Source organism: Cupressus sempervirens, chromosome 5, assembly GCF_028749045.1.
Source record: "Cupressus sempervirens isolate cs-2001-9-10 chromosome 5, ASM2874904v1, whole genome shotgun sequence".
NCBI classification, from domain to species: Eukaryota; Viridiplantae; Streptophyta; class Pinopsida; order Cupressales; family Cupressaceae; genus Cupressus; species Cupressus sempervirens.
In genome coordinates, this window is record NC_143122.1 from 13,909,289 (window position 1) to 13,981,377 (window position 72,089).

The 72,089-nt window shown below is 33.5% G+C and overlaps 1 protein-coding gene across 7 annotated transcripts; it reads right to left on the reverse strand.

The window, feature by feature from the left end:
* Window positions 1-8,467: 8,467 nt before the first annotated feature.
* LOC149554371 (uncharacterized) lies at window positions 8,468-47,842 on the reverse strand. 7 transcript variants are annotated; one of them, XR_016364353.1, is made up of 10 exons: window positions 47,316-47,842; window positions 39,218-39,258; window positions 38,930-39,017; window positions 37,686-38,684; window positions 23,157-23,512; window positions 18,737-18,948; window positions 10,120-10,380; window positions 9,834-10,012; window positions 9,031-9,121; window positions 8,468-8,768 (listed from the first exon to the last, which is right to left on the reverse strand). XR_016364353.1 is itself a non-coding variant. In XM_089828455.1 (10 exons), exons 1-9 carry the CDS (start codon window positions 47,599-47,601, stop codon window positions 9,038-9,040), a joined length of 2,499 nt encoding a protein of 832 aa, XP_089684581.1. In that variant the 5' UTR covers window positions 47,602-47,842; the 3' UTR covers window positions 8,468-8,768; window positions 9,031-9,037. The 7 variants fall into 7 exon arrangements, 4 of the variants coding, with proteins under 4 accessions (XP_089684581.1, XP_089684579.1, XP_089684580.1 ...); XM_089828455.1 differs by having other exon boundaries at window positions 10,124-10,380; window positions 38,930-39,014; XM_089828453.1 differs by having other exon boundaries at window positions 10,124-10,380.
* Between the last annotated feature and the right edge of the window lie 24,247 nt (window positions 47,843-72,089).

Sequence of the window (72,089 nt, forward strand, 5' to 3'; positions counted from 1 at the left end):
CTTAACAAAATGTAATTACTTTGCATTATCTAGGATTCTAACGAACACATCATCCATCCAACAAAATGCATGATAAAATCAATACATCAAGACCATTATAGATACATTATTCATTGCACATAATTACATCATAAGATGATTATTTACATTACATCAATATAAGAATTATACAGGATGCCTCAAACATGTGTTCACTTGTGAGCCCCAATCTCTAAAGCCATTGAACATCATACATTTGCTAACTGAAACAGGAGTGTGGCCCAAGCACTTTTACTGCACCAACCACAGAGTGTTTAATCCCCATGGGGTTCTTCCTGTCATGAAGAACACCCTAACCCTAGCTCGAGAAGCCTAGAAATCTGGAATAAGAAGATCGAATAGATTCAATGTAGCTGTGAAACATACTACTTTCCACATATGTATAAGTAGTCTAATCATAGAATGTGGGAAGGAATTAAAAAAAATACAACCTATTTGCACATGTCATAACAAAAACACTTTGAACATCTATAACAATATGTTTCAAAGAATATACTCAACTACATTCCTCAATATATTTCGGAGTTCTATATTTAATTGAATTCTAATGCTTTATCTACACCTAAGCATTCCAAGAGGCTTCCAAAAGAAGGTAGTCATCCATGGGTGTACATTTTATAAAGCAATAAGGCATGTATTAGGATTTATCATAATCCTATCCATGTATATAAAAGCACCATCACTTTTATATCAATTTCCATTCAAGGAACATCATAAACCATCCTTAAGAGCATCAAAGCTCAGAATTTAAGAGATAGAAACATATTATTAGACCATTAGGAAAATGAACTTTCAACTGAGAATAGAACAATCATTAGTTCCAAAGTAAAATTTACAAACAATGTATGTTTTACTCTTATAATAAGTACTAAACCTTCACTCAATTATCTAAGTCTCTACTCTGCATTGTTTTTCTTTTTAGATAATGGAATGTAGCCAATTAATACAAGAATGGTCATTTACCTAAATAGAGAAACATCATCAGTCAGTGACTGTGGTTGGGTATATATTTATATATCATATCACACCAACAATTTCTCGTTTGAGGACATTAGAGAATGCATTGGTATTCTTATAGTTTCATCATCACATTATATAGTTTAATTAGTCCAACTTTGGTATGTATCTTTCAACATTCACCACAATATTAAGAAAATAACTCCAATATTATGCCTAATTGTGCCTGTTTCCAATTCAATCATATAGATTCTGCATGGTATTGGTGCAGGTAAGTTCATATTCTAAGACAAAACACCTTCTATGGTCACTTGCCATTGGAGCAACTGTGATTCATTGTTTCAAGTTCTTAAGTATATACCACATATCACATTTTCCATTTGGTTCTTATAACCGTGTCCAGATCCTATGGCCTATCATTTGTAAGTTTAGTTACCACAATATTTTGGTATGAGATTTAACATAAATCTAAGGAAAATCGTAACTTCTTCACTAACCATTGACGCAACCTTTACCCTTATTACAATTTTTGGAGATTATGGTCCTCTAACATAGCATAATGTGCACTTTTGTAGTTCTCTATGTACCATAGTTTTAACCCTTCACAGTGAAAAGTATATATGTTTGTCTTACCAATTTAAAATTTCATCTATTCAATTATCTCTATTATCCAAGCTCATTCGAACTCTTAGGTTAGTCTTTTCAATGCTCGTCTCAATACACACACAAATAGACACTTTATTGTCTTGTTATATAGTTCATGGCTCCAAGAGTTTGGGGTTTTAAGCTAATTCTATACAATAAGGGTATAGTTAATCTATGTAAGGATTTTGCATCGATTGCTATGGTTGAAGGCAAGGCGGCTTTCTATGGTATTTACACTACTCCCAACTTATGTAGCACATCATGCTTATTTTGTCTTGCACTATCAAATTTACAAAATACCTATGAGGAGATTGGGTAAATCATAAATTGCAGTTTTGCTTGTTTTGCCTCCATTTGAGTGGTTTCAAAGAAAAGATCCTAACTTCAAGTAAAATATTTCAAAGCTAAGGAGAGGAGTGTATATTCAGAAATGACATAGGCATTTCTTTACCCAAGATGTGGGGAACTCCCGAACACACGAGCTAGTATAGCTGATATAGGGTTTCATACTCAATTACTAATTTACATAGTCGCTGGTTTGGTCCAATGACCCGAGTATAAGGACAACAATCTATGCTTTTATGTGATGAAAGGTTGTCATTCCAATTGAGGGGGGCATAAATCTAAGAAATGCATCATTGATGAAAACTCCATATAGGATTGTTTTCCAAATGGTGTAGAAGCATTCATACATAACTACTTCTATCACTATGGAAGCATTCATTATACAAGCTTCCAAATTACCATGCCAAAGCTACCGCGTATGTTCTCTATTGAAATTAATCATAGGAAAAATATGAAGAAAGTATATTGAAAAGGAACCTAGTCTTAATCATCATTGTTAATCTTTCTACAAAGCTCGTTTCTCGAAACCTCCTTTCTCCTATCTAGCCACCTAGGTCTATTTTCCTCTATGTCATCCTTCCAAAATTATTAGTGGTACATGTTTATTAATCTTCCCCTTGTAACTGACCCAATCTTGCCATATTATCTTATTCAAAAAACCCTTTTTTTGTTCCTCCAAAGAAGAAATACTTTATTTCAAACAGTTATGTCTCTGAGATTGTTTGTAGAGCTACAGTGGTAGCTACTCAGCCCAACTAGTTATGTGCAACTGCAAAATTGTCGTCTCATAGTTTTCTCATCTCCTTTCCTCGGCATTCTTGAGTCCAATTGCTTATGCATGAAAAACCATTCTTCAACAAAAGACTTCTATTATGCAAGGTATCTTCAAACCTAAACGGGTGAATCGATCCTAAATCTATGCCACCACCCATTGTGTTCCCTAATGATAGCAATAAAGTCATTTACTAATTAACTTCCTTAACAAGGTCTACGTGGCAATGAACTTCCCATTTGACTAAGACTATGGAGAGATGGGTATAATATATATATATATATAACCAAGGTTGCATGGGTACTCGTACTCGCACTCTTAGTACTACACATATCCTAAGTACTGGGTACTCGGTGGAGAGCATCATAGCTAAAGACCTTGATTAAGATTTCTAGAAAGAAATTTGGTTTTTTGTTTGAGTATTAGCTTGAATGTTATCAAGATTAATTCAATGCCTAATCAATCTGAAACTTTGATACATGTATGATTAATAATAAATTTTATCACTATTCAAGTTAGAATTTTATCATTTGCAATTAGTCATTGTCATATGATTTATGATTTTCTTGTTCATGTTTAAAGTCTACCTTCTTTGTTATGCATCCAACCATTGATCATATATTATTATTACAAACACATAGCAAATCTGCAACTGAAAACAATACGTTACATTTGCAAACTTTATCACAGTTCTTGTTTTGAGAAACCATTGTTATGACTCATTATTTCAGATTTTTAATAAATATAAATTTATAATTAAAAATAAAGTTTGACATACCCAAGTACCCAGTCTCCTATTATGAAAAATAGTTGTACCCGTACCCATACAGGTACTTAGTACTGCAGGTACCCCATCCCCGTGCAACCTTATATATTACCCAGCAAAATCCATATCGACTTCTTTTTTCACCGAGTTCTGAAAAATATGTAAAGGGCCAGCTAAAAAATATATTAATCCAATTCTAGTAACAATACGAATTGAAGGGATCTGTAGCATTTTCCTAATGTCTAGATTTACCATCCATATAACTCTCGTTACTTGTTCAACTCTTTGGAAAACGTCCCAATGGAACCTGAAGTCTACAAATCTTTGAGAAAAAAGAGGCTTCAAAGACAAGCATGCAGGTTGAAATGCGCGTCTGCCCCCCTCGTGAATCCAAACTGGGCTGTGATCCTATCTATATTCACTTGCTTCACTCCTGGGAAGCTGCCAAGAGACTTGGTTTTATTCATTATATAGTCCGCCATAGATTTTCTGTATTATATGTCATTTTCTTTAGTCCCCTGATCACCACACACGGGGAATAAACAACGCCTAGCTCTGTCCCTTTGCTGCTTTTCTTTGTTTGACTTTTGGTGTCATTTGGCATTTATATCAATGCCCAAATTGTCTAATCAATCCATATTTTTATTTTCACTATCGATTTATTATCTGGCTCTTGTTTTGATAACCAGCTGAGATCTTATGCAAAGTTCATTTCAATGGGCAGAGGCATGGGAAACAAGATGACCCAAATTTTGCCAATGAAGAAGTTATTGATAAAACTGCAAGGGTTTGTCAATGTCAGCAGAATTCTTAGGCATGTCATTTGTCCCACAACAAGGAGGAGGGGTTATGCTTGTTTCTCATATGACTGTGATGGGAATGGAGTTGGTCTTCCCAGGGATGTTCCACAAGGCCATTTTGTAGTATATGTTGGGAATGAAAGGAGCAGGTTTATAGTCCCCACAGCTTACTTAAGCCATCCTCTGTTCCAGGCATTGCTGGAGAAAGCAGAGGAAGAATATGGATTTGATCACCAGATGGGACTCACCATCCCTTGTGAGGAGATTGCCTTTGAGTGCATAACTTCGGTCTTGGAAAGGGAAGATCCCAATACCCCAAATTTGGAGATGAACAAGAGAGAGCGAGTCTTTGACAATACAAATAAATGAAGTTTTAGTGTTTGAATTAATGTATTTTTCTCTGGAATAGACTATGTAAAATTTTTGTTGTCAGATCAAATATTATGATTCATCACCAAGCCAGAAAGCAAGAGAAGGGTCTTGAAAAGACAATGGATTATAGAATTTGATCAAAATGTTGACAACAAAAAATCTAGAAGAATGCGCATCACGGACAGTGGAAACCTGATGAATCTGATTGTCTACAGATAACTAAAGGTGCTCCAGTAGATACGGATCTCTTGTTTCTTTGTGATCCAATAATGTCTAATGCCGACCTGCTGAGACACCTTTAAGACATTCTGGATCATGAATTGATGTTTTTATTTTCATTTTTTAAATGGAAAAGCATTAATGTATATGAGGTTTCCAGAATTTATTATGATTTAATGAGTTTGTAAAAAATAGTGTACATTTTAATTGATTTCAAATTATATTTGGTGATCTATTAAAATATATGATTATAGCAAAAATTGTAAATTTAGTTTAACATCATTGAATTGTAACTCGATTTGATTGTGTATTTTATAACATCAATATTTCGGATCATATTCTATGATTCATCATTAGGATATTTAGAAAATGCTGGGATATGTGAGATTGTAAGTCAGGGATTGTATGGTTCAAGGTTGTTTTTGAAGGGTTGGACAGAGAAAGACCAAAATGTGTGGAAGGAGTAGGAATGAATAACAAAAATGACCAATTGCTTAAAGACACCTTAAAATATAATACATGACTTGATATGATTTGATATGACTTGATTTGATTGGGTTACTTAGCTCAATGCAAAATCTAAATTAAACAAAAAATTTTAAAAACAAAGTTAAAGAATTAAAATTAATAATAAAATTAAATATAACTAATAAAAGTTTCTAACAAAAGTTTTTAAACCTAATTTTTTTTACTAATAATTTAAATTAGATTTTTAAGTAATTCTAAAAAATTCTAATTTTGAGTATAAATATTGGAGATGTACAAAATGTTAGTTATCAGCAAAAGCATTATAGTATCTTGGGATATGCAAAGCGAATAGAATAGAAAATCAAATTGTAAATATTTCTTCCAATCTTCCAAGAATATGATTAGATAAGATAAGATAAGATAAATTTATTAATGTCCAACAGGAGACCAACAAGGGCCTAAGGGACTGGAAACAGTACAAAGGGCAAAAGAACCAAGAAAATGAATAACAACTAAGAACTACTCACAGGTGAGAAGTAGTCCATAATGGAAAGGTGGGCATTAGAGCAATCAAGTACTCTGGAAGGTCACCTCTGAGGTCTACTAGAGGGACGCTGTCGAGTGTGACCTTTGTAGGGTCTCACAGATCTGGTGTGACCCGAGATACTGCAAGGAGGCCACTTCAATCCTCAGGCAGGGACTATAGGACTGAAGAAAGAGGTGATGAATTGGGTAGGAGTTGATGTCGAGCAAAGCTTAAGCTGTATAGTGTGGTCGCGAAGCCACATGGTCTCCTAAAAATAGAGTGCAAGACAGTGTTGGTCAATATATTTGAAGAATGAGGGGAGAGACCGACACTCTTTGAACAAACGGTAGAATCTCCCTTGGATCTCATAGTAAATGGGACAACGAAAAATAAAGAGCTAAAATATAGAGAGTCCTCCAATAGTACCCATAATGAAAATGTTGTGGCATGCTCTCTTGCCTCTTATTCAAATTGCTCACCTATTAGAAATCATATAAGTCATACATTCACCATTATCATTCTAATCTATATATAACCATTGTTCATTCACTCCTATCAATTTGAAAGACTTCTTCTTACAACACTCTTGTGATCACCACCATTTTATCACCTACTTTGATTGTATGATTCATTCGATGCATTTAAAGATGGTATGTTGTGTTCTCAACTACCCCAATTCTCCCCTTGGCTCTTCAAACCACACAAATTTCAAACCAATTCTTAGTCCTAGCCTAGTTCCCTTTTGGATTCCACATGGGTTTGAACCCAAGCAAGTTGGTTCCTTTGAGTCGAACTAGAGCAGACCCAAGTACAGTTCCATTGGGAACATTCTACAATTTAGTGCAAAAAATAATTGCTACAGAATTTGAATAAAGATTTTTAGCATTACAAACAAAAAAAATTGAAGTTCAAATATTTATTACATCAAATTAAACTAGCCCTCAAAATTTCTTCTTGTGAAATTTTTATATCCAATTGTTATTAATAAAAATTGAAGCTCTATATAGTGATAAATCATATTTGAAACATTAAGCATCTTCAACGGGTGAAGGGAGTTGCAAGTTACTTATATAACATTTTTCAAGTAGGATGATAATTACAAACAAACAAGCTCTTTGTACAATGAAAAAGTAATAAGCATTGGACAACTTAGAAAGCAAGAATGTTATTACTATAGTTGATCCCATTAACATTAACAATGTTTGTTAACCAACTAATGTCTTTGATGAAGAAGAAAAAGATTTAGATAATCCATTAGATGATTGAAAGGCATGAAGTTCTAATAGATACTTGAACTCTATATTATTTTAACATTTTGGTGTTGCTAATAGATATATGCTAGGATTACAAGTTTATAGTGTTTTTGTTGTTTTTATGATATTGTGTGTCGTTCTGATCTTAATTCACCTAATGAACCCAAACAAACCCAAATCCCATTTCAAGATTCTGATGCACCAACCAACCAATTCTTCAATCTCGAACTCAAACCGATAACTTAGGTTATGTTTTATTATTAGCAACTAACTATATTTCTAGTTTCAGCTAACTGATTCTAGGAAGAATGGAATGTTCGAATCAAAGATGGATATATGTCCAATATGGCCTAGATATATGTTAGATGTACCTAAAAAACCTTTATTTTCCAATTGTGTCAGATATTGTGTGATTTGAATTTTTTTTAACTGGATGTAAATTTTCCAAAATTAAATTTAAAATAACTTCATAAAATCAAATGAAAAGTTTTTCTATTTTTATGAACCAATTTTTTGGATTATCTTCGGGTACATTTCTACCATTTTAGCATATTCTGAATTGTTAAATCAACATATTTTTTATTATTTTTATTATTTATGTGGCAATTGTTACAGTATTTAATAAATGTCATATCAACCGTATGCAAATTAGGCTGGGGTCCCATGGGCACCTACTTCCCTAAAAGTAGAGCAGGTGCCGCTGAATTTTTTAGGCATATTTTAAAAAGGAAGCGGTCCTATGGATTTATATGTGAATCCCCTTTAAAAATTAACCCCTAAATTCAAGGAAGATGATTGTCTTATGAATTTTAAAAATAAAAAAATATATTTCTTCATAAATTTGTTTAGTGGGATTATTTCATTTTTGGTGGGAAAATGAATAGCAGGATTAACAAATGGCAAAATCTTCCCTAAGCTGCTGGGGTTAAATCCAGCCCCACCCCATTTCACCCACTAAAATTGGGAGGGCTAAAATTCTAAGGCTCCTATCTTGTAGGAAGGATTCCAATTAAAGCTCTATCCCCCTCTAAAATATTACCATGGAGCCACCCCCTCCACAAAAATACAGCCCAAGCCCCTTCCATAGGACCCCTGTCTTAGGGGGCTTAAGCTGGTCGTATCCGTATCCAATACCGTATCCATATTGAACGCATGTCCATGCAACTTTGTCCGGAAATGGCAATGCTCCAGAAACAGATATGAATTAATCATGACCAGCATAAGATATCCTGAAGCAGCCAAATCACTGTGCAAACGAAATTATCACAAACACATGGAAAACCATGAATCTTTCTTTCTGCAACGTTGTTGTAGATGTAATCAAATTAAAATAAATTTATTATGTAGTCTTCAATATTCTCATCACAGAAAGTAATTGGCATTTATACAGGCAATACAGCACTTTTGGAAATTGTATAACTCCCCACTACGCTAACAAAAAGACGGTCATCAAAATGGAGCTGGAATCCCCGGATTTTTGTAATCTGCAGCTTGCTTCAGCCAACAGGATGTCTACCAAATTCCTCTGCATTTTATTCCAGTAATTTGTTTTCTTCAACAAAGAAACAGAATTATCAACACTTGTATTGTTGCTTGTCAAGTCCTTCTGCACCAACAACTCAAATGCTACGCGAAATCAATTTGTCATCCTAAAATAACCGATACAATTGCACAATAGAGCCACATTCAAACACCCCAACAATTATCGCACGGATAATAATATAAAAAATAACGTTGTTTGATTGTTAAATTTTTTCATACAGCCAAAATACATCTTGTGAAAAAAATGCCCACTGGAATTTTGCTAAACACAGCACCAAACATGGGACTTCTAAATTTACAGAAGCAAAATTGCGAGTCACGACCACCTTTTGATTACAAAGAAATGCTTTTTTCAGTTGTTGGTCTGTCATCCGTCCTGTGATGAAATAGTTTTGCCATCCCCCTACGCTCACAATCCTGCAACCAAAATATACGAACATATACATAAAAATGTATGTAAACCCATTTGACCAGTGACTTGTTCAATAAGGCCATTATCTGTAGCATATTTTGGCAGTGAAAAAAAACACAAGAACCAAGTATATGAATTTGTTTTACGGTTTTACGCAGAAATATGAAATCGAATGGAATTCAGGTTTAGAGACAACTATGAATGACCAAATGTTTCAGCAAACAAAATTGTGATATAAGCAAGCAACATTTTTGTACTTGTTTATCTTTTGGGTTTGTACGAATATAATATTATCTTAAAAGGTGCTCTTCATGAAACAGTTATCAGGCAATTGTGATTATTCCAGCTTAACATGTGAAGCAACTGGAAACCCTAAACAACTTTCAATTTTCTATTTGATTAGAAGGGCATATGAGGACACAACAGAAATCTTTACTGATAAATCGATTGAAATTCAAAATATCATTGGATCATTGTCATTTGACAACATGACAAGTCTTCTGGGACTGAAAAGTCTTTTCGACTAGAGATGCAATGTTTTCTCCAAAATAATGCATACATTTGTAATTCAACATTCATTTCATAAGCTTGTTTCCAGTTCCAAGAGATTTAAGAAGAAAAGTGCATTGGCAAATGTAGCAATCAAAGCATGCAAAATACAAGAACATTGTAATGCAGAGGGTAAAATAGAATCATAGCAACTTAAGATTCAATTACCTTGAACATATTTAAGCGAAAATGCTTGTCTGGGTTCATCCTCCAAAGCTTTAAATATGTGTAAGCAAAGCTAAGCTGGTCACGTGGAGTGAAACGATCAACTTCATTAAACCAAAGGCATGAAAAGAGATTTGACATTGGGGTGTGAGCTCGCACGATAAAGGATCCCTCAGGTACATCTGGGAGAATAAAAAATATTATTAAGCAACTCAGCTAAGGCCTTACACAGCTGAAATATCAAATTGCAACTAATTGCAACATTTTTGGATGATAGAAAACAATATACATACGACTTGGAAGGAGCTTGTTTGGATCTGTGGCATTAAATCTTGTAAGACCATCAGATTGGTAAAATGCAAACTGTTCATCAATGATAGTGTGATTAAACTTATTCAGCTTCTTGTTTTGAATCACCTCCTCCCACACACAGTGACGATCATAGTGATTTGAAATCGCATATTCAAATCCTCGGCGCCACAGAAAGTATTCCAGTATTTGGAGTGGATCACTTTGGAGTCGCAACTTACTGTCTAGCCATATGGAGTACCTGAAAGGTAAAATGCACAAAATATACAGTAAGGGAAATATCTAATCTCTTCGATTTCCCAATTACCATGACTAAAACCTATAATTTATGCTGTCCAAGAGTGAAACATTTTGAGGGGCCAAATACATAAAAAAATTCCTTATTTATTTTTTATCAATTAACATTCTAATAAATTATGTAGATCTGTGTTCAGCTCTTTTGTGCATAATGTATTTCGGTCCACACAATAATCAGAAGCATTGCTCAAAATTTGATCAAGATATGAAACAATAGTCAATACATCAAATACCTTCATAAACATGTTTCCTTTCAGAAAGATAACCTTATGTTAGGTTGCTCAACATAGACAAGAAAAATCCCAAAACTTTGCTGAACATGATCAAATTAGTGTAATTTCTAGCTTCAAGATTGTTGCAGTTTTTCATTCCAAGAACTCTTCATTTTAGCAATTGTACTTGTAAACTATACTCTACCCATTCTAGAGCTAGCAACAATGTTATTTTTAGTCGCCATTTATAAAAAGTACTTGCAAGCAGCACAAGCCTTGCAAATACTTGCCAAACAAGTACTGAAAACTTGCCAATAAGTCACTAGTCCACAAGAATCAGCCAGTATTAAAGAATACATTTCGCCCATCGAAACCAATCAAATTTGTTATTTTCTGCATTGCTCTTCTCATTGTCAGTAAATTTTGCAAGGCAGAAAAAAAATGGGTAAAAAGGATTTACAATCACAGGGTTCATTTTCAGGAAAAACATGGGTTTCTATTAAATTTAGTCTAGGTTCAACCAAGTTCATCCAGGATGAACCCGTTGAAAGAAAAATGCCTCCTCATTGACTCCCTAGCCAGACTAAGCAATAATCTAAACTGTGTCAAACCCCGCCCAATAGGCATGGCAGGCCAAGAAACAGTACCATAGGGGTTTTCTTCAGATTTTTCTGGTTTCTACAAAAAAGAGATGTAGCAGCAACCCTACAGACCTTAGTTCCTTGCTTGGAAACATGGAAATATAAGTAGAAAGCCAAAAATCTTGCAATATGTAATGCAAACTTTAAGGACGTTTAGCAAGAGGTTAATGTTAAATTCATGGATCTTCTGCAAATGTTTACAATTCTCTACTAATTCTATTTGGGCAGATTGCTAGAAGAGCAGACTTATAGATTTTGGTGTGTCTTCTAATCTACAATCTAACCCTACCTTATACCTAACTCAAGGGGCATGTTCATTGAATGGACATGTCTATTGAATGGACATGTCCCTCTCTAGGTTGGCCTACTTAACAACATAATTGTTTCCTCAAGATTGGTGCCCATTCCAAGAGTTACTAATGGTTAGTAACTAACTAACCACATTAGTAAATAAGAAGGCTTATAAAAGCCACAAGGAAGATGCCAATCTATTTAGAGGGAACAATATGTTCTAGTGACCAATACTTAAGGGAACTCATGCATCTAGATCAGACTGATCTGAAAATCAGAATACTTATCTTGTCAAAGTTACAAGGAATTGACACTCCCTCTTAACTTATAAGATAAGTGATAGAAACATATCTAGCAACATCAATAGAGATGACTAAGCATAGATATACACTCTATACCTTTTTGAATTTCAAGCATGATGTATCATTATACAAATGATACCTGAAAACACATCATATTACAAATCTTGTAATATAAGCTATCACTGGAGCTTGTGATCAAATCACTAAGCATCGTTTGTAATACAAACTATCAAATCACCTAGGTTTGTAACACAGGATGTTTGACAAGGCTTGTGATATGAAGTATTACCTGAACTTGTGATAGAAGTATTACCTGAACTTGTGATAACAGTATTGCATAGAATGCAATACTCAAGATAAAGACTAGAGAATAATTAAATTCTCCCTTTACCCAAGTTGTGACCTCTGGAGTTTTAGAAATGTCACTATCACAACATGATCTTGATTTCATCCAAGATCTAGACTCTACCAGCAATCCATTACTAGAATGCCTTAGAGATAAAATCCAGAGAATAATTAAATTCTTCCTTTATCCAAGTTGTGACTCATAGGCACACAACATGATCCTGAATTAAGATTTGCCAGTACACTGGATAAAATCCGGAGAATAATTAAATTCTTCCTTTATCCAAGTTGTGATTCATAGAAATAGAAATGCCTCCATCACAACATGATCTTAAATTCATCCAAACCTACCAGTAGTTCTCTACTGGTTAGAACATTATTTCAGAGATCGTCACCTCTTATAATGTCTTTATACAAGTGTTCATTATTTCAGAGATTGTCACCTCTTAACTAACAAACACAAATCAAAATCCTGACAATAATATAGATTATCATAAGAATACAAAGCAATTCAATCATACCTAGATCTTTCCTGAGATGATCACTCTTAGAGAGGTTTGATAAAAGTACCTACTTTCTAATTTCCAGTACTTAAGGATAAATCTAGAGAATAATTAAATTCTCTCTTTATCCAAGTTGTGATTCATAGACATTGAAATGTCTCTTTCACAACAAAATCTTGAATCTATTCAAGATTTTCCAGTAGTCCTCTACTGATTTAAAAAACACCATAAGATCATTTGCTATCACTACAAGTTCGTGCTAGAGGATTGTTTTCTATTATTGCAAACTGATGTTTATAAAGGCAGGCCCATCAGATGGTTGCTTACTTTAGATTTTCCAGACTCCTACTGTATATCAAATCTTCAGAGCTGCTTATTCAAGATTGCCTTGATGAGATGTTAGACTCCCTCTGAATCCAAAATTCTTTCTTACAAGAACATTCTTCAAAAAACAAAATCAAGGCATATACTCTTCTTATAAAAAATACAAATGAAGATATTATAGACATATGGTAAAAGAAGAGCTCAAGTACTATAGATACTTATCTTTCCATCATAACCTTGATGAAAGCTTTTGTACATTATGAGTATACACCATCTTGACATGGTACACTCAGTCTTGACATGGTACACTCAGTCTGAGTTTGTATAACCTAGATCCTGGGGAGTCAACTGGATCTTCTAGGTACTCTCTCTGACATATAACCTTTTTATAAGATGATACTTATGATTCTCTGCTACAAATTCTTTATTACTTGGGAATCAATAAAGCATGGTCTACTCCCTCTGAGCCAAGATTCACCATTGCAGATCATTTAGCTTCTCCTTTTGTCAAGAAGGCATACCATGCTAATGATCTTAGTGTCACAACATGATGTCACTTTATTCCCTCCTTTCTAAGAGAGCCAATACTAATAATCTGAATAGTCATAAGGTTATATAGAATGCATTTTTTTCTAAGTCCAACAATCATTAACACTCCCTCTTGGACTTGAGGAAAGATCAGAAATGCCTTGAGTAAAATGCTTTGGTATCGCATATGATATCATGAGTATTAGCCCCCTAGAATATCAACGATATTCACCAAATACTCTTTGAGTAATGGCCTTCCAGAATGGCAAATACTCACCAAATATTACAATGAATTTTGTGCTTGACTATAGTCTCCAACAGCCTGATGTATCCTCCTTTAATATTCCTGACTTGACAAAGCCTTACCAAATGTATCTCCCATCTCAAGATCACAACCTTCATTTTTGGCCAATACCATAGAATTAAATATGCTAGAATCCAATTTAGCCAATTTCAATACTCCCTCTTAGCTAGGGAAGATTCAAAACATTCAAAATATTCACATAATCACTATGGCATTCTCAAAGGGTGATATTGAACATCATGAACTTTCTATGATACCATCTTGCATACTCGCAAAGGATGGATCTACCTTGCATTGCCCATAGAAGGTGGGAGATACAACTAAATGTATCAATGAAGCAGTCTACATATCTCTCATCTTCGGATTTCATTCCTCTTATGAAAAGTAATTGCTCCTTGGTAGAAGAATACTTAGATACATCTGGTACTCTAACCTTGGTGCCATCCTAAAAGCTTTTCACAGAGATTAATAACAGTCCAAGAGAAATATCAATGCTTGAATCATTCATGATTCATTATCCAAATAATATAGCATGAATTAATAGCAACATGAAGGATTGAAGAGCATTATTCAACCATAAAAGAATACTTATCTCTTTGTACTTCTTGGTCCATCCGCAGTCACCAGATATAAGCATTCAGCAACATAGAAGTCAGACTAGATCACATGCTCCAGTCCATAGTATATTCTGAAATCCTTGACTTGTATTGATCTTGAAGTAATTTCAAGTGCAGACCTATCTTAGTTCATTATGTTTCCATTAAAATGTAAAGTGTTGCTGCAGAGATAATTACCCCCATAGGTAAAATACACACCCTTGCCCACCACAAGAATAGGCCCATCAAACAAATTGTCATCCATACTAAAGTTAGCCAGACTCTACAAAGAAGCTAGAGACTAGGGCACTAGTCAGAGTACCAAGACTTCCAAGAATATCAAAGGTACCCCTCATTTGTGACCCCTGCTGCCTGTTGACATCAAAACTTGCAAACTGCTGCTATTCTGAGATTGTTTGTGAATTTACAAATGTAACAATCAAAACATATGGGTCAAAGGGTTTCATGTTAGCTACTTCAAGAGTCTCTAATATTTCATAAGCCAAAGGAATCCTTCCATCTAAATGAATTCAACTTCGAGGTTAATTTGAATCCAGATTGGATCAGGATAGGGAAACCAAAAATTGTTCCTTATCAACCACAAGCAATAGTTGGCTTGACTAATGATTTCTCAAATATAGCTGCCTAGTTGTCTAGTCATCTCCAAATATGGAACTTATTCAAAGAAAATTCTCAACTACATCAAGAATGGAAATTCTCAACTACATCAAGAAGGGCCATTCACTGAATGATCTTTCCTTCAACTTGCTTCTTTTCAACGTGTAATGTGAAAGCCAAGGCACTTTCTCAATACATTTGTATCCCCTACTGAATGATAAAGTCATTCTACATATTCAAAATCATGTGGTCATTATCTTCATATTGATTAAGAGCATCTATTTCAGAGAATACTGGAGGATCCCTTCCAAACAAAAGTTTGCATGACCGCACATTTGTTTTGGTGTCGTCATAACCTAAAGCTGAGGTGATGGGTAGAATGTTAAACTATATCTAATTTTGTCTGGAACATCGCAAAATAGCCCAACCACTCATATTCCTTTGTTGTTGCTGAACTCTTGGCCTGCGACCATTAATTTGTAACCTTGTGATCAAAATCTACTCCAAATAAATAATGTAAATTGCAGTTTGAGAGTTGTTATTCACTAGCGACTTCTTCCTGACACCCCTATGATCTCCACAGTCATTTCTATTGCTTTTGGCCTCCAACACTATAGCTGTGATGATCAATTTGTTTGAGAAGCTTAAGTACATCTTATTGAGGCAAAAATCCACTTTTGAAGAATGGAATAGAGAAGGCAATTTTTCTGCGGGATCCAAAATTTCGGTTTTTAACAAGGATTTAAACCTGTCAAGTCTCAAATCATCATCTTCCCCTAAAAAAAAATTATTGGTTTCTTTAAGAAGCGTAAATGGTGGATAACATTGGCCCTTGGGAGCACCAACCCAATAAAAAACTACCTTCGATTTGACAAAGCTTTTGCTGATACCAAATGATGGGATTTCCAAATTTGGATTTCACATTGTGTCGTCCTCTAACAACCTGTGCTTGTGGGCATTTTTCTAGTCAAGTTCTCTGCACTCAATTTCAGATCTTTTCACAAATTTCTTCCTTCAAAATCTGATTCAAGGCGATGCCGCTTGAACTCCAGCTCTTTTTTCAGGAAAATCACCTTCCGCAGAAATCAATGTTTCCACCCAAGACATAAATCCTTGACGTTTTGGCAAAGTCAAATCTTACACTGAGACAAGCTCAACAAACACGCAAACCAGCAGTGATGAGGCCTTTAATGATCATCACCTCATGCCCTTTGGCCAGTGTATCTCACCGGGGCACTAAATGGATTTTATCGTCTCATTGAGATAAAGCTAGATTGAATCATTACTTCAGCTGCTCCTGCTCATGTGGCTCACCTATCCTTCCACACACTTGTCATCTTTTCTTTTCTTTTCTTTTTTTTTTAAATTAAATGATTGATCTGCAAACTGACGTCAATATTTTATAGATATTTGAACTCTTCTGCAATCGTGCTTATAATGATATAGAATGGATCTTCCATTGATGAAGTCTAAGATATTGTTTGTCCTTGGTACAGGCATATGAATTGAGCATGGCTCTGATACCATGTTAAATTCATGGATCTTTTGAAAATGTTTACAATTCTCTACTGATTCTATTTGGGCAGATTGCTAGAAGAGCAGACTTATAGATTTCGGTGTGTCTTCTAATCTGCAATCTAACCCTTCCTTATACCTAACTCAAGGGGCATGTTCATTGAATGGACATGTCTATTGAATGGACATGTCCCTCTCTAGGTTGGCCTAGTTAACAACATAATTGTTTCCTCAAGATTGGTGCCCATTCCAAGAGTTACTAATGGTTAGTAACTAACTAACCACATTAGTAAATAAGAAGGCTTATGAAAGCCACAAGGAAGATGCCAATCTATCTAGAGGGAACAATATGTTCTAGTGACCAATACTTAAGGGAACTCATGCATCTAGATCAGACTGATCTGAAAATCAGAATACTTATCTTGTCAAAGTTACAAGGAATTAACAGTTAATGTTCTCCTTTCAGCTTCTGATTAAAATAAACCAAAGAAAAAGACAACAGCAAAGGCATTGGCAATTCTAATACATTTTATACTTTCAAAAGGCCATTAAGGGGAATTGTCATCTTGCAATGGGCCATGAATATAGGTATTTCAAAATCTAAGTAGTTGCAGATCGAGCATTTTTGTTTCTGTACGATGGGGATCTCTGCCCTGTCCTCATTTCCCATAGGCTTTTACATGGGGTCCAATAATTTTTAATTTGAGGAAGAGTGTAATAATTTCATTAATAAATTAAATAAAGGTTTTTAAACACTCAATTATAAAAAAATATTTTTAAATACTTCGGTCAAAAAAAATGTATTGAAGGGTCTATTTTGGAGAGGTTTAAAAAGGTGTTGCTTGGCTTCACTTTGGCATCTTGATTTCATTTGACATTTTCACTTTCCAAAATCGAACCTAATGTCAATCTTTGCATATGACAAAGCAAAACCTTGGCTGTTTGGAGATCCTCGAGGATGAAAAACCTCTTGGACCTCCATTTTCCAGATTTAGGGACAATGATTCTCATCTCCACCTAGGGCATCTTCACATGGGTGTTCCACTTCCATTGGAGCTGATTTTGGCAAGTTATCTTCAAGTTTCCATTAGTCCAAGAAAACTCAGAGAAACAATCGACTACTGCATTGCAGTTATGAGATTGTGATTATTGTTGCATGGAATAGTGTTTAAGAGAAGCCAATATGAACAATTGAACCAGAAAAAGAACTCAGAAGACAGGCAATCATATAAACTCATTTTGAGCTTTATTCAAAAAACATAGCTAATAAAGAAAATTGAATTTCCAGATAGGACAACAATACTTCCAGAGAGAATAAACAAAAGAAAGCTCCATCAATATGTGGCTGAACTCAAGTAGGCATATCCCAAGAGATATGTTGGTTAGGAAACAGCCAAAAACTACACATATTGGGCACAACATATATATTCACATTATTTACTTCTCTTTTCAAATACAGCAAGCATAACAAATAATATGAGAAAATTCCATAATAATATGAGAAAACTGCCATAATAAAGCATATATTATTGTGCAATAAAAAATTGTCAAAAGAAACATGCATATGAGAAAACTCCATAATAATATGAGAAAACTCTCACTGATCTCTCATCCTGAATGCATTAATTTTCCCACATGCAGTACGATGCAATCATAAGGATATCAACTAATATGAAATTTCCTATTAACCTAAGCTTAGGAAAATATAATACAACCAAAAAGGCCATTTCCACATTGTCTTGAGTGGGTGCCTTATCATATTCTCAATCAATGCATACTTCAATGCCGAAAAAAAAATGTGTTCTGAATATTTATTTGCAAATTACTTGCAAGAGCTTGGAATAAATTTGATCTCTTTTTAAAAAGGTGCACACTTTCCAAGTGTGAAATTCCACAAAGAGACTCAATAAATTAATAGACATGTTTGCTTATAATGTCCTTCCCAAGTATGATAGGTTGCTTGCCAGCTAGCTAGCTCACAAAAGAATAAAAAGGCACCGAAATTAGAAAACAATCATTTTATGCTGTGGAAAAGCCTTCAATTCACCAAGAGAAAGTACAGAAACACTGCAAGCTAGTTAATCAATATTGTCTTATATAGATGTCTTCTTTTCATGTTACCTGGCAGATGGAAAAAGACGATGAGTCAAGAACTTTGGCACCTTCCCACTCCGACGCATATCCATAAACGGTAGATTTTTAACAACAACAATCCTCCATAAGCCTATAAACCCTTTGTCATCAGGATGTCGCCCCTCTGCAGACATTGTATCCAATGTTCTCTCATCAATAAACATCACAAAACATACATTCTTCTTGGATGACTGTGTAACCTGCATCAATGCAAGCATAAATAATTAAATGTGAGTACAAGATGAAAAGCCAATTATTTGGCAAAAGAGGGACTTCAAATAAATCTCAAATTTAAGTATTTTTCATAGCAAGATGTTGGAAAATAGAATAGTAGGATGTGTAAAATTGAAATACACCAATAATTTGCATGACTGGCTTATGATCTTCAAAGTGGATGCAAGTGATGTGTGCTTATCACGTTAACTGTGAACTTGTGCTAAGGGTTGATATACGTGTGTGTTTGTGTATACACACATATCTGTGTCTGTGTGTGTCTGTGTGTGTGTGTAAATTACATATGTGTACGAGGGCATGAAAGTTATTTGTGGAGGGTATGCATACACTTATATGTGAAGGGTATGCGTACACTGGTGAAGGGGCAAAAATCATGCTGAGAGAAATCTTAATATACGACAACAAGAAACCCAATAGAAGTCAAAGATGGTGAAAGCCACTTCCAACCTTGACGGAAATTGCAGAATATATGTAGATACAATTCAGAAAGGATAAATAGATAGAAAAGAATAACGAAGTGACTAGATTGCCCATCATTAGTTGAGTAAGCAATAGTGTTAAGGTGGACAATTGTTTGTGCAGTGGGTTGGTGCTCACAAATACAGCAATGGAGGTTGGTGCTTCCAGTAGGTCAGAGCCTGTGGGAGTTGGAGCTTCCAGTGAGTCGGTACTCATTAATATAGGGGTTGAAACTTCTAGTAGGTTGGAGCCTATAAAACATTGTAAAGGAAACAGTTTATATAAGAAAGCATTTATTTGCCGTGGTTATTCTCCCATTTTAGATTTCCCCATAAAATATTGTGTCTTAGTGTTCATGTGCATAATTGATCATTTCAGCATCTGAAGTTAATTGTTTGGATTTAAGTTTTATATTGGCAAATTTGTTATTATACCGATTCACACCCCCCCAGTGTAATTGTGTGCTTTTTCGGTATGCCACTTCGTAATGATGATTAAGGACTACATGAAGGCAACCTCACCATGATGGTTAAGAAGAATAGGAAGCCAAAGAGGATAAAGTGCACTTTGTGACATAGGGTTGATGATCAAGGGTACCCTATTTCCGCTCCTATTTCCGCTCCCCAACTATCCTTGCATGGATCAATTATTGAAGTGAATAAGATAAGCATCTTCAATCATAAAAGGAGTTGACATGATGGAGGGGAATGGTGTAAACTTAAAGCCCTCACCAAGTACACGACCTCATGATGATTTAAGGACCGTAAATAGAGGACCACGTGAGGCCACAAAGGATAAGGTCATGTTGTTGGGCCTAGGGTAGGGGATATATTGGGCACCTCATCATGTCTTCCAAAGCCACTCTCGTTATGGTTGAGCTCCCATGTAATCACTGAAATTTTGTTGTGTAGATCAATATGAATTTGTGACCTAACCCTAGAATTGGATAGGTTTTCATGATACATCTATGCTATTATCTAATTTGATAGCAGTTTCCAAAGTAGGCTTATCTTATTCTATTTCTCGAGTAAGAATTACATCACTAACTAGATTTTGCTCCTGCCTCATCTTGGAATTATGAGTTTAGATCAAAGTATAAGGCAATCCCAAAAAGGGACAATACAAATACCTGCATCCGTTCTCCTCCTCTATTTATTCTAATTGTGCCTTTAAAGCTCAACTGAATCATCCAAAAGATTGGCATTCCTCGAGTTGACAGAGACTCGTAGAATCTTATTTGAGCCTGTTGAAAAGTGCAAGATCAGATCACCTTCCTGATTGTATTAAAAGGGAAGAGGGCTCTCAAGGCTCTCCCATTCTGTTTTTTGTTAAGTAAATAGGGAGCAGATATGTCTTCACACAAAGGTTTAATCACACAGTCCTGGAATGGAGGGTACTAGAATGGAGGCCACTTTGATGCTGTTAATGGGATGGTCCTCATCTAGAGAATATTGCCTTCTCCACAGAGGTGCCTTCCCCCAGCTTCCATTCTGCTTCCCCAGCCTTCCTAAAATGCCTCAAGGCAGCTAAAACTGCATTCTAATGAAATTCTAATCTGGTAGATTCCCCATGCCATTTTGTTGTATCTCTTGTGAATCTTGCTTGTAAGGTTGTTCTACGTGTACAATGATTAGAGGAAAGAAATCATACAAGAAACCCCCACAAAGTTGCTTCTAGATTATGTTATTGTGCTCTCCAAAATCGTGAAAAATTCTAACAATTCAGAGTACCAGTTTTCTTCAAAAATGTCTCAAACTCTTCAAATCAAGCCCAAGTGTTCCTCAAAAATGATGCAGACTCCTCGGACAAGGTTCATCCTCAAAATTTCCTGAGAAAGATGACAGCAATTACAACATGCTTCTTAAAGGGCCCATGCATTTCCAGGCCATCTCTTAGATTACAGACAGCAAGGATTAACAAAAAGGCTAAAGGAATGAAGAAAAATATCCGCCTAAATGAAAGAATAAAACTTAAAAACTATGATGATTTTGGATAAATTAGTTATTTTTATCTAGAATAATGCTGCTTAGTTATTTTTATCTAGAATAATGCTGCTTATGTGTACCCAAGGCTCCAAAAAGAATTAGCATTTCATAGAACTTAGCTACTAAAAGTTCAACCAACCCGAAGAGGATAAGTGATAAAATTGTGCAACAATGATTAAGCAACATTAGTAGAGCAGTCATTTAATGCAGTCAGTTCAACAATTTCCATTGAACAAGTCTAAATACATGGTCCATATCATTGAAAGTTACTAGCATTGAATACCTCAAAAGAAGAAAAGACAACATTAACCTAGATCATAACATCAAATAATGGAGGGTTTACTTTTTTATGCCCAAATATGTTTATCACAAAAATCTTGGCTTCCCGGCTTCTTCTACATAGCCTTGTTTATTCCTGAAATGAAGTTATGGTTCTGGCATGGGCTGAAGATTTGCCAAGGGTCTGACCTGGGCACCTTGAACCCTCGGTGGACCCATGTGGTTACAAAAATACAGTTCCGGTTACGAACAGGTCCAGGACAGCCGGGGTTTGCCCAGTATCCAAACTGGGCACCCTGGGTCCCCCAGGTCAGATTGTGTGCAGACCGTTTCATTTCCTGGGCACCCTGCATCCCGCAGGTCAGATTGTTCGCAGACAGTTTCATTTTCTGGGCACCCTGCGTCCCCCAGGTCAGATTGTGCGCAGACCATTTCGTTTTCCCTAACTGCTTTCTTCTCAATTTTCTTATAAATCTAAGTTGCTGGTTCGGATTCTGGTTCGGATGCAGGTTCTGGGTTCGTCCATACAAGATTTTTTTTTTTTTTTTTTAATTTTTTTATATGTAAAATTATGCTGCAGCAAATAAGTTCATAAACCACTATATGAAGTGTGGGTGTGTTTTAGGGTTGGGTCGGTTGGATAATAAATCAGATTATATTTCAAATTTAAACCGAAAAAACGCCTTTTCAAAACAATAAAAACATTAAAAGGTCAAACTTTTTTGGTTGCACATCCAAATTTGCTCCAAATTCACCTTGGGTTCTTCTATCAACTACAAAATTCGCTTGACAATCGTCCAGGGTCTGAGAAAGAGGATCCGCAGGGACTTCATCAAATAAATGACAAATTTGACAAGAACTGGAACCGACTTCGAATTTAGCTATGAATTGAATGTCAAATTTGCATGCTAAGGAGCGAATTTGGTAAGTTTGTTATAAATTAGAGCTCCACCCAAACAAAATTACAGCAACACTTAATTAAATATAAAAAGATTACATGGTTGCCCAACAAATGTACTGGGCACAATGGATGAGCACAAATGCTTACTTGCTAATACTATATTCTTTTTAAATAGTTTGATCCACAGAAAAAAAAACCTTTCTTTTGAGAGTCTACTAAGCATACCCATGTTCTAGAGAACCATATTTAATTGGCATTCAATAAATATATTGATATAGATAGATATTAAAGGTACAGTCATCTGTACTGAACCTGGGATAGAAAACCCACCACATTGTAAACCCAAACTTCAAACCCATACCCAAAACCAATATCATGTGTAACTAGCCAGAAATTTTCTTAGAATTTATTTTTCAAGTTATAAGCATTTGTATATATCCCACAATTGAGAGCAGGACACAAATATTTAAAAATGTAAAGTTAGAAATTAAAATAAACTGCATCAGGAAAACCAAATTATTCTAGTATCAAAAATGACAAGAAATCTAACCTTTTTACCAGGTGGAGTCCTTAAGTTATCTGAGTTTCCAAAGATGCAGGATGAAACAGCAATGTGGCAAGTATTTAAAAACTGTGCATCCTTTTCAGACAAATCAAATCCAGTACTTGGGGAGCCCTTGGGCCCATTTACAAAGCCACAGTGAATTTTCTGGTCATGAGCAATAAACGAGGCTTCCCTCTGATCAAGACTCTGATGCCCGCCAAATCTTGGCTGCCAAACTTCAACTCCATATGGTTTCTCTTCATTTTCTACATACTGTAGGGAAAAATTTGCAAATTTTGAATTCTCATCTGGTTCTACTAGCTGATTTGTAGAGTTCAAAAATTTTGGCTCACATAAGACAGCTGAAGAAACAAAAATGCATTAGTAATGGACAACATTGATAGAAACGAAAAAAACAAAAGTGTCTATTTTAGACATATTGATCAGTATATGTCAAAAATCATTTTCTTAGAGCATTTTTCTCTTGATATAAAGGTCCAATTGAATGAAGATGCCAAAATGAAAAAAAAATCTCTCTTAAAGGAAAGCTTTGAAAAACACATTACAAGTCCTGTAAACAAACCTATTAAGTACTCGATTTTGGCTATCAAAGCATGACACCTCTATTCTTTGCAAATGTATGCATATGAAATTTGTGAAATCGTTATATAAGTAAAATAGATGACCTTCAACATCATATCATAAGTGAAATTCAAATGACTGAATTTCTTCCTGTGAAATTAATGTTGCAGAAAGATGAAGATTAATGCCTGTTTTTCCATCAATGTAATGAGCCCCCTTTGGCTCTGTGACTTATGGAGGACCAGTGGGTGTTACATATTGAAAGAAAGTGTTAGTAATATTGAATATAAATATCTTATTTTGTCAAATGTGACATTTATATAACAGACCATGTTTTAAACAGTTTTCTCAATTTGTTGGGTATCCATATAGGCATCAACCTATCAAATCATGAAAGTCCACTAGAGGAATCACCAAGGCCCAACAAAAATTCTACATTTATTTCTTTGTTTTTCACTTCATTCATCATCCAAAATTAATGTGCCTTAGTATTGAAACTTTAGTAACTGACCAATAATAATTGAAAAACAACAAATACAAGGACAATATAGCTGAAGATTTGCCCTACAGAGACCCATTGTGGGAATCATTCCAACAATCTTCTAAGAACACATCTATATGCTAATCTTCTCTAACTTGCAACTAATTTAATGAACTCCAATGACTGCATTCAATTACAAATCCTTCATGAAACGTGGCAATTAACTTCCAAGTTTAGTTGTCAATAACCTCAAGACTACCATAACTGAAATGCACCTCTTAACAGAGCTCTAACTCTCACAATACCTCCTTGACTCCCCCACAAGGAAGAATGCCTCCAAAAGTAAGAAGTGCATACCCCAATGCATTTACTTATAATTTATAGTAAAAGATGGGTACATTAGTCAACTTAGGCAAAATGCCAAAAAGTAGTGCCCTCCACACATCAAGAAAGGTGAATAATTTTAGATCCCCAAGTGACCTCTTTCATTTTGCTGTGTTGTTTTAAATAGGACATATTCGACTACAATTGAACCAATCATCTATGTCCTATTCCATCAGAAACATAGGCCATCAATGTGAAATAGAAACGCAAAATAAGTTGCCATTTTTAAAAGAATTACATGAAACTTCTAGAGGAATCAAAATATGGTATCAGAGGTAAGATAATTGCAAGAGACTTTTCCTTCCTTTATTTTCCCTTTTTTTTAATGGAGGATTTTTAAACTACAATATCATTTTTAGCTAATTTATATGGGAACACGAGCTTTAGGCTGAAATTCTTTAGCCAAGAAAGGACACAGGTATCCATTCTGCCAAATGACCTGGAGAACGATCCCAGCTGCTGAAGTTGAAAGGTCTTATACTGTTTTTGACCCTGCCACCAAAATACATTACATGTTTCTAGCAGTCCAACTATATATGATTGATAATCAAATAATTTTTGGAATGGGCATACACAATGCATTAGGAGGGATTAGAAGTAAGAGATGAGGGTTTGGAGAGGCGTAAATAACTATCCATGAGCTGTCTATGAATACACGTGGACATGAGAAGTTTTCTGTATGCATGTAAATGAATATATAACTGATTTCCTATTCGTTCTGGTTATAGTTACATATTTATAAAATATTTCTACTCATGTTCTGCAGCATGGCAATTGAATTATAACTTTTGACAGAAGAGAGTAAAGAGTTACTGTTTCGGATTAAATAACTACTGTTTCGGATTAAATAACTATAAGCATAACTGCTATGGTCTGTGGGAGAATGAAAAGCATATGACAGATGGCGTTATGCTTGCATGTATTTCAAAAAGCCTATACTGTTCATAAATTAGTAAAGCATATTGCTATCAGGATTTAACTGTGTGATTTTTAGGTCAAACTCATTGACCCATTGGCATAATACCAAATTAACAATAACTGTTATCAGGATATTGCTATCAGGATTTAACTCATTGATTTTTAGGAAAGTATTGTTATGGGCGTAATACCAAATTAACAATAACTGTCAGAAAAAGCTTATATGAAAAATACTCGGTAAAAGTTTTGCCAATCAGAATAGGGTGAATATGAAAGAATGTTGAGTTTCTAAAAATTGTTCTTCCCCACCCACACTAATTTCTTAGACTAGAGGTGCTTGTGTACTCAGTTACCCTGTCTTGTCGATACTACCCAATGAAGCATTGTTAAAGGTTGCAAAGAAATGGCCAGTCATGGAAAATAATCATGGAAATGATGACTTGAGTACAAAAAACACATCCGCGGGTTTAAAAATTATACAAAAAATAATAATATCTAAACATTATTATATTAAAAATCCTTCCATTGTCTAAATCATTCCAAAAGATCAAGAAATGTCTTCAAAAAAATTCAAAGTTCAAAAAACTTGGACATACACCAAACATGATTCTATTAGAAACTTTGCAGTACCTGATGGAAAGTATATTCCTCATATTAAGTATTCAATCTTTGTCCATGAGTTTGCAAGGCTGAATCATAGTGTCATGTCTCCGATTTGAAACCCTAATTGTGATATTCCCATTCTTTTCACATCAATTTTGGGAAGTCTCTAAAAGAGACAAAATTGCAACAATGAAGCAAAACAAACATTCCATGCATGACACAAGACTTATTATGATGGTTAACTCAAGAGAGTTACGTCGATGGAGCAAAAAAAAGCAGTTCATGTAAGCCACGATGATAAAGATGCATGGTTCATATGATGAACAGTAATTAACAATAAACAACTGACCATACATGAAGAAGCCCAATATTGAAAGTAATTAGAAATTAAATACAATATGGTGTTTTGTAAGAGAATAACAATTAAGACATTGACGGAAACATCATAAGTATCAGCATGACAATAAATGCATCATACTCCTAAACAACTGATTAATAATTGTAGACAACAAGATGAGGGGTCTTGCAAACAGGGACTCTAATTAACAACTCCTTTTATACCAATTGAAGAACAGTGATTATGTCTCCATAATTACACAGATCGACTAAGAGAAAGAGGAGAAATCAGACACTGACTCCAATGGCTATCATCGGTTAAATGTTATAAGTTTTCTCCATATCTGCGTAAGTCCCAATCATTAAAAGGCATATTGACAAAAGCATGGAAACATATCAATTACCGAATCTAGGTGTGTGTAGCAATTAATATTGTTGAAGTATTGATGAATACTAATAAGCACACCACAAAGTATCGATTTTGTTATCAGTGATCAAGGAAGCCACTGATCGATGCCATCCAACAACTGAATTATGGCACAGCAACTGTTAAAAGACAAGGCTTAGTAATAGTCCATAAGAGATTGATGGGAGTTAACAGTGATTAAGATTTAATATTATCTGCAATTTGGCTTATACTAAATCATAAGTTGAAGAATTTATGATGCCAGTTTTTGAGAAGATCTGACTGATTTATGATTAGTAAAAAAGAATAACAATTAAGACACTGACGGAAGCATCATAAGTATCAGCATGACAATAAATGCATCATACTCCTAAACAACTGATTAATAATTGAAGACAACAAAATGAGGGGTCTTGCGAACAGGGACTATAATTAACAACTCCTTTTATAACAATTGAGGAACAGTGATTATGTCTCCATAATTACAAAGATCGACTAAGACAAAGAGGAGAAATCAGACACTGACTACAATGGCTATCATCGGTTAAACGTTATAAGTTTTCTCCATATCTGCGTAAGTCCCAATCATTAAAAGGCATATCGACAAAAGCATGGAAACATATCAATTACCAAATCTAGGTGTGTATAGCAACTAATATTGTAGAAGTATTGATGAATACTAATAAGCACACCACAAAGTATCAATTTTGTTATCAGTGATCAAGGAAGCCACTGATCGATGCCATCCAACAACTCAATTATGGCACAGCAACTGTTGAAAGACAAGGCTTAGTAATAGTCAATAAGAGATCGATGGGAGTTAACAGTGATAAAGATTTAATATTATCTAAGACTTGGCTTATACTAAATCATAAGTTAAAGAATTTATGATGCCAGTTTTTGAGAAGATCCGACTGATTTATGATTAGTAAAAGAGAACAACAATTAAGACACTGACGAAAGCATCATAAGTATCAGCATGACAATAAATGCATCATACTCCTAAACAACTGATTAATAATTGAAGACAACAAGATGAGGGGTCTTGCGAACAGGGACTATAAGTAACAACTCCTTTTATAGCAATTGAAGAACAGTGATTATGTCTCCATAATTACACAGATCAACTAAGAGAAAGAGGAGAAATCAGACACTGACTGCAATGGCTATCATCGGTTAAACATTATAAGTTTTCTCCATATCTGTGTAAGTCCCAATCATTAAAAGGCATATCGATAAAAGCATGGAAAGATATCGATTACCAAATCTAGGAGTATAGCAATTAATATTGTAGAAGTATTGATGAATACTAATAAGCACACCACAAAGTATCAATTTTGTTATCAGTGATCAAGGAAGCCACTGATCGATGCCATCCAACAACTGTTAAAAGACAAGGCTTAGTAATAGTCAATAAGAGATCGATGAGAGTTAACAGTGATTAAGATTTAATATTATCTGCAACTTCGCTTATACAAAATCATAAAATAAAGAATTTATGATGCCAGTTTTTGAGAAGATCTCACTGATTTATGATTAGTAAAAGAGAAGAACAATTAAGACATTGACAGAAGCATCATAAGTATCAGCATGACAATAAATGCATCATACTCCTAAACAACTGATTAATAATTGAAGACAACAAGATGAGGGATCTTGCAAAGAGGGACTATAATTAACAACTCCTTTTATAGCAATTGAAAAACAGTGATTATGTCTCCATAATTACACAGATCGACTAAGAGAAAGAAGAGAAATCAGACACTGACTCCAAAGGCTATCATTGGTTAAACATTATAAGTTTTCTCCATATCTGCGTAAGTCCCAATCATTAAAAGGCATATCGACAAAAGCATGGAAACATATCGATTACCAAATCTAGGTGTGTGTAGCAATTAATATTGTTGAAGTATTGATGAATACTAATAAGCACACCACAAAGTATCGATTTTGTTATCACTGATCAAGGAAGCCACTGATCGATGCCATCCAACAACTGAATTATGGCACAGCAACTGTTAAAAGACAAGGCTTAGTAATAGTCAATAAGAGATCGCTGGGAGTTAACAGTGATTAAGATTTAATATTATCTGCGACTTGGCTTATACTAAATCATAAGTTAAAGAATTTATGATGCCATTTTTTGAGAAGATCTGACTGATTTATGATTAGTAAAAAGGAATAACAATTAAGACACTGATGGAAGCATCATATGTATCAGCATGACAATAAATGCATCATACTCCTAAACAACTGATTAATAATTGAAGATAACAAGATGAGGGGTCTTGCGAACAGGGACTATAATTAACAACTCCTTTTATAGCAATTGAAGAACAGTGATTATGTCTCCATAATTACATAGATCGACTAAGAGAAAGAGGAGAAATCAGACACTGACTCCAATGGCTATCATCAGTTAAACGTTATAAGTTTTCTCCATATCTGCGTAGGTCCCAATCATTAAAAGGCATATTGACAAAAGTATGGAAACTTATCGATTACCAAATCTAGGAGTGTAGCAATTAATATTGTTGAAGTATTGATGAGTACTAATAAGCACACCACAAAGTATCAATTTTGTTATCAGTGATCAAGGAAGCCACTGATCGATGCCTTCCAACTGTTAAAAGACAAAGCTTAGTAATAGTAAATAAGAGATCGGTGGGAGTTAACAGTGATTAAGATTTAATATTATCTAAGACTTGGCTTATACTAAATCATAAGTTAAAGAATTTACGATGCCAGTTTTTGAGAAGATCTGACTGATTTATGATTAGTAAAAGAGAATAACAATTAAGACATTGACGGAAGCATAATAAGTATCAGCATGACAATAAATGCATCATACTCCTAAACAACTGATTAATAATTTAAGACAACAAGATGAGGGGTCTTGTGAACAGGAACTATAATTAACAACTTCTTTTATATGAATTGAAGAACACTGATTATGTCTCCATAATTACACAGATCGACTAAGAGAAAGAGGAGAAATCAGACACTGACTCCAAAGGCTATCATCGGTTAAACGTTATAAGTTTTCTCCATATCTGCGTAAGTCCCAATCATTAAAAGGCATATCGACAAAAGCATGGAAACATATCAATTACCAAATCTAGGTGTGTGTAGCAATTAATATTGTTGAAGTATTGATGAATACTAATAAGTACACCACAAAGTATCGATTTTGTTATCAGTGATCAAGGAAGCCACTGATCGATGCCATCCAACAACTGAATTATGGCACAGCAACTGTTAAAAGACAAGGCTTAGTAATAGTCAATAAGAGATCGATGGGAGTTAAGAGTGATTAAGATTTAATATTATCTGCGACTTGGCTTATACTAAATCATAAGTTAAAGAATTTATGATGCCATTTTTTGAGAAGATCTGACTGATTTATGATTAGTAAAAGAGAATAACAATTAAGACAATGATGGAAGCATCATATGTATCAGCATGACAATAAATGCATCATACTCCTAAACAACTGATTAATAATTGAAGACAACAAGATGAGGGGTCTTGCGAACAGGGACTATAATTAACAACTCCTTTTATACCAATTGAAGAACAGTGATTATGTCTCCATTATTACACAGATCGACTAAGAGAATGAGGAGAAATCAGACACTGTCTCCAATGGCTATCATCGGTTAAACATTATAAGTTTTCTCCACATCTGCATAAGTCCCAATCATTAAAAGGCATATCGACAAAAGCATGGAAACATATCGATTACCAAATCTAGGAGTGTAGCAATTAATATTGTTGAAGTATTGATGAATACTAATGAGCACACCACAAAGTATTGATTTTGTTATCAGTGATCAACGACGTCACTGATCGATGCCATCCAACAACTGTTAAAAGACAATGCTTAGTAATAGTCAATAAGAGATCAATGGGAGTTAACAGTGATTAAGATTTAATATTATCTGCGACTTGGCTTATACTAAATCATAAGTTAAAGAATTTATGATGCCAGTTTTTGAGAAGATCTCACTGATTTATGATTAGTAAAAGAGAATAACAATTCAGACATTGACGGAAGCATCATATAAGTATCAGCATGACAATAAATGCATCATACTCCTAAACAACTGATTAATAATTGAAGACAACAAGATGAGGGGTCTTCCGAACAGGGACTATAATTAACAACTCCTTTTATAGCAATTGAAGAACAGTGATAATGTCTCCATTATTACACAGATCGACTAAGAGAAAGAGGAGAAATCAGACACTAACTCCAAAGGCTATCATCAGTTAAACGTTATAAGTTTTCTCCATATCTGCATAAGTCCCAATCATTAAAAGGCATATCAACAAAAGCATGGAAACATATCGATTACCAAATCTAGGTTTGTGTAGCAATTAATATTGTTGAAGTATTGATGAATACTAATAAGCACACCACAAAGTATCAATTTTGTTATCAGTGACCAAGGAAGCCACTGAACGATGCCATCCAACAACTGAATTATGGCACAGCAACTGTTAAAAGACAAGGCTTAGTAATAGTCAATAAGAGATCGATGGGAGTTAACAGTGATTAAGATTTAATATTATCTGCAACTTCGCTTATACTAAATCATAAGTTAAAGAATTTATGATGCCAGTTTTTGAGAAGATCTCACTGATTTATGATTAGTAAAAGAGAATAACAATTAAGACACTCACGGAAGTATCATATGTATCAGCATGACAATAAATGCATCATACTCCTAAACAACTGATTAATAATTGAAGACAACAAGAGCAGAGGTCTTGCGAACAGGGACTATAATTAAAAACTCCTTTTATAGCAATTGAAGAACAGTGATAATGTCTCCATAATTACACAGATCAACTAAGAGAAAGAGGAGAAATCAGACACTGAATGCAATGGCTATCATCGGTTAAATGTTATAAGTTTCTCCATATCTGCGTAAGTCCCAATCATTAAATGGAAACATATTGATTACCAAATCTAGGTGTGTGTAGCAATTAATATTGTTGAAGGATTGATGAATAGTAATAAGCATACCACAAAGTATCGATTTTGTTATCAGTGATCAAGGAAGCCACTGATCGATGCCATCCAATAACTGAATTATGGCACAGCAACTGTTAAAAGACAAGGCTTAGTAATAGTCAATAAGAGATCGATGGGAGTTAACAGTGATTAAGATTTAATATTATCTGCGACTTGGCTTATACTAAATCATAAGTTAAAGAATTTATGATGCCAGTTTTTGAGAAGATCTGACTGATTTATGATTAGTAAAAACCATCAAGCAGGATAGACTAATCAATAACAAATCATTGATGTGAAGATAATGCCAGCATCTATTACTTGGAAAGACAATTAAATTAGTTATCCAATTATAAAATGAAAGGTGCAATAAGTACACAAATAGGAAGCAATAATGAATAGACACGAGGCTAGGGTCCCATGGAGGGGGCTTTCCATAAAATAGGGCTGTGGCCACTGAGAGTTTTTTAGGAATATTTAAATATCCCTGGTCCCATGAATATTATACTAGATTTCAGCTTAAATTTCAGCTCCTAAATTTAAGGAATGTTTAATTAATGAAGTATTAAAAGAATAAAAAATGTATTTTCCTTCTAACCATTTGGTTTTGGTGGGAATAAAATGTAGAGATCTTTCACAAGTGGCAAATATTTCTCCTAAGTTGGTGGGGCAATTTCCCCCCACCCCATTTTCACACACTCAAATTTAGAGGCCTAAAAAGGCAAAACTCATATTTTGAAGGAAAAGATTCCAAATAATCTTGCAGCTCCCCAAAAAAATCTCATGGCACCTTTTGTACCAAAAAAAAAGAGTTGTAGGCCCGACCTCTGTCTTAGACAGGTCTTTTTGCATCATGCTTCATCATTCGTAACATATGACATAACAAGACAATCATCACCACCCAAATAAAGGATGGAAGCAGAATTATTATTTATAATTGGTGCTCATCAAAGGAGATAAATCACATTATATTTCTGGCAAACTACGTGTGACAGAAACTTAGTATGCTGCAAGTAATCTATAAATTTAATACTGTTACATCTGAATTCTATTAGGAATAGGGGGCTGATCGTATGTGTGTGCGTTCCATAAAGTTTCCAGGAAGAGGACATCAAGGGAAGGTGGGACAAACTTCCATCACTTTGGAACGTTTTTTAGGGGACAGCAGGAGGCGCTATTGAAAAATAGAGAATTTTTTAAAATTGAGAAAATATTCATATATACATATCATAAAATTCACTAATAAAGCATTTGTCATGGATACTCTAAAAGCTTAATACATTTGGAAGGATTTGGAAAGGTGATTCAGCATTGTAGAAACTTTCATTGTCAATGAGCATACATATCATATTCAAATTATAACAATTATGCCAAAAGGCTCTAAGTTTCAACCATAAATGACATAAGTTATAAACAATAGACAAAGAACTGAAAAAATATAATAATATACATATCATAACGTTCATTAATAAAGCATTCATCATGGATACTATAAAAGCTTAATACGTTTGGAAGGATTTGGAAAAGTGATTCATCATTGTAGAAACTTTCATTGTCAGTAAGCATACATATCATATTCAAAGTAAAACAAAAATGCTGAAAGGCTCCAAGTTTCAACCATAAAATGACATAAATTGTAAACAATAGACAAAGAACTGCAAAAATATAATAATATATAGCTGTCCATAATAACCAGATGCTAGGTTTAAGAACGTCCCCTGGTAATTTAGACCAGTTCAACATAAATTAACCTAAACATAATATATATCGAATTGAATTTCTTATAACTTATTCAACTCATGCTATTATAATGTAAGTCAAATAACTATATGTAATTTATGAATCGAATAAGAGACCGATGCTAACCGTATTATTATTTAGTGTAGGAAGGATGCTTTGGATGTAATTAGATTACTTAGACACCAATCCTCAATAGGCTTTCCCTAAAAGTTTACAGATCACACCCTTAAGCCTTTCTTTGGACAATGCTGGTCAGGGTCGCTGATCCCCAACATTTTGGGAATAACCTATTGGCTGGAATTTACCCAGTCTCTCCCAGAATACATCTTTGATCTCCCTTCTCAGATACTCAAACTAATAATAAGTTTTAGCATGCATATCTGATGGTATATATATTAACTATGCTTAACAGGAGTTTCAGGTTTCTATACATATCTGATAAGGATTTATATATTTATAAATGCATTAGCTGGTGCTTGTTAATGATGCCTGACTGTTAAAGGAGTACATTTTAATTTATTTATTTATATATTTATCCTGTAGAACTGATACTGCTCTGTATCTTTTCCTTTTATCCTAATCTTCTGTTGTCAACTGAAAAAATAAGATGGACACGCTGTATGCATTCCCTTATTACAATGTTGTGTTTGTCATATCCTTCTCAAAGACCATTGACGTCTTCCAGTTTGATCAAAAATGGATATACAATAGGAAGACGTAAGAGTTGATTGCTATCTTATTCGTTACAAGATCAAGGACTGCCAATGTGCATTTATTTTTACTTAATATCAATGTTGTCTTGTCTGCTCGCTTCCAGTTCTGTCTTTGTTTATCCTAACTGCAATGACCATCAACATACTTATTATTGTGATCTATATAATGATCACTTTATATCCCATTTTGGTCTGCAATGCTGTTCAAATAGTTTGTCATTTCTTATTACTCTGTTCTTTGATCACTTATCATAGTATTTTCTCCATGTATTCTTCCATATTTTCTCCGTGCTCCTTGTTTGCATATATATAATATATCCCCGTGAGGGGAAAGTGGATGTTGATGTTTCACCATGGGTCGTGAGCAGTTGTTGAGTCGACAGTTCATAGTCAACCATATGACTTCAAAGCACTGCTTGTATTCATCGATCAATAAGCTTATTCAATGAAATTAATATATGAATTAATTATTATTAGTATTCATCAGTTAATGAGCTACTTCAATAATAGTAATATTTATTATTGATCATATTAATATGATCGATATATTGACTAGTAATATTATATCAATACATATTTATATATATAGTATTGATTATTCGATACATTTTAGTATAAGCTTCTGGATTGGATTGTGTAGCAATTTTTGTAACATCAACATTTCAGATCACACTCAGTGATCCATCATAAGATAAAAACAAGGGGGCCAGAGAAAGGAGCACACAAAACGAGGAGAAAAAAGGAAAGGGAGAAAAAAATGAAGAGAAAGACAAGAAATGGGAAGAGGTCCTGACATAATTGAATAAAAGGAGAAACAAAAACTAAGAATAAATTAAGTACAAAAAGTAAACTAAAAAATTTAAAAATATACGATATCTAACATTATTTTAAAAACAAACCAAAATGACAAACAAATAAGAGGAGAAGAAAAAACAAGCGAAATATAAAGAGCAATAAATAAACACAAAATAGAAAGTAAAGAGGACAAAGAAAATGTTTTCTTTTTTTTTTTCCTCTTCATTTCTCTCTCCCTTCCCTTTTTTCTCCTCATTTTGTGTGCTCCTTTCTCTCTCAACCTCCTTTTTATCTTTTGAGTTAGTCTAGTTTGCTACTATCTATATCTATTATTATTCTTACACTTTATTGCAACCATCCTAATGATGGATCACGGAGTGTAATCCGAAACATTTGATGTTTAGAAATTGCTACACTAAAAATTCTTATACTCAAAATTCTTATGGATTGTGGAAATCTGATTGCATTAATATTCTATACATGTTGGTTGATAAACTATTGATTAATTACATTGATTATAATATTAATTGATATATTTGATTAGTAATAATGTGTTATTAATATATGTATAATTACAGATTCATGACAGTCTAAATCAAGTAAGTTTGAATCCCTAACCTCTTCTTTCAACTTATGTTCACTCCTTGATCAAATGTTCGTTTTTCTCTTGCTACTCTTCATTTTTTCCCTTCTTTTTGGTTATTTTATACTTAGATTAGGCTTCAGTATAATTTAATGTGCTTTGGATGTCCTTGTGGGCACAAACAGATTTGTTTTCAGATTAAAAAATGTGCTCTTCAAACTGGCCTACCAAAATAGGCCTGGGCCCTAGGGGATGCCTAGGGGACACATAGGAGACCCCTAGCAGCCCCAAGGACGTCCAACAGTCCCCAGCCGCTCTGAGAGCCATCTTAGAAACCTTTACTGAATTTTGCACAAACTAAGGATGGGCAGGGTACTTCAAAATGTCGTCCCTGTACCATCAACAGCACACGAATGGGGGTAAAAGCTCAAGGGATACATCCTCATGGAGCATTTATATCTATTAATAATATCTGTTAATATATATTATATATGCTGTAGCATTTTATATCTGTTAATAATAGTGAAATTATAATATATATACATATAGCCCAATCCTTAATCACTTGCTATTGCCCCATAAAAGGATAGGTTGATTTTGTTAGGGAGAGGAAGCGTAAGTCCTGCCAGGGTATGTGAATCCCAAGCTGGAATATGGATGGAGTTCTGAAGCCTTGAGGAAGTCTATTTAAAGATTGGTTTCTACACGCCCTATGACAAGTAATTCCCTTCCCTCCTTAGTATTGATGATCAGGAGAGAAGTAACCAGTTGCGGCTTAAACTGTCAAAAGTATTATGAAACATTAACTGTTCCTAAATCCAATTTAAATGCATTGTGGGGTGTGTTAAACATTGAGGATTTGCCGCCCCTTGTAGGAACATTACAGAGACAATGTAAATCGCCATTTCCAAGTGCAATCCAAACCCTGTTTTAGAATTCAAGGGTAAATCAAGTAAATCCCAATAGGGGACATTAGAAATAGGGAAAAGGGAAAGCCCCTTGCTTAAAATATGTAAAAAGTTGACATGAAAATATATTGTAAACCAGTTTTGGACAACATAATGTGACAACAAACCACTTTTGCACGTGTTTACAGAGAAAATGAACATGGATGAGAAGCAATTTGTAGGTACAAGGACTGGTAGCATTGGTCTGAGTGCTCACAAGAGAATGAATTCACTAGGAGTGATGGAAGATTTAAAATGGCATACAAATAATAGTTGGCATTGGGAGATTGGAAGTAATCAGAAAAAATAAGGAGTGTGTTTGTGTTCCTCAGATATGATACAGAAATTGCATGACATAAGGCCTTCCACGGTACATGTTTTCTTTATTGTGAACTCTTTTTCACTTCAACTGAACTCACTGTGTGAAATTTTTGTATCCAATAAACCCACTGAAAAAGAATTAATTGAGAACTGCTTTCTTTCTGACAATAATAATGCCTCTGAATTCTGGTAGTCCATCTTCCACAAAGTGAATGGCATTTCAATATTAGCTAGCATTCAGCATTATATAAACTTATTTTCTCAAAATGTGCTAGCAGAGGAGGCTAACCTCAGGTGTGAAAATTTCAGGCATTTTCCAGATTATGTGGTTGTTACCATTATCATCAATTAAGTTGATGTTGCAGCATTATTGAATTTGGAATAATTATTTTTTCCCAAAATACAAAATGCAAGATAAAAACATAAGAGCATCAGGTAACAATTTTATTATGAAATACATTCTTCTTGAACCAGAAAAATCAATAACATTGACACTATCAAGGATATTTAAATATTGCAGGCATAACCTGCATGAGGAGATCTATCCTTTTACAATTTATATGGACAAGAAAAGCAAAATATATTAATGTAAAACATGCAGTTATACCTAAATCTCCTTATTTACTAATATGAAAAAAAAATTGGCCAGCAAGATTATCTTTTGCAAGCATCAAAACATGAAAAGCATTTAAACTAAAAAACTTACTTGAATGCTTGTGACTTTTAGTTCGTCTTTTCAAGCTTGACTTCTTTTTATCACTATGTGCTTTCCTAGAAGAATCCTCCAACTGCGGATTGATTACTATGGTTCCCTTCACTTTATCTTGGTGAAAACCACGTAACAATAGAGAAGATTCCTTTTCAAAATGATTGTCAAGAACTCTATTTTGCCCATCTTGATGATCTTTTAAGCTCGTCTTCTTTCCATCTGTGTTCTTATTGTTCTCAATTGTACCCTTCTGATCATAATGCCTTGCCTTCTCACTCGGGTTGTCTCCAATCTTATGAATATCATGTTCATTGCTGAGAACCTCATTTTCTTCAGCACGCATATCATCATCATCAAATCCATCATCATACTCATCATCTAAATCAACTTGTTCTTGTGTTGAATCACCCTTTGTATTTCTACTCTCACTATGCCTGTTATCATCTAACAGGTCCTTTCTCTCTTTCCCTCCATTGGAAGTTCCAACTTTGCCAAGCTCCTTGTTTGAGCCATCTGTATCTTTTTCTTTTTCTGTTCTATCAACATCAAGCTCATGTTTCAGTGCTGCTTCATATTTTTCTTCATACAATTTGAGTTCATCTCGCCCTTTTTCATTGTACAATCCTCCATCCCCAAAATCATGATCAACTGCCATTCTAGTAGACTTGGCATTTTCCTCCTGATGCATTAAATGCTCTGCTTCTATCTTATCATTGTCTTGTTTATTCTTTCTCTCATAACCTAGGTCATTCCTCTCTTTGTCCTGACTAATTTCATTTTGAGAAGTATTAAAATCTGTATTTAGGAAATCAGAATCATCTTCATTGTACTCGCCATCCCTTCTCCTATCGTCTCTATCCCAGTATCTGGAGTCCCGGCCTGAACCAGCGGAGCCCTGACCAAAGTGAAGAATTTTGGAATCTTTATTGCTATTACTATCAACTTTATCTTCTTTATGTTTTGTCACCCCCGCCTGCTCCGTAAATTTATTGCTTCCTATCATAAAGTCAGATATATTTATTCAGGGGAAACATTGAACCAAATCATGTGTCGTCAATATATTTGAAGTCATGAACCATAGCTCAGGACTCAAACAAACAACTAGAACTATAAACAATCAAATTTTAGTTAGGCTAATGATACTGATATACAGACAATTAATCTCAACAAATGATAAATAAATCAACTATTAGTCATACCCTATCTTAAAACACCCTTAGAAAAGGATTAATGAACCTAACCTGAGCCCAATTTATGCTCATCTGTGGATGTCAAGGAACGATCTTGTCCTCTTGATTTCCAGAATGAAAAGTGAGATAAATGTGCCTGCTAAAACAATAAAATTTATGCATAACTACATACTCTGAAAACCACCTTTCAAAAGCTTTCACAAAATTATACACTTGATAAATCTTCCCCTTCTATCTGCATTGAGATTATATCCTCTATGGCTCTGAGTACACCCAAGAACTAGAGTCCTACAAAGCTGAAACCTCAAAAAGAAATAATTAGACAAAAACATTAAGTACCTGATAATAAAGGTCTCCATCTTCAGAAGCATCCTGCTCACCTGTAAATCGTGGGAACACGGCTCATCAGAAAAGCATAAATTGATACTTAAAATGCCAAATAAATAGATTAAAAATGTTTGCAGAAGGGATATGTAATTTTGATACTCAGATATGAACCCAAGAGAAAAACCCAGAAGTGGCATGGCAAGATGTAGTTTTTATGGCAAGTAGAAAAAAGAAACTCAGAATTGGAGAAATAGAAATCGATAGCCAAAGCCCTAGAATAATAATCCAACATGTCTGAAAGAGAGGTTGAAGTGTACTAAAATCCACAGCTTGATCACAGAATCAAAAGAGAAGCATTTGAGTTGGATAAATGTATCGATGAAAAATTGGTAACTAAGAGATGTCGTGAGACTGACAAGATCGTATCACCATCAGGAATCATCCATTCAGACCACAGCATTCAGTAAATAAACCAGTAAATCATGTTTATACTTCTCGTTTTTTTATGGAAGAAGTCCTTGAAATTAGAGAAGCTTACCCCTTGTCCCCATGCGGCTGCTTAACTCAAATTTCCGCTTAATTTAAGCAGCTATAGTGTTCCCATGCATATTTTAAATGATGGGAAAAGGATAAAATAGAATCTTCTTCTATTTTAGTGGAGCAGCAACTGCTTAAAAAATGAAAATAGGCATTGAAAAAAAAGAGGGGCCTGGAAATAAGCAGCCACTGTTAATTGGGAAAAACAACACATGTCTTCACAATTTGTTTTCCCTTCTTTTATTTGTCTTCATTTTTTTTTCTCAATCACTTTTTATTAATGATTTTATTTTTAAATAGTTTTTTATATAATTATTCAAAAAATAAGCAGCCAAATTTCATAAGCATTGGACCGCCTGCTCCACAATAGCTGCTGAAAAAATTGAACAGTTGCTAGCCAAGATAAGCTTAGCAGCTGTATGGGAACCTAGCCTTATTGTGAATCACCAGAACATTAGTCTGTGAGAACCTAGCCTTATTGTGAATCACCAGAACATTAGTCTGTTTCATTTCGAAAAGATATTAATAGGAATGATGACACTGAACAATCCATGATATGCCACTGGCATTAGCAACAATTTTCTGAGTTCGTTCAAGGAGAAATTTTGATCATTCACACTCCTGGAAGGACACTAAACCAAGACTGATAATGGATCTAGTGTAGTGTATTTGAAGTTTGAATACATGTATGATCATTAATTCGAATAAGATCATCTTGGGGGCTTCAGCTTTTGCTTTGAAAGAAAATTTTGTTTAAAACAGTCCTTTTCTCTCCAGTACTCTAATTTTTCTAATTTTCACAATACTAAAGGATATTATGGCTTCTGTGTGACCTGATAAGGCACTTGCTTGATCAGTTTTATTCTCTGATATTGCCTGATTCTATTGGCTTATATCTTCTTTCTTAACCATGTCAACTTAGTAAATGGCTATGGTATATACTATAGACTGCTTAGGGAAAAACATTTTGTTGCGTATACAGCGGCAACAAAATTAGGAATTAACCATTAGTGGACAGGAAGGTGCACTGATTTTAGCATACAACCCCCAGCACTTGTCTGGGATTGGAGTGTTCCTCTAGAAGGGGGCATCACATTCATTCTAAGCGCAACCATTACAGTTGTGATGTAAGCAATAAGCCTCCCGTTAGCTTCTAGATTTTCAAAATATAAAGATTGAATTTCAGAATATCATAGATATAGTGTATTGAAGTCTTCTGGAATAACTGTGCATTTTTTAATCAAACTCAATGACCATCAACATTATTATGGACAGTGTAAACTTAATGTCTTTGATAATAGATATTTGTTTTAAATTTTTTACATTACTTTTAGAACCAAATCATCAATATTATTCACAATCAATTAGAACATAGATGATTCAGAAAAACACTTTCACAATAATGAATGTGTAAGGTCTGTAACCTAATTGAAGTAAAAGATACAAAAAATATTATCTTTCAGCTTGTACATGCTAAATGGTATATGAAACAGAATTAGATGCAGATATTTACAGATTAAATAATTGATAAGGAGATATTTTCCACAGCAAGTCAAATTGTGATATTGCTATCAGGATTCATCTTTGTAGTATTTTTAGTCAAACTCATTGACACATAATTCATGAGTTAAGGTTCACGTGAACCCATCTCTCATGAAAATGAATAGAACAGTTAGCACTCATTGCATCTAGGTGATGCTCGCAGCGGGGAAGCTTTGGGATTTCTCGGGAGGTCACCCATCCCAAACTATTCTAGCTTGAGCACCCTTAACTACAAAGTTTCCTCCATGATTAAACATACTCTACTTGCAACCCAGTTAGCAAAGCCTTCAGCAAGTGTTATGCCTTATGAACCATTCGTTACAAAGCCCATCAATTGATAAGTAGGAGATATCTTCCACAGCAATCAAATTGTGATATTGCAATCAGGATTCAATTTAGTCAAAAAATTGTGTTAACTGATTTCAAAAATTGCATTACATGAGCTTCAAATCAGAGTTACAACAGTGAGAAAAAAAGCTGACAGACAATTAGACCATAGTTTAAACATAAAGACACATTCAATATAAAGAGCATGTTCTAATTTCTTCAATATATTAATGACACAAGACACACTTATGGCTCATAAAAACATTCAAAGCAGTCACAGACAACTACATCATAGATGAAACAAAAGAACAGCTTAAAATGAAGAAACGTAGCTTAAAAAATAGATTAAAAGAACAGCTTAAATGAATCAGTGGATGAAGCATATAGTAATTAACTTGCTCACACAACATGATGAAATTATTATTGAACAGATATCCACAAAAATTTGCTATTATAACTTTATCCACAAAAATTTGCTATTATAACTTAAGATAGTCAACAAGTGCCTGACCAACAAAACATTGGATGAATTATGAAACCAAAGGTACCTTGGAAATGAAAAATCTGCAACATGTACAATCCAAGTAAAATAAAGGATAAAGTGCATGTTCTTTTCACTTGTCAAGATTCTATAGTGATGGTAGGAAAAATTACGCAGATGTTTACAATTATGACCAAAATCTTCAATCAAGACAAGTAAACAAAGGTTAAAGAAAAAATATATAATTACCATATCAATATTCAAAGACAACCTATGAAACCAAAATAAAATCTATAAGGGTGTCCAACTCAAGTAAAACATAGTCTATATATTGAAAGTTTCAAACACCATGAAAACCTAAAAAATTGATGCATGTTGTCCAGTTAAACTTGTAGGTAAGAAGTTTAAGGAAAATGAGCGTCTGATTCCAAAATGATGACAACAACAGGTTCAAAATAATTCAACCGCCTTAAAGGCGCACATATTGCAAACCCAAAAGCACTCTATCATAAACTATAACACCCCAAAAACCTAGTATGCTTTAAATTTTATGGTAAACGTTTGATAATCTAGACATAAAACTACGTATCAATATTTTAAGGTGATCAATATTTTGGATCAAACTTGATTACACAATGATGAGTCTCAAGCCTGTTACACCATGTTTCCTAGACAAGGATGGCAGGGAACAAACCTCTTCTCTGGATTTTTTGGGAGGCCATGTTTGAGGGGATGGCAGGGGATGACCATTGAAAAATATAGAAGATTTCAAATAGTCATAAAATAACATTAAAAAGGCATTCATCGAGTACATTATAGAACCTTGAAACAGAAGTTTAGAGCCTGAGTTTGCACAAGGAGATAAATACAAAAATTAATAAAAGTACATTTTTTTCATTACAATGTGCATAAATATTATTTACTATTAGAAAAAAAAGTCCAAGAGCCACAAACTACAGTACAAAATGACAAAATTGTAGAAAATTCAAAATCTGGTGCTGCACCTAATATTCATCTACAACAACTGCTACTAACGGTCTATGTATTAATGTAAACAATAAGACTATGTGTGTCGAGCTCTAAGACAATATAAGCCAACACCACAAAATTTATGATTCTATCACTTGTGGGATTTGTGCGACTTCAACTCCTCAAGGTTTAATTGTATTTACATAGATCTGAAATGAAATTTTAATAATTATTTTTTGGACAATGCTATTGTTCTTAGTCAAACATCAAAGTTATATATTGTTAATAGCACATTCCAGGCACAGAAGGACAATTCTAATGTGATAGCTATTTATGAGGGAATTTTAAAAACACATTTTGATTCATGTGCAATTTCAAAGAAATCGCACTTCTACATCAACACCTTCAATGCTGCAATTGTTCTGTGCACACATTTTGTGTCAAGATCCTTCACACAAGCATGAAGGCTTCTACCAAAACGACCTCACATGTATCTACACAAGTGTAGATTCAAATAGATCTTCACAAACAATTACACAAGCACACTCTTTAGTCATGCCAGGCAACTTCAAAAAATTGCATTAGCTTTAACAACAAAATTGCCAATTCCTTTTCCAATATCTCTACCTTACTCACAACCTACACAAGGGCAACACATGCATCTGCGCCAATATATTCATGTCAACTGCATACAAATCCCACACCTGGGCACATCTGCTCCACAAGATCATGCCAACCAAATGGCACCGTACCACGACAGAGAGAAAAAAAGACGCTAAGTAGAGCTTTCCCGAAGGAAGGGCCTTCAACTGTCATCCGCAAGGAGGGACGCTTCAGATATTATTCCTAGAAGAATAAAGTCATTATATGCAGCTGAAGATTAAATCTCTTTGATGTCAGAAGTAGCAGCTACGAGACATGAACTTCACTCACAAAGTAGTAGTTTGTTGACCTTGTCTTCAATGGCTTTTCTATCCAAGGATACAAACATCTGCAACACACACTAGGTACAGTGAACTCTCTACATTATGCAACATTTCCTTATGCTGGCTTCTATGGATGCAGTCAAAGCCAGGGGAGAAAGTTTTAAAATTCTTCTCCCTTGATCGGGCAAACAGGAAATCTTAGTCAAACCACCAATTCTATCAGGTCAACTCACATTCGTTGCAACCACATAACCTCTATCATCAACTACGAGAATTTATAACAATTGACAAAGTGCTCCACAGTAGAGAGGCTAGATTCTTTGGTCACTAGTCAACATCAAGAGCAACATCTGTACCTTTCCAACCAGTGCAAAAATGACATCTTCAATGGCAAATTCATTAAAACCAGAGCCACAAGCATACATGGCAGTTTGCATATAAACATCTAACTATTTCCCAGGAGCATCTTTATACTACTCTACAACTTAGTACTCAGAGAAGGCAGCATCCCTACCCACACTAGACACGATCTTTATTCAGACAACAAATGCAGGAAGCCTTCCCAGATTCACTCTGAAGGCCAAACTATCAATTTGAAGACACCAGACCCAGAAAGAAAACACCTTAAAGCACATCACAACAAAACTTCAGAATCCTTGGATGGTAGAAAATTAACCTATTGCCTCTCCCATCTTTGTGGATTGCTTTCAAGAAAAGGTTTGGTGTGCTTAGTCTTCAAGCTTTGGAATATACTAATTGCTAATTAGTGCAACTGAAACTTTACGGTATCTGCTTCTATTCTAGACTAGATGGAACTTCTTACAGATAACTTATTTTATTCAAAACTGCATTCTGATATTATATACGGCATTACACTGGCTGTATTAAGTGGTCATATGAAAATTTTGAAATTAGGATACCTCCAAATATTCGAACATTTAAGTAGCTATCAAGCAGCCAATATATATAATATGTTTAGGAGCTAAGTGGAGACATCAGGATGCCATCATTTTCTATTAAAACTACCCAATATTATAGAATAAGAAGAGAATAAGAACAATTTTAGTAATAAATTTACTTCCTTATTTTTCTTGACTAAGACATAGGGGATGGCTAGTCATGCCCTCCCATTTCCTTTAAAACGAATGACATCCCACAGATGTTTCCTAAATTATCTGCAAATTAGGGATAGCCAGGGGATGTTTTTAACTTTTTAGGTACATTTTCAACCCAGCTCTAGAACATCTCCAAGGGGGAACAAGGTCTGAAACGATAGGGGGATGCATCCCAAAATTACATTGGTCTCAAGAAATTGTGTGAGAAATTTTTGTCCAGGAATTTTAATTCAGAAATCTATGTACTGGAGAAGCTTGGGATCTTTGATCAAAATGTAAATTCAACATCCTTGTTCACAATCTGCAATGTCATCAAAATGTAAATTCAACAAGTCACAGAATGTAATCCCAAATGTCTGTTTGCTTCTTTTATAATTTTAATCCAAAATATTTGTGTTCCAATTACAGGCCGCATGAGCTTCAGTTCTTCACATGTATGGCTTAAAAAAATAATTCAGGCATAAAAAAAATTTAAAGAATGCATAAGAGTGAAGGGGACTAAAACCTCTGTAATGGGAAGATTAATTGCTTCAGAGGAAATCTAAGAGAAGAAAGGGTAAAAATTAATTAGAGAGTCAATGTTTCAGATCACAATTGGTGACAAAATGATGTGTTTAAAGTATTTTGGGGAATTGAAAACCAAACATTGATCCAAGAAGCACAAAGTCAAAAAAATTATCCATTCCTATACTCTAGAACATTGATGAATTTAAGGATGGTAACATCCTGTTAAAAATTAACAAAATGAACATTCCACACCATAACTCATGGAGGAATGATAAGTCGAAAGAACTTAAATGCCTTAAAGTTAAAACACACACGGCAATCTCAGAAGCCAACTTTAAAACACCCTGAAAACCTAGTAAATCGTGAAAATCAACAATTTGGGTTACTATTTGTGACATGATAATGAGATGCGTCCTTGATTAAAAGTTAACTGTGGAATCCCAACTAAAAAATCCACAAAAACTAAAAAACCTAAAAACCTATAAAAACATGAGAATTATGGAAAATATTTAACAAAACAAAAACTTGCTACAAGTCATTTTTGTTTAAATTAAATTTTCAAACCAAATTTGGTGATTCAGTCATACATTAGGCTGTTGAAACATTATAGAACTTTCAAAACACTTAACGAATTTAAGGAAAACAGCTAAGAAAATAGAAGCGGGATATAAATTAATTCCTAAAACCAACATTCTAGATCACACTTTTGTGATGTATTGATATGACGGCAGCCTTGATCCATGAAAGTCTTATGTACTGTAGAGGCTTTCAGAGTTTTATAGCCATTGCTTATCACTTACCAAAACAATAAAGAATTTATAGAAAATTCAAAATACTTTTAGATGAATATCAGCTATAATTATTTAAGGATGTCAACAATTTCAATCACAACATGTTATTTGATGATATGATGTGCCGTGGAAATGCAATCAAAAAATTCAACATACTGTGATATCTTAAAACACAATGATTTTTGGAAAAGACTAAAGAACATAGAAGCTGGCTTAGAAAAATTACAAAAAATCAAAGTATCGTCCACTGTGGAAATGCAATCAAAAATTTAAAACTCCTTTAAAAGGTAAAAACTTATATGCTTGTGGAGATCATTTAAGAAAACTAAAAAATGGCAATGATAGGAAAAAAAAAAATGAGAAATATAATGATAGGACACAACCTTGATCTTGAGAATGTTTCATGGACTTCGACGCTTTAAGTGTTTGATGTAGGTAAATTTAAAAATATTTATACTTTGGATCAACAAAACCAAATCTCTCTAAGTAAAATTTAGAAAACCAGATGTTTCAGATCAGAACTTACGACACAATGATAGGTCACAGCGCTGGTTTAATAAAAATTTATGGACCGCGAAAGCTCGACCATTTCGGATCACACATTGATACTTACTGATTGGCTGCGACCTTGATTTATAAAAACATGAATGGGCTGTGGAAGCTTAAGCATTTTGAATTATACTTTACGATGCAATGATAAGCCGCAACAACGGTTCAAGAAAAAAATACTGATTTTGAAAGCTTAAACGGTTCGCTTTCTGAATCAATTGAGCTGTTGCAACCTTGATTTTGGAAAGTAGTATGGACCATGGAAGCTTGAAGCATTTAATTCACATTGCTTAAAAATTAAGTAAAAATAAACAAAAAAAAAAAATTAAAAGGAAACAAAGCCATAATTGTAAAAGGGATTCGAACCTCTATCACCAGAAGGATAATTGCCTCCGAGAAGCGTGATGAAAACAAGAGTGCAAATTATGACGAGGAAAACACCAATGGAACACTGCGAAATCCGCGGCAGGCCAAAACGGCTGAGCTTCCTGCCGCGATGATTTAGCTTATGCCTCAGCGTATTGTTATTATTGTTAACATTACTAATATTATTGCTGTTATAATTTCCTCCATTTGCGTTGGCCCTAAATGCAGAAGCAGACCTCTCCTTATCCACCTGCACAGACCCGTTCCCTTGCCTGTACAGAGCCATACAAACTCATTTTACTTATTCTCTGCAACAAGCAGCCATTTTACGATGCACTTCTTTCTTTGATCTAGGGTTTCAGTTTCCTCTGGTTCGCCTTGCAGTTCAAAAGTTCAAGGGATCGACTCTCCGCAGCCCCGCTCTGTTAAATTCTCTGTCCTCTGGCGTTATGTTCTACTCAAAATTTTAAAATGAAATTGGCGTGTTTTATTTATTTGGATGTCGCGAACGTCGTGACTCCCAAAGCGGAAGAAAACTTGCAGGTATGTGAGGCTTTCTAGACAGGAATTGTGTGGGAAAGGGTTTATTTATTTGTCCACGTCAGCCTATGCGTAATTGTCAGTTGTCTGGCACGTAGTTAGTGTCACGTTCCGACACGTCAGCAAAATGGAAACTTGCCCATGTCAGCAGAATTTTTACTTTTTCAATTACAAAAGACGCCTGAAGTCGTTATCAACAGCAACCGTTCTTTTTCCACGTCAGCAGCTTGGCTGATTTATCCATCGAAATGGCATACAGTTGGTTGGTGTCATTGTCGTGATGTGTCAGCTTGGCGGCGTTCCGTCCATAAATTAGTCCAATTTGAGAAAGCATCAATTCACCAAGAAATTTTTCTATTGAAATAAACCGTCTTTGTCTCGTCTTTTAGGACAGTTGAATTCTTCCCCAATAAGATTGGCTTTCGGTGGATTTCAGCTTGTTATTATTCATTTATTTATTGTAAGTTGATATGTTAAATTTATAGAGCAAATTAGTCAAACTCTTTTTAGATGAATAATGTTAAAAAAACTATTGAATGTGTTTAATATTTTAACTCTTTAACCATTTTATTATGATGATCGATTAAATATAATCTTTAAAAAAAATCTATTGAATGTGTTTTATTTTTTAACTTTCTAACCATTTTATTATGATGATTGATTAAATATAATCTAAAATGTTCGTGAAGAAAAATATTATATATAATTTTTGACAAATCAAATTAAAGAATGTATATATTGATAATAAAAGATAATGTTTAGATGTTCAATGGCAGGTAGAAATAGTTATATTTGAGAATTCAAATTGTATTATATTTTGAAGTATAAAACAACACAAGTATAAAAGGTGGTTAATCAATGAGAGCAATAGCAGAGAAGAAAGGAGGTGGGTCCTACTCATCTTATTTGCTTCATACGACAAGTTTTCAAGTATGCATAGAGGTCTCGACTATCATTACCATCTTTACTATCGTTTGGTTTACTTCAATAGCAACTTAAACAAGAGAAATAGCAAGAGCCAACCAAATGAACTTGTCAAAGTTCGACCAACCAATAATGTCACCACTAAAAGCAATGGGTGAAGCAAAACAATAATTAGTTGATTGTGACCTTCTCACTAAATATTGTTATACATGAGAGTTTAAATAGTGATACAGTCCAAAGCATAAAACAACACAATAATGAAATGTGGTCGCTATGCAATGAGAGCGACAAAAAAGAGGAGAGCTAGTGTGTCTCGGTCATTTGGTTTGCTTCATATGACAATGAGGTCCAAAGTATTCACATATACTCCCAACTATCATTTTCATTGTTATTGGCATCTTATTTATCTTTAATAGCAAATCAAACAAGAGAAATAGCAAGAGTTAATTGAAGGAACTTGCTACACTTTAGCTAACCAATCGTCCTACCACTAAAAGCCAGAAGAGAAACAAAATGACAACTAATGGATTATGACCATCGTTACTTAATATTGTCACATGCAAGAGCATGAACATTGTTATGGTCTTGAGAGTAAAACAATATGACTATGAAATGCAACCCCTAAGCATGCAATGAGAATCAAAACCAAGAGGAGAGGCAGTGAGTCTCAGACATCTTATTTGCTCCACAAAACTATGAGCTCCAATGTGTTCACAATGGTCCTAACTAGCATTATCATCATTATCATCATCTTGTTTACCTTTAATAGTAGTTCTATAGTGCAGGAGCACCCTAGGACTTGTCAAGGTCCTCTTGAAATTTTGTTGTGTTTGGCTCTTTGATGGGCCATGGTATGTAAGAAGAGCTCAATGGAAGCTCAAGGTGATATCCAACTGCACCTTGATATGTTTGCCAAGTCAAATGCAAAAGTTGTAGAAAAAGATGTAAAGTTGCATTGCCTGGGTGAAAAGTTGTCAAGTTCACCTAATTGATTTTAGAAGTAAAAAATGTTGGTCAAAGGCCTAGAATGGCTTGGAATAGATCCACTTAGCATTAGAATACCATTTGACATATTTTTACACCCTTTGGTTGCAAGGAAACAAGTGGAATGCAAAAGTTTCTTAGGAATTGCAAAAGTTGTCAAGTTGCAATTTTGCAACTTTGACATCTTTTTTAGCAACTTTTGCAAAATCATGTAAAAGGTGATCAGTTGGTTCCCACCACTCAAGAATTAGTTGGGGCAGGTGTGGAATGGCTATTTAAGCCCATCCAAACCATTTTGTACGGTTGGATGTGTTGATTGCAAGTTCGAGCAATTGAATGTTGAGCATTTTTTTACTACAAAACTATGCAAGATTGAACATCCTCAATCATATGGATTGAGATTTGAATTTCCTTGCATTTAGTAGTTAGATTAGATACTTTTAGGATTCTGTGCATATTTTTAAGTTCTTTTGATCACTTTTAGTAGGGTAAAACTAATTCTTTTACACTCTACCAGTCTTTGGACAAACCCAGGCAGTTTGGGAAGAATTTGGTCTAACTTCAATTTCCATGGTTAGAAAGTTATGACCTTGTGTGAAATGAGAGTAGACTCTATGTACATTAATCAATTTTTGGTTGGAGGATTAAAATTGTAGTTTGGTAATTTTACTAGCTTGCCCTAGTCCTAGAGCAACCCGGCTAGGTGGCTAACACAGAGATGTGTTTGGAAATTGCAGGAGTGGATAGAACTTCATAGATTGACTTTGCATTGTGTTAGGGGACTTTTTCTAAGGGGTATGAAAGATCAATGGGAGGAATTGATCAATCCATTTGAAGGGGTATTGAAAGCCTACTTTAATACTAGTTTGTGTAGACCTAGAAACCCTTACAAACCCTCACTTTTGGGTTTGGACATATGCAAATCTAAGCATAATTTGAGACCTATAAAATCGTAAAGACCATCAAAAAGGGATTCTAGTTTAATCTTGGGGTTGTCAAAACTAGATTAGCAGGCCTAATTGGAGACCTAGTTGCCTAATGAGGGATTGAAACATTTTGGTGAGATCATTAAGCAAGATCCACTAAAGTATGAAATCAATACACCTAATGGAGAAATCCAACCCTAATAAAGAAGCCTCCACACTCTTGAAAGACAGTAAGATGGTTTTGGAGGCATGATGTATATGAAGGGAGTAAAGACACTAGTGGTGAAGCAAGCATAAATGATAGGAAAACCTTGAAGCAAGGTTGATTTCTTTCCTCCAAGAGATCACCTAATCCCTAGGGGATACTTGGGTTGTTAGTAACCTATAAGACATAAGAAGTAAGGTAAGACATGAAGGCCATTTCCTATCATTCTACCAAGAGAAATAGCAAGACCCAACCAAGAGAACTTACGTAGTTGAACCAAAAGTCTCACTACCTAAAACGTAAGGTATAAAACAACAACACTTAATGGGTTGTGACCATCCTCGCTAAATATTTTATTGTTGAACTCATTGAATTTTTTATTTTATTTTTATAATTTGAGATGCCAAATATTCGTAATTTTTTTATTGGCTTCATTATATTGAGTGCATTCATTTATAGAGAAGTTGCTTGATCTCTTCCAATGCCTTTAGTTTGTAATTGGATATGACAATTTTATTTGGTAGGATTTGAATAAAATTGGTACCATATTATTAAGCCCCACCTAGTTCAATGTTAGAGAAACAAATTCTAACCAATAAAAAAGGTAATTATTGTCTACCTTTTGATAGAGATGGAATGCAAAATTATTTAAAACTATTTGACGCTCAAAATATTCTTGTAAAATTATTTTTAATATAAACATGATTCTTAAATTGTTTTGACTATAAATATATTTATTGTTTTTTATATAAATAATGATGAACAGATTTGCTCCAAATCCAAATCTGAAATTTTTATTATCATTAATTTAAAAACTCATCATATTTCCTTTTTACAATGGTGTACTTTTTATTTAATATTAAATAAACTACCATATTGGGGTTTAACATGTAGTGCAGTAGGGGCAAATTATGGCAAAATGGTGGTCTAGTGTTAAATTCCCATGGATGGCTAGGTATGCAAAAAGATCAAGTGACTCTTGATATGTTGAGGTAGATGGTCATATGTATCCTTGCTGAATCAAGGGGTCGGTTGGTAAATTTTTTTTTAATACAAGGAGGTATCCCCATGACCAACAACTTGTGTAAGCAAGGGTGAGTCTAGTCCCCCTTAAATGAGATCCTTCATTTGCTTTCCCACCTCTTTAACCTAGGACAAGTTTCAAACCTAAGACTATGGAGAACTACCTGTAACCTCAAGTCGATTGTACTACCCATACAAGCTTGGGTTGGTGAATTGTCAGTGGGTCATGGCTCCCCATATGTTCCGCATATAGTAGGTTGGTTGTTCTCATTGATAGATAGGAAAAATAAGGGTGCTCAACGAGAGATAAGGTGATGGAGGAATAAGGTGTCACATATACTTAAAAAGGAAGTACAACCAAAATTAAATTACACAAATATAGTGAGTTTACTTTAACAAAAATATATAAATAAACAAAATTTGTTAAAATATTAACAAATTCTATAAATTATTATGCAATCAACAAATTCAGAATGCACTATTATAAAACCATCTATTACAAAAATCTCGAATAAACAAAATATTTTAACATATTAAAAGGTCAGTGTATCCATAACCAATAAAATGTTGAAATTGATTAAAATGAGTATATATTTCTATATATAAATGTTTAGATTGTAGTTTAAATAATTATTATTTATAAATACAACTATAAAATCATTCTAGATTTTAACTATCAAGTCTTATATATATATGTATGTATGTATGTATGTATGTATGTATGTATATGAGTGTTATATTATTATAATATTATTATATTAAAATTATAAATTATTATATTAAATTTATTTATAATTCTAATTTATACAAATTAGAAAGTACATTTTATACTTTTAGAATATATATAAATCATAAATATACTTACATGTTTATATTGTAATGTATATTGTAAATTAGATCATATATAATATTATTTATTTTTTATCTATATTATCATAATTATTTTATCATTAAATAATAAGATACAAAAACATGTATATATTAATACTTAAAATGTATAATATTAGTAATCATTTTATTTAACAAAATTTTCACAATTCATCATAATTATTTCCAACAATAAAATTATACACAATGAAATTTAGAAATTATTAAAATAACAAGGGGCACAAGTGTCAAAGTTCCTGCCTTGTATTATGGTGGGTTGTTTATATAGTTGGAATAGAATGGATGTAATTAAAGATGTATAAGTGTACATAAATAGTAGATATATTTGTACCATGGCTTGTGAAGATAAAAGTTTGGTGAATGAGTTTTACAAATAGTAGTTTCTTTTTAAGATAAAATAAAGCAATGAGTAGACATGAAAGTTCTCAATAATTTGTAGAGAACGTTGAAACATTATACATATAAGTTACAGTTTGGAAATCGTGGACATAGTCACATTGTATTGTGCAAAGTTATAATTATTCTTGTATTTTTTATCAATCAATGATGACATAGTACAAATCTATGAAGCATTGAAATATAAGCATTGGAACTGGATAGGGGGTATTGTAAACAGCTAAAGAGCCCGTGTGATCAAATAATGATTGGTGCAACAAACTGTGTTGCTTAAATGTGACAAAGGTTTTAGTGTTCTTAGGATATAAGTTGATGGTGTTTTTGCCCAAATATTTTGTGATTTGAAGGGGTGCACAACTGATTCAGCACAAATATGAGCATGTAAATTGCTAACACCAAGAACTTAAATGGAGAGGGAATGGGTAACTTCTACCAAAGATTCAAACATGTTTATTTCTTTAAAAACTGAATGACATTGAAAACAATTAGCTCTAATTTATTTGATGAAAAAAATTGGGACATATTTTCCAGCTATGATTTCTTATAAATCTAAAAGCCTACCTTAAAATATGAAAAGAAATTTCAAAAAGAATGAAAAAGGGATAGAAAGATATATAATAGTTCATGCAATGTTATATCTAATTTTTCACTTTCTCTGCAAAATGGAAGAGAACCAATGGATCATATCGTGCTACAAATGCCTTCTCTGAAAAGAAGACAAATATAAATAACATTTAATGGAAAGACTTCCAAATTGTATTTGATCTTGTTTGAAAAATTAATTTAGTTTACATGCAATCTTCATGATTGAAAATGCCACAGTGAAAGTTACCACCAACCTCTAAAATGGTTGCAGATTTTTTCATGGCCAATGATTATGGTGGTCTATATGAATTGATTGTTCATACTTCACGTAACCCTAGAAACTATGGGCTCATTCCTATCTATAGGAGAAGAATCCTAGTAGGTATGGAAACTATTACCACTACTATGAATCTAATATGCTGCTACCCCATTGTTTAAGTGAAAGAAGCACTTACTATCTCCTTCCTATTTTGCAAAGGCTCCAATGTGTCCACAACATCACTCGTTAGAGGCCTTGCTTTGAGGTTTCAATTGAGGCATTGATAAGCCAAGCTACAAGCTTTCTGGGCACCATTCATAGAATATTGATGCCTTGGATCAATAATTTGTAGTAGCTTTTTCTTATCATTTAAAAGTGGTTGAGCCCATTCTACCAAATTATGTTCCCTGGTGGTTTTTGTTTTATCCATTGGCATCTCCCAATAAGCAACTCGAGTAATACAACACCAAATCTATAGACTTTAAGTAGTCAAGTGACCTATTACAAAAAATGCTAAATCCCATCGGCAAAGAATTTCAAACATTAGGCCTGATGCCAAATGTCAAATCAATAATCTAAAGAATGTCATTATTTTTCAAGGCAAGGCAGGTAAGGGAACCCATTGAAAGTGTTTGATGCATACAAACACACATTCTAAAACTTATCGATCATAACATATTCAGGAGCACCATAACACAAGTGGAGACATGGGTTTCATCCCCTTGAGGTCCATCTTTTGTGAATCCAAAATCAAATATCTTACTTGTATAATCCTACAGAGAACAAAGACAATAAGCAAGGAATTCACTCCAAGCTAAAATAAAGCAAGTCTGAATACTACAAAGAGATTTAAAAACTGCACCTCAAGCATTATACTCATGATGTGTGACCAATTCAAACATATTAAGCAATAAGCATATTTCATAGATGCAAAATATTACTCAGCCATTGCGAGTGCAAATAGCAAAGTCTAATAAAATGTACTATGCAAGTAATATAAAATAGATTCAATTTAAGCAAAAAAAAAAAGATCATTATCAATAATCATGCACTTACATAAATATTGGTTTTATAAAAGAATTCAAGGAAAAGACCCAAAATCTAAGTTTTAAGATCTGATAAACAACTTTTTATATAACCTAAGACAAAGGAAGTTACCCAAAAATAATTCAATTACAAAATGAGCTAACATTTCAGATCTTAGAGGATAAACATTTTTAAAAATAGAGCACAATGATTTATTCACTTTTGGGTTCAAATATAAAACGAACCCTATACAAGATAAACGAAAATAATAATAATAATAGGCGTTGGTTAATGAGGCAACATGCTCATAATCCAAGCTCTCCACAGAGTAAACATTAGCACAAACAATTGTTAGCTTTGGAACTGGTGGGGGAACCAACCAAATGAATAAATGAGCCTTTTATTAAATGGGCTGATGCCATTGTGTAGATATACTAGCATTGGATTGGTTGCTTAGAGAATAGAGCATCATGTAATCATTTTCTATTTTTTTGGGGGAAAATATGCTCAATGCAAATCTCCTAAAAGATTTCATAAATCATATGAATAAAACAATAAAATGCATTTGTTAAGTCCTATACAAAAAAATACAGCTATGTTTCACAACACAAATTTGTTTCTACAGAAAGGAAATCTGACTTAAGCTAAATTCTCTTTCCAAAAAGCTCACCAAAAACTGTAACACTAAATCATCTGGGAAAATTATTAGTTACCACCTTGATGCATAAATTTTGTAGAACCAAATTCTGATAGCATGAAAAAAAATCTCATAAAATCAATGATAAAAATAGTTACATACCTAAATGCCTTTCTCAGTACACCCATGGAAAATTTCATGCTCTAGAAAACCAAAAAGTCATTTTGTTGCGAGCATCTCATTTTTGTTGTAAAACAGATGTGCTATTTGAGACAAGTACACTTGTATGAACAACAGCTTTGAGGATATAATATGTAGATGTAATTGACTTCGTTCCATTTAATTTTACTATTTTGAATCTATTGATTGAAGGAAAAATAAAGAAAAAATATGAGTTCTATAGCAAGTAGCAAATTTATTGAATAGAATGCTTGCTTGCTGATTGAAGGAAATTAAGAACTAATTAGTCTACTATGAAATGCTCTGTTTGAAATATATGTAATCAAATATTTTTGAAAGTTTGATGATTAAAGAAGAACTTGTATTCTTGTAATAATCTCTCTAGATTGGAATCTTCTTACAAAGTATTCCTTTGGCACTGCCTAAAAACCAAGCAACATAATTTGAGATCAATTTGCAATTAAAATTTGAAGTCTAGAAATGTGAACTGGTGCTTAATTTTGTGATAAGTCAAGATGCAGGAAAAGACCAAAACAAACATACTTGATTGACTATAAACAATTGACTGCAAAGAGTTGAATTTTTTGAATACATTAAGAAGTGGAGAATTGAAAACTAAGGATATAATATGCAGATATAACCATTGTAACGCCCTGCCAAGGGGATCCAAAAGAATTACCTAAAGTTTCACTAAGTTTGCTAAACATTTTTTTTTTTTTAAAAGTAAGAAAGTATAACATACACATCAAACACATAGTAGCGGAAGCAATAACATGAAATCATCGACAAACATACATTGTAAGTTACATTTCTTAAAGATCCCAAGACATTGAGTCACGTTTAAATTTAATTAATTCTAAGTCTAACAACTATCACATACATATGAAAGAATAATCAGAAACTCCAATGTCCATAATATACATTTGTTCCGAATGCTCCTTGGCAAATTAATTCAGAATGCTCAATCATCCATTGTACATGTCACAGGGTATGAAAGGCTTAAAAGAATATACATATGTAAAGATCAAGATACAACATCCTCAAATCCATGATACAAAGTACAGTAAAAATATATGAAACTATTCACCATACATGATACATCCATACATCCATAATGATAAAACATCTATCATAAAATCTAACCATCCATCATACTAATCCAAGAACATAGTGTAGGTAAATGCCAATCACGAAATCTCCAACCACGGTGACCACGGAATGGATCTCAATGGTAAGAGTAAAAGCACTACCACCCGACCGCGTGGAACCTAAATGGTCCACTCCCACCGCGCTGAGGAGATAGTCTCAAGTCCCAAATAGGATAACAAAACCTATAATCATAAATACTCTCTAAGTTCAGGAAATCCTATAAGTATGCTAACTCAAGGGTTCCTAAAAAGATCGACATCTAAATCCCAGAGGTACCACAAGACACGTAGGAAACCTAATATGCAAGCGGGAAAGTGTCATCGCAAAAGTCACGTAGAAGTTACCCGAGCAATCCCTTAGGAATCCTGGGTCCCTACTGATCCTACGGCCACTAGTATCCTCTCGTACTGACAAGGCATACTATGGAATGCAAGGTCGTAACCAAGCGTTCTCTCTACCCCATCCTAGTTTGTACTAGCACTCATGGCATGGGAGAGAACATACAATTATCTTGTTAGGTTCATTTTCTCTCATTTAGTGTAAATGTTTTCACTTATTAAAAACGACTTACAATGGGTTTCTCAAGGCAGCCTCTTAGGGCTCCGACCCCCATTGCAAGCCACTTCCCGACTCTACAAATAGATAACCTACCCTAGCTCATGAACTCGTAAATCAAAGAATCATAATAAAACCATCTCAGTCCTATACGAGCAACTGAAAAACATCATAAAAAGATAATCCACAAAATTATATCAGTTCTTCATGAGCAACAGATAACATCAAATAGTAATCATGTAATCACGACAGTTCTCTATCAGCAACTGAAGGCATCAATGATAGGTCACAAAATCCAATGGTTCTCTAATGAGCAACCAGAAAGTAATACAAGTATAACTGATCGAGACTCAGAAATGGTTATCAAATATAACTGATCGAGACTAAAAAATGGTTAAGTTAGGTATCTCAAATACATACACCTCAGCTTCACACAAGGAAACTGGAAAGCAATAACAAACAGTAACACAATCATGTCATAGAGCACTTCATCACATTACCATGGTCAGGTTAAGAAAGATCGAGACCGAATCATCATGACATCACATTCACAACCCCGAGCCTCTGGTAACAACTTGAACTGGTCAACGCTAAACCAACCCCAAAACATTCAAAGTACAAAGACAACATCAAAGTCTCAGAAATTGGATCTGAAAGTATATTGTTTGAGTTAAGTTAAGGTTTATGTTTCAGTTTAATGTCAAATTCAAGTAATTAGGTTTTCTCAACTACCCTTTACGATTATCCCTTTCTATAATAACTTTCTTTGAATCAAAATCCAAATTTATAATTTAGTCAAATAATATTCATTATTAATTAACTTAATTAAACAAATTTTAATTAAATTAATCAATAATCATTTGATCTAATTACTTATTTTAATCTAACCATTAATTGTTAATTTATTAATATTTAAGCAAAATTATTAATAAATTAAAATTTACAAACTATGTCTATGCATTTAATATTTATTTATTAAATATTAATAAAGTTTAAACTATTATAAAATTGAATATATTATAATTTTATTATTTAAAAATTTAAAATAAATAAAATTTGTTTTAATAAATTAAAAATTTTATATAAAAAAAAAAAACAAAAGCGAAATCAAATTTTCATATTTTTTTTATATTCAAAATAACGTTTATAGCCCGTTGGCTTGGCCGCAGGCCTGCGGTCGCAGGGCTTGCGGCGGCAGGTACTCTGTACTTGTCGTCGCAGTACCTGCGACGCAGGTACTGTAGACCTGCGACAGTGGGGGGCGGGTACGGGGTGATTCCCTCCCCCCCCACTATAAATATATATGTTTTTTTTTTATATAATATATATATATTTTTTTTTAAAATTTTTTTTTTTAATATAAATAAAATAAATCAAGTTTTATTTTAAAAATTAATTTTGTTTAATTTTTAATAAAAACAATTTCTCCCAAAGGATATATATATATATATATATATATATATATATATATATTTATTTATTTATTTATTTTTTTATTTTTTTATCTAGAACTTTTCAATTCCAAAAAATCAAAACCCCTACTAAATTAAATGTTAATTTCTAAATCAAGAAAACAAGGGTTCTAATAATTCATCTAGTCTCCATGGATACAGAAATTATTGAAGAGCAATTAATAAATTCAGAATATTGAACAGTTAAAACTTTCATCACAGAGAATTTAGATCTACAAACCCCAGACACGAAGAAGACAGGAAGGGATAATTGCATATTTAATGGATAGTCAAAACACAAGACCCTACCTGATCCTGATGCTATTATGCAATCTCCATGAACTGTATGCGAATTCGCTCCTCTCAATAACCTTCCCCTGGAAAACTTTCTTGGTATCAGCCTTCTGAAATTTGCTTCCAAAAATTGTCTCCCAAAAATTTTCGTCCAAATTCGTCTATCTCAAAAATGAACCCCCAAAGTTGTGATAAGCAATTTCTCCTCAATTTGGGGCACTAATTGTGCGTTTACCTGAGAAGACTCTTTTCACAACTCAGTTAACTCCAATTTAACTTTTATTATCTTTTCTTATTCTTTTGCATTCAACTTTCATGCACATTAACTTGAATTATTAAATAACTTTATTTAAAATTTCACTTGACTTCAATTCTTAATTAATTTATTACTTTAAATCTTATGTGCACTTTTAAGAAATTAAAATAACATTATTAATTTTTATAATTTAATCTTTTAATTTAATTCTTAAATTTAACTCATGTTTAGATCATGCGATCTAGAATTCTTAATAAATTAATATCTTTCAACTTTTAATTTATTTTAGAACTTAATTGATAACATATTTAATTAATTTAAATAACACTAATATTTAGCATTTATTTAAAAATGAACTCCAAATATATTATTATTAAATTAAATAAATATTATCCTGTTCTAAATATATCTTTGAACTTTAATCTCCAACTTTAATTCTTTTAATTAATTAATTAATTAATTAAATATAAAGATATCATAATAATTCTTTATTAAATTAAATCATTAATTAGTCTTTTTAATTAGACTTAATTAATAGAAAAATACACCAAGGACTCATAAAGCAACATACGAAAACCCATCATAGAAAAATACATACCAAATCAAACAAAAGGGTTATAATCATGAAATTACATCATTTGATGCATTCGGAGGGTACTTAACTCAGATACTTGTCCTAATTATCAATTAGGACAATTGGCTAAAGGGTTTAGGATTTGGACTTAAGAGTTTATCTCCCCTCCCTTACCATTGAGACAGTGCGATAGGGTACGCTCATCCTGACAATTCAGGGAAGTCGATACCCGATACCTGCAACCTGCATAAAATCCATGCATGTACAAACACAATATTCTAAGCTAAACAGACAATGGCATGAAGTGGTGCATCGTGTAGATCTCGACTAGCAGGTGACTACGACTCCCTTCCTTAACCATATCAGAAACACCATACATAAATAAAACAGCACGCACACCATACACATGCAGTATGGGGTAAGTATCCATAAGAAGCACATGGAATAATAAACCATCTAACTAATCATCATCGATAACTGAAACCATTGAATAATCATCATACATGCATGAATTATAGAGTACCAAGTAATCTCATCATATAATAAACTGAGTGTAAACATCATCTGATAATCTCTAAAATAATAATACTAATCATCAAACATAAATTGGCCTAAAAGAGTTTGGCAATGATATCATAAATGTAGCTCGAAAATGTAAACTAGGGGCAGGCACTACAACCATTGGGGATACCTGAAGACCAACCATCATTATTTTAGGTCAATTTGCAATTGAAATTTGAAGTCTATAAATATGGTCAAATGCCATCTTCATAATCCCGAAAACTAAATGTAATTGATAAATATGTAATGGACAGGTAAAGAGTACCCGATTCTGCTTGTAATCTTTGTAATTAAAGCAGTTGCATTTTTACTTGAAGTGTTTGTAATGAAGAAATAGGGTTTTTTTTTTCATAAAAATGTTCAGATTAAGGGGAAAAAATTACATAAAATTTTGAAAATCTCATAACCCTTCTAGTAGAGATCAAAATTCTTAAAAGATATTCTTTTGACTGTATTAAAGCATAATTGTGAGCCACAGGCTTTGCCTTCATGAATTTCTGGCTTTACCAACATCAAATGCGAGAATAAAAGGTGTTAAATTATTTATACATTATTTGTTAAACAAAGATGAACAAAAATTTTACAACCTAAGTGAATTCGGCGACATGCCTCACCTTAGTGAATTCGGGAACATGTCTCACGGTCATGGACAACCCAAAAGATTTTTGGGGGTACTTAGAAATGTTCACAATTTTTTTAACAAAGAGTAATGAAGAAATAGGTTTTTTTTCATACAAATGCTCACGATTAAGGGAAAAAAATTACATCAAAAATTGAAAAATTGAAGGAGGAATTTCAGTAAAATAGTTTAACAAGAGGAACACAAGCCCTCAATTTTTAGTGAAGGAAGTTTGTACTTGAATGAAATTTCCAAAATTTTACTGGATTAGACTTTTAGTTGGACGAATTTAATGGAACTCTTTAGTGGAGCTTAAGTTTTGGAAGATTACATATTAAGTTTAAAGCAACCCTGGCATTTATTCATTATTCTATTTAATGTTTCATAAATAAATAAGACTTTATATTTAATGTTTCATAAATAAATAAGACTTTATATTTAATGTTTCATTAATAAAATAGATATGTCTTGGATATGCCTTGGTCCTTGATGACATCTGTCCTATCTTTTTATTTGTTATTTTTGTATATAAGTGTATTTTACTCATTGCCTTTTTCTTGATGGACTAATAGGATTTGAAGAAAATTGTATTTCAAAATTCACAAAATACATTGAATTTAATAAACCATATATAAACATAGGTAGATCTTAAAATAGTTTAAATTTAAATCGTTAGCCAAAATAATGTTGCATCTCACAATTCCATTAGTTTCCTTAATTTTATTGATGATAATTTAATTATATCATGATATCTATTTAATAACTATAATATAAAGAAAACTTTTAATAATAAATATATGTGTATCACAAAATTAATATTAATATTATAACGTTGTACATACATGTTATGAATGGAAAATTTTGTATAATAGATAGTTTCTAAAATTATTTTTTTACATTTACTCTATGCCTATAATTTTGCATCTTACTTTAAATAAGATAAATATTTTTCAAATATCATAAAAAATCTGATATCAACTGAATATTATATATGTGCAGCGGAAAAGATAAAAAATCATTGTTTTTATTTTTATAATCTGTAACAAATCGAAATGTAGATCACGATCGTGTAAAGCCATGTCCCCATCCAGAAAAAATGTTACTTTTGGCATTAATATTTTAATAGATCAATTTTTTTCTATTTAATAATTTCGTTGACTTTTTAATCTCATTAATCGACATAAATATATAAAATTCAACGAATAGACGAATTTGGAAATTTTATTTATTTATACTTTTGTGAATTCAAATTTATGGGCATAATTTATAATTTTGATCGGGACCAGCACACATACATATTTAGGAAAGATTTTTTTTTTTTGTTTTCTCATCATTAAATTGTTTTAGATTGTTTATAAGCTTTGTTATAATAGGGATATTAATTTATAAGATGTATTTTTATTTATTTATTAGTTAAATAAATATATTAAAAATTAACAAATAACAACAATTTTATAGTTTATAATTAGTTTTAATTTTAAGTATTATTATTGTTAAGATAAATTACTATTATGTGTTAATCTCAAGTACATTAGAACTCAAGACTTCTTAGATGAGAGGATTGTAATTTATCGATGCATTGTAAGCTCTTCCCTGCATGAGCACTATTATATATGCTACAATATCTATTTTATATTATGAGATTGAAGGTAAATTAATTTGAAAATGAATTATTAATTCTAATAGAAATACATTGTTGACTTTAAAATTATTTTGTATCTTTGAAAGACATTTATAGTGTGCCCAAATCTACAGATTAAGGTATAGACAAATTAAAATTTAATATCCATTTTTAGTTGATAGTTATATTTGGCAACAAGTTTGAGGTAACAACTCATCTCAATGTTGGAATTGTATCACCCCTTCAAATACCCATAATTATGTGTGTCCATTTACATTTTCTTTCATATTCAAAAACTAAAAATTAGATGGAATAACAATATCCTAAAAATAGCTAAAATCTACAAAAAATTAACACTAACCATTTACACTAAATTGCCAGTAGAACAAGATACACAATTTCTCTTATTCAAAATAGGAGATATTCATAATTATTTAGTTTACTCTTTTAAGAGTGTAGGTGTCATTCCCCTTCCAATACTATAGTATTGTTAAAGATGTAGACTATGAAATAGTGTATATAATTCAAGAAATACAATGTAGACTATAAAATAGTGTATGTAATTCAAGAAATATGGAGAGGTTGTAACTAGATGTATACTAATAATATATTATTCTATCTAATTATAATTGCATTTAACATGGGGGCAGGGACATCGCTTTGTTTTGAGGTACACTTCAATTTGTTGTGCTTTTCCTACTAATTACTCTTAGTTATTAAGAAAAAAAGTCATTTAAATAGGGATGATGAAAAACATTATTTGCAAAGAAGGTGGAGCAAAATGAAAGTGGTATAAAAATAATTAAAACTCATGCTTTCAATACTTTCCACATTCTAGTCACTAGAAATGGAGATGTAAGTTGTTGATGGTTATTGTCAAATACACTTTATATTTTGTAATCAAGGTTTATTTTCTATTCTGGTATATACTGATTGAGTGCATAAGCAATTATACTATCAGTTTAGTGGTATAAGGAGTTGGATTTTGGATTTTTTACAAATGTACTAAGCACTACTACGTTAGTTATGTGTTTTTCAAACACAACATTCTCTTGTATTTATATAAGAGTGAGTAAAGAAGAGACATGTCGCATGATAGGACATGTCTATTCATTAACATAATTACAATCTTGTGTGTGTGTTGAAGCTGATGAAAGATCAACCCCATAGCTCTTAAGAATTACCACATGCAAACACCTGTCACAGAAAGAGAGAAGCAAATGCTATGGAGGCTGGAATTCACAGGTTCATAGAAAATGAAATCTTCTTGATGTGCAAAAAAATATTGCAATTATATTGAATGAATGGGAAATTACAAAGAGGTCAATCCTTATAAAGGAGCTCAAAACCCTAAAAAGTAAAACCTAGGTTGCATTTTAATAATTAAAAAAAGAATTCATTATTAGATGCCTAAACTTTTGCTTAAGTAAAATAGAGTTAATTACAAAAGATCTAATTACTCTAACACCCCTCCACCCCACCTCTTAAGATACACTTCGGGAGTGACTAAAAACCTAGAAACTACTGCTGAAAGTAAATTTGGGTCCCAACAACAAAGCTTGATGAGGTACCCAAGCACAACCAAATCTTTGTAAAGAGGAGAAATAGAGAAAACCACATGAAAAAAACCCTACTCCAAAAAAAAATGAAAATAATGTTGAAAGAACTAGTGAAGGACTACAGAAGCCTCCAAATTAGATAATGTCCCGGAAGATAGGAACAAAAGGACAACCACAAAGAACACCACTAAAGAATGTAGAAGCTGCAAAGCTCTATCAAAAAGTAACTGCTAATCTGAAAAACCTCTACTGAAATAGAACCTGACTAGGTAGAGAAGACTATAATCTGCATGAGTGCTCTTAAAAGGCACTACTTGAATCGAGAGGCACACAAAGGCCAACAACTAAACTTAAAGATACAAATGACATAAAATTGTTGAAATTCTTTAGAATAACTGAGAGGGGGAGTGAATCAATTATCCAAGGTCTAGATGTACAAATAAAACTTTTCACAACTTAGTGAACCCAATCCATAAAACATTTTCATCATACATGCATCCATTAGATTATGCAATCACTTAAACTTGTAGGTTACTATCAAATCAATTCACAGAAATGTAAACATAAAACATAACAAATTCAATAACACATTTGACAAATGATTTAACATGGAAACTTAATTTGGGAAAAACCACCAATAATATGCTACTCATATTCACTCTTCTAAAGTGATGCCATGTGAAAGGCCAACCCTGTTAAAGGTTACAATACACACTGTTAAATGTGACTTGGTTAGAGGATTTCAATCACCCCATTAGGAGTGAGCCTTGTTAGAGGACTTCAGATCATTCAATTGGAATGTTACCCAGTTAAAGGATTTACAAATGACTGTTAAGTCAACCTTAATCCAAAGGATTTACCCTAGACTAATACAATGATTAGAGAGTAACAGTAAGGCTTGATCTGATAACAACTTACAACTTTGATTTACAAATTACATATCTTTGTTTCAGTCCTCCATTATGCTAAGCTTTCACACTCTTTAGCTCTGATAGCTTGTTCACCCTTCAAGCATTCATACCCTTAAGCCTTCTTTCTTTGCTTGCCAATGTAGTCTCTTCTCTTAGGTCACTGAATGAAGCAATACCCTAGATTCCTTGTCTTCCTTAGGTTCTCGCACATGAAAACCCTTGCTTCTAACTAGCCATCTCTATAAATAGAGAATTAAAATCATTTGTTGTTCATCATCTATCATCCATTTTAGGGTTAGTTTAGATTAGGTAGGATTCAATGAATCTACCCCTTATTTCATTTCATTCCCTTCTAGAAACTTCTCCTTCAATTCTCTTTGAATTCACCTCAAAATGGTTCATTGTGAATTTTTTGCCACCAACTCATCAACCTTATCTTCCATACGGTCCACACAATCTAAGAAATCAAACTTGTCAGCACAGATTCATCAAATTCTCGATCTTTCTCATAATGTTGACACGCGACATTAACTGGCTTCTAATGCTCGACACATACTGCATTGCTCGACATCCACTGTCAAAACACTCAACATGAAGTAAAGTTTACTAGTGCTTAGCATCAACTAACTTTACTTGACTTACACTATTTCACTTGACTTACATTGAAATTGACTTTGCTCGGCTACAACTAATTGTCTGCTCAACTTGCACTAATTTTGCTTGACACCTATTGTCCACTCCGTCAAGCTTGGTGGACAAACTTTGTTTAACTTGTTCTTCTAAAATTACTTAGCGTAACCAACCTTTGTAACCTTAAGTAGATTATCAATGCATTATAATATCATTGTCTTAACTTATTCTTGTACTCCTTTTCATATCATAACTCAACCTTTCCTCTATGTGCTATTGTTACCTCATTTGTTCAAATCCTCTTAATGATTCAAATAAATTATAGTACTTAATCATATAAGCAACTGCCTTATCAACAAGTAGTAGGTTTGACAATAGTGAAAAAACAATGATTGAAACACATTTATCATACTTGTATCAATCTGTTTTCAACAATCTCCCTCTTTGGCATTAATGGCAAACCAAAATGACCAAACTTAATCAATAAGACCAACAAAATACCAATAAGAAAATAATTTCTTGTATTGAAATCTCTCCCTCTATCAATCAACTCATCCTTATGACTCCCTTTTGATTACTTCTTATATCTCTCTCAACATTATCTCCCTCTTACTAGGTAGATGTAATCAACAGGTGCACTTGTAAACTTTCTCCTTCTAAGTAGATATTCCATAGTTCTGTATCTTCTATATCTGGATTTCTCCCCAAACTCGTTATACTTTTCTTGACAACAATTTCTCCCTCTTTGACAACAATGCCAAAGATGTGTCATTTTCATATGTAGATATGAATATTTATAGTTTCTCCCTTTGTCTCCTAATCCTAGCTCTTTGATTACTTTAGGCAGCTCCTAAAGTAAGATCCATTGCATCAATGTGTAGCATATGTCAATCATCTTATTTGATGCGGGGCACTCCTCATGCTTCTTTAGATAGCCTTTGATAGGGGTATCAGCCCAATTTTACCTCTTAAATACTCATGAGCATCCTTAGGTAATGCTTTTGTGAAGATATCAACTATTTGCTCTTTTGTGTTAACATATTCCATCTTCACCTCTTTATATTGAACTAATTCTCTCAAGTAATGATAGTTAATTGCAATGTGCTTAGTCTTTGTATGCATCACATGAATCTTTGATATATTTATAACACTTGTATTATCACATGTTCAGTGATTTCCTCTTTCATACCTTTGAGTAGCTGCTTGATCCATACAATGTTTGTATAATTTACTGCAACAACAACATATTCAGCTTTAGTAGTAGATTGAGATATGTAGTTTTCTTTCTTGCTAGTCCATGTAACTAGCCTTTTGCCTAAGAAAAATGATCCTCCACTAGTTCTCTTTCTATCATCAATATTTCCATCCCAATCAGCATTAGTATAGGCTCTCAATTGAAATTTCTCATTTTTCTTGTAGTATAGACCATAGTCCCCTATTCCTTTCAGATATCTCATTATTCTCTTTACTGCCATCAAGTGATTCTCCCTGGGATTAGTAGAGAATCTCGCAACTATTCCTACAAATAATGCAATATCAGGTCTGCTATGTACTACATAATGTAATTTTCCAATCATAGACCTATATAATATTTGATTCACCTCAATTGAATCATCGTTCTTTGATAATTTATGTCCTATTGCCATAGGTGTACTTACTAGCTTGAAATCTTCCAATACAAGAGTTTTCAATATCTCCTTTACATACTTTGACTAAGTGATGTATATACTATATTTCATCTGATGTACTTACAAACCCACAAAGAAATTGATCTCTCCAAACATAGACATCTCAAATTCTTGCTTCATTTCATTTGCAAAAGCCTTACATAAAATATCTTGACCTCCAAATATGATATCATCAACAAAAATTTCAGATAACAAAATACCTTTTCCTTTCTTTGTATTCAAGTACAGATTGATGTTATCATCAGTCCTCTCAAATCCAATCTTCACTAGATAATTATGTAGCCTCGCATACCATGCTCTTGGTGCTTGCTTCAAACCATATAAAGCTTTTTGTAGTCTACATGCCATCTTTTTGTTGTTAGCATCAACAAATCCTTTTGGTTGTTCTATATAAACCTCTTCCTCTAGTATACCATTCAGAAATGTAGACTTAAAATCCATTTAATAAACTTTGAAACCTTTATATGCAGAGTAAGCAAGCAGAGCTCTTACTCCTTCCAATCTTGCAACAAGAATGAATGTCTCTCCATAGTCTATCCCTTCTTCTTATGCACATCCTTTACAGACTAATCTTGCCTTGTTCCTTGTGACTTAACCATTTTCATCTAACTTGTTTTTGTATACCCACTTGGTACCAATCACATTTTTGTCTTCTGGTCTAGGAACTAGAGTCCATGTCTTATTTTTCTCAATTTGTTCAATCTCTTCTTCCATGGCTTTACTCCAATCCATATTTTTAAGGCATCTTTCATTGTTTTAGATTCTTGCATGCTCAACAAACATGTACCATTTATCAATTTGTTCCTTGTCACTGGTCTAGCATCTTTATCTCCAATGATTTATGTAGCAGGGTGATGTCTCTTAACATAGACAATCATGGTTTAGTTTTGTGTTCTACATTTGGTCTCTCTGAATCACTATGTACCTCTCTGTCAGGTAGTTCAACATCTCTTTCATGTAAACTAATTTTAGAATCAAAATGTGACTCAACTTCATTCTGTAACTCGACACCTAAATGTAGCTCAGTTCCTTAATGCAGCTCGACATTCATAGTACGTGACTCAACGGTCATTAAAAATTGCTATTGGTTTGCAACTCGATTTACAACATCTTTATCAGTAGGCATACCTTCATAAAAGTATATAAATGATTTGTATTCTTCTGGTTCCTTCATAGGTTCAGCCTCATATACTTCTGTATATTCATCAAATTTCACATTTGCACTTTCCACAACTTTTTTAGTGTTAGTATTTAAACACTTATAAGCTTTACTTCTTGTGGAATAACCAAGGAATAAACCTTCTTCACTTTTTACATCTAGTTTACCATTCTTGAAATCTTTGAGAATGTAGCATTTGCTTCCAAATACCTTAAAATATTTTACATTGGGTGAGTATCCATGCCATAGTTCAAAAGGTGTTGAATGAGTACCTTTCTTGACTTATACACGGTTCAAGGTACAGACAATTGTACTTATAGCTTCTCTCCAATATTTCAAAGCAACATTTTTCTCCATCATGACTGTCCTAGCACAATCCATTATAGACTTGTTCCTCTTTTCAACAATTCCATTTTGTGGAGGGGTTCTAGGAGTAGATGTCCGTCTTTTGATTCCTTTGTCATTACAAAACATCTCAAACTCATTTGATGTAAATTCTCCTCCTTTGTCAGATCTCAAACATTTTAGACTTTTACCTGTTTCCTTCTCAATTCTTGCTAAGTACCACTGAAATATTTCAAAAGCATCATATTTCTATTTCAGAAACATAACAATCATCATTCTAGAATAATCATCGAAAAGCAACATAATGTACTTATCTCCTTTGTAGCTTTGCACTTCAATTGGTCCACACAAGTCAATATGAACAATCTCTAATATTCTTTAGAGGTATGAGTCTTACTCTTGAAACTTGACTTTGTCATTTTTCCTAAAATTGTTTGCAAATTATATTGTTGGGCTTTTTCAACTTAGGAAAACCTCTTACTCTTCTCATGCTACTGATACTAACCAAGTTATCAAAATTAACATGACATAACCTCTTGTGCGATAGCCACACATCATCGAGTTCTACAACTAAACACGTAGCATCCTATATGTCAAGGTAGAATAGATTACCTCTAGTTTGATCACCTTTTCCAATTAGTTTTCCATCAGTATCATATATCTTAGCTATTTTTTTCTCAAACTCAACCTTACAACCCAAATTATTAAGTTGTGACACACTCAACAAATTATAGTCAAGTCCTTCAACATAGTAAGCATTCTCACATAAAAAATTTTTTTGTGAGCTTGATAGAACCTTTTCCTTTTATTAGACATGGTGCATCATTACCAAACCTTACAATATTTCTATCATAATAATTCAAGGTAATGAACTTAGTTTTATCTCCAGTCATGTGATGTGAACACCCAATATCAATGATCCATCTAAAGATACTAGTGCGGTTCCTTCATCCTTGTCAAATTTATCCTTCATTGGAACATACACCCCTTCATCATCATGATCTTCAGATCCATCTTTTTTTCCTCTTCAACAATGTAGCAAGACTTCTTTCCCTTGTCTTTGTAGTCTTTGTTGTCTCCATCTCTTCTACTTTTGTACTTTTCACCACCTCTATAATTCTTTTTCTCTAGACATCTAGTAGCAATATGAGCAACTTCATTGCAATTGAAACACATGATAGGTAAATTACCTTTAAACTTTCCTTTACCTTTGTGAGATCTCCTTGCTAATAGCGCTTCAAGTTGATCTACATCTTCCTCATCTATATCAGTGTCACTAGACACATATCTTGTCTTTTTCTTCTTCTTCTTCTCATCAAGTTCCTTTAATGACAAGTTAGCTTTGAAAGTAGATTCAACATTTTCAGGTTTGTAATTATCAAAGTTAGACAGTTCAAAAGTAGTGAGCCTACCTACCAGACCTTCAAGAGTTAGATCATTCCCTAGCATACATATCAGTTCTTGTATTGCAGAAACTCTAATAGCATATATAGACAATAGTGTTCTCAAAACTTTACTTAGTACAATATTATCATTTATTTTACTAGTAGCTCTTCTTATTGCATTAACAACATCTTTTATCCTAGAGCAATATTCTCACCTTCTTGCATTCTCATACCATTGAACCTACCTCTAAGACTTTTAGCTTTGTCTCTTAGAACATTCTTGTCACCTCCATAAATAGTGTGTAGAGCATCCCACATTTTCTTTGCACTATCACAAACTTTGATATCATCAAACTTGGCATATCATAGGGCAAAGGAAATCTCCAACATTGTCTGGCTGTGTTCTTTCTTCTTTTTCAGATCTTCAAGAGTTAGGGCTCCAACAGGATTAGTATGCTCAACAAAAATGGTAGATTGTGCATGATCTCCAAGACCTCCTAGGTGTAGCTTCATCAAACTTTGTCATGCAGGGAAGTTATCTCTATTGAGCTTGGGTGCTTCTCTTTTTGACATCTTGATCTTTGTGCTTCTAGTACCTTCAAACTAGTCCTCTTAAGCAACTAGGCTCTAATACCAATTGTTGGAATTTTTTAGAATAATTGGGGGGGGGGGGGGGGGGGGGGGGTGAATCAATTATCCAAGGTCTAGATGTACAAATAAAACTTTCCATAGCTTAGTGAACCTATATCCATAAAACATTTTCATCGTGCATGCATCCATTAGATTATGCAATCACTTAAACTTGTAGGTTACTATCAAATCAATTTGCATAACCGTAAACATGAAACATAGCAGATTCAATAACACATTTGACACAATGATTTAATGTAGAAATCCAATTTGGAAAAAACCACCAGTAACATGCTACTCATTCTCACTCTTCTAAAGTGATGCCCTATAAAAGGCCAACCCTGTTAAAGGTGACAATATTGTTGCCAAGTTTTAGTTGCCCCAATTTGTTTTGAAGTATATGGTTAGTTTTGAGAATGTGTTTTACATGAAGTATGTCTAAGTCTGTCTTAGGTAACTTACTTCTCATCTTTCCTAGGCCGTCTACTTTCTTCCATTGCGATTTTCTTGTTTATCCTGTGCTCGTGGGATTTAGGTGGTCTAGGAGTTATTGGTTTTTACTTTGGCATCTTCCCAATGAGAAGTAAGTTTCTCTTCACCTTGTTATCAAGTACCTAGTCCTAACATTTCATTTTCCACTGCTTTTGAGATCTCGAGCAACTATTCCCCTTCAAGCGCACCACATCAAGTGAGGATTTGAGGAACAACACTATAATGATTGTTGATAAGTCTTAAATGTGATTCTATCAAAATCAGAGGCTTGCAAGGTTATGGATAGAAGAAAATATGAATGTCATTTGAGGTTCGAAGAAAT

Excerpts from the sequence above, each read along its gene's own strand:
- LOC149554371 (XM_089828453.1), bottom strand. The coding sequence starts at position 47,601 with ATGGCTCTGTACAGGCAAGGGAACGGGTCTGTGCAGGTGGATAAGGAG. Across the intron at positions 18,949-23,156 it reads GGACTCCACCTGGTAAAAAG|GTTACACAGTCATCCAAGAA; the intron begins GTTAGATTTCTT and ends GCATTGATGCAG. Across the intron at positions 10,381-18,736 it reads CGTCTTTTTCCATCTGCCAG|GTACTCCATATGGCTAGACA; the intron begins GTAACATGAAAA and ends TTTACCTTTCAG.